Below are 71,596 nucleotides of genomic sequence, written 5' to 3'. Positions count from 1 at the left end.
GGCCGAGAAAAGGGAAAGGATTCTAGGACTGCTGACCAAGTTTAAAATAGTCGAGTATTCGGTACGGCTGAAAGCCCACAATGATTCAGACTTCAGAGATGTGCTTTGCCACGGAGACAATTGTATGGGTTGAAACTGTATCCGAATCAGAGGCAGGTTGGAGAAGGATGTGATCACGAGGGAGAAGTACTAATGAATGATGAAAAAAGGAGAGTCCCCGACGTTTATATACTTAGGAGAGTGGGTGACGTATTGGCTAAAACGCCTTGCTTCCGGTACCCACCCAAACTTTCTTATAGGATACGGGGCTTCCTCCTCCTCCCTCCCAGCACTCTCTCTTTCCCTCTCTTCCGTTATGGGTGTTGTTTCTTTTACGGACCTATACGCACATGGTCTTTCATGTTAGCATACGCACACACGCACACAGAAAGAAGATAAAACATATATACGCAGTCACATTCATATACTGTAGATTAACCCCATGAACACATGTACATGAGTACAAAAATAATCTCTCTCTCTCTCTCTCTCTCTCTCTCTCTCTCTCTCTCTCTCTCTCTCTCTCTCTCTCTCTCTCTCTCTCTCCTTCAGGAAGAGGAAAATGGTGACTTTCTCCCTCCCTTCCTGTTTCCCTCCTTTCTTGTTTTTCTCTTCTTCTTCCCTCCCCCCTCTTGCCCCCCCCTCTCTCTCTCTCTCATATTTGTCTGTCTGTGTGTCTTTCTTTATATGTGTGTGTGTGTGTGTGTGTGTGTGTGTGTGTGTGTGTGTGTGTGTGTGTGTGTGTGTGTGTGTGTGTCGATCTACCTATCCATCGATCCATCTATCTATCTGTCTATCTATATACCTGTCTGTCTGTTTGTCTGTCTGTCTGTCTGCCTGTCTGGCTACATATGTGTATGTGTATATGTCCATGTCTCTGTCTGTCTTGCTAGCTAGCTTGCAAAGGATCTTCAACTCATTTTATCTCTACTTTTCTTCCTTCCTCTCCTCCTGTCTGTCTGTCCTTCCCTCCTTTCCTTTCTCTTCTCCCTCTCCTCTTAACTTTCTTTCTGCACCTCATCAGCGCCATCCCTCCCTCACTTTCGCTGTCTTCCTTCCTCCTCTGCTCGCTGTCTGTCCTTATCCTTCGTAATCAATCGGATAATAAACACTAAAAGGCTTTCTATTGTGATAACACATACATGCATACATACATTCAATTACAGTACAGTGCACACACACACACACACACACACACACACACACACACACACACACACACACACACACACACACACACACACACACACACACACACACTTCCTAGCAGCATAAGGTGACATTACACACACATTATTGCATTTAAAACTCGCTACGTAAAAACACTACGGTTACCAAGCATATTCATCCCTTCACTTCGATGACGCACTTTCCGCTTTATTCTTGCTAGTTAGACAATTTTATTAAATATAGAATAAACATCTAATGAAGGAGGGTTAATGAAGACCAAACCCAACTGATCCAATGTGAAAATTCTATCAAAAGTTAAAATAGCCCTGAGATTCTATAAGTCCATCTGTCAGTCTATCGATCGTCAGACAGGCTACCTTAATCTCGTAAAGGGTCGCCACAAACAAATAGCCTACATGTCACCCTGTTCTTTGCCATCAGGCTGCCTCTTCCCCAATTCATATCCCCTTCTCTCATTCTCCACTCCACCTCTATCTCATTAGGGGTTTCCTCCTGTCCCCCACCACCACTGCACTCATCCTCGGTTACCCCCTCCCCCCCCATCATCTGGCTCACTAACACTTTCTTAGTCGGTCTCTTATTCTCCATCCTCTCGACTTGGTCAAACTATCTATCATTTAGAAAGGGCAAGAATAAACTAATCAATAAATAATGGGACCCAACAGATTAATGATGTTTAATCTGTCTGTCTGTCTCTCTCTCTCTCTCTCTCTCTCTCTCTCTCTCTCTCTCTCTCTCTCTCTCTCTCTCTCTATCTATCTATCTATCTATCTATCTATCTATCTATCTCATGCAAGAAACAGCAGTAAGGATAGAAAGCGGGTAATACTGATAACGATAAAGAGAAAGACCCATAACTCCCTCCCCCCCACTCTCTCTCTCTCTCATGCAAGCAAACACCTGACACAATGAAACAAAGTGGAACAATAACAACTATCACCCATACTGACATAGCCTTTGATTCTGTCACCCCCATCCGTTCTCCCCGCCAGACAGGTCAAGGTGGCCACAAGAACAACAGCAAGAACAAGCAGCAGAACAAAAGCCAAAGACAATAACGATAAATGGGGCTCAATTGGCTAAAACTGACATATTTTTAAGTCTGCGTCCAATTTCAAGGAATAATACTGACATAATTACCAACTGTTATTGTCATGTGGTCACTGCATGATCTTCCACTTCTGCCCACAGGTAAAGAATCTCAAGAGATATCACACACACACACACACACACACACACACACACACACACACACACACACACACACACACACACACACACACACACACACACACACACACTTTCGACATATAGATAGATAAGTAAATAGATAGATAGATATATAGAGATAAACAGATAAACATATTTGCACATAAAGCATACTTACACACATACATGTATAAATACATACATACATAGATCTGCGTATGTTTTTCTTTGTGTGTGTGTGTGTGTGTGTGTGTGTGTGTGTGTGTGTGTGTGTGTGTGTACTTACGTATACAGCTAATTTACAATATCACCATTATCATCTCAATCCCTTTCGCACTTTCATGCATGGAGTGGTCATGATAAAAAACAGAGAAAGAAAAAATACGCTATGGGGATTCTTGGCTGTATTAACCAAAATCCCTAACCTTTTTTAGCTCTTTTATAACCCAGGTACAGTTAGATAGGAGGGATGATCTGAATAGTAACCAAGAAGATTCATTCCTGCCTTCTAACTAATTTTCATCCAATTTCATGCAGCCACGGCATAGTACTGAAGTTATGGAAGTGTCTTAGTTCCGTGAGATGAAAACAAATCATTTAGAGTAACCAAGGAGACTCGTTCCTACCTCATAGCTAAGGCTCATCAGATTTCATGCAACCTCAGCTTACGAGTTATTCAAGTCGTGGGAGTGGCCCGGTTCCCTCAGGTGAAAGCAGGCAAAAGTTAACGTCATCCTACTTACATAATCCCGGCCTCCAGCAGGCGGCTGTCTAATTTGCATATGAATGGCTGTAATGATGGACTTCCTGTAACATGCAGGGGAGATTAGTCTGCCTGGTGACAGTTTCATTGGTACGGAAGTTCTTTGGAGACTACTGTCCATTTCTTTTTCTTTTTCCATTTTTTTTTCAAGAGCGTAGTTTAATCTCCCCAGTCCGATGATGCATTTCTCTTATTACTCTTGTACGCCCCGTCCCCCCCTCCCCCACCAAGAAAAAAGAAGAAAAAGAAATCCCGCCTTTCAAAGCACTAAGCATTTTGTTACAGACGAATTGTTGTGATGCCTGAACTACTCAGACAGTATGATGCTAGTGCAGATATTATTCGATATTTACTTCTCTTACAAACACAGAATGGTACATAAAGGATGTTGCATAGTCTTGTGATACTAATGTAAGAGATCTGTCTCTGTCTGAGGGATTCACTCATTTCCATTATTATACAACCCCAATGGCGAGATACTTGATTTGACCGGTGTATCTCTGGATGATTATTGTTTTTTTTTTTTTTTGCCTTGTGCAGACATACTGAATAGGCATAAGCTGCCCGGTATATCTAATCCCACTCCTAAGCTTCATATATTGCTTTTTCTTTTCTCCTTCTTTTCTTATTTTTAACACCTTATTTGTGGCGAGAAAAAAATATCAACCTACATTATAGAGCCTAGTATAGAGCCTAAGCAACTTTTCCAAAAGCATTCGTCGGTGGCAAAATTCTTTATCTCCTAGGATACTCGTGTTTGACAACAGTGGGAGTTGCATTCCGTTCTGACTCTCTGTAAACACTTTAGGTTGGATTAATTTTTTTTTTTCCCGACGGCAGTGGATGTCAGAATAGATGTCTGAATTTCAAAGTTTGTCTTCTCCAGCCATTTCCGAATATATACTGTGTGAAGCGAATTATAATGATTGAGGCCCTCGGGGGAAGCCCTCCTGTTAGGTTTACGCCGAAAATGGATGTTAGAATCGAATACACACACTGAATACCTTAGGAAAATGTCAGTCTTAATCTTCTAAGGATGTCTGGTGTATAGGTAATAACTTCCCCTACATATTACATATCTTTAAAACATATGAAGTTTGAAAGAATATATAGATGCGCCGTGGGTGTCAAGCGTTTAAAGTATTTAGGGAGAGAAGCATTTACGTAAACCTACTTAAGAGTTTGAGGTTGTGTGGCTTCTTGGGTATGGAGGTGTACTGCTACACATACATATATACATACATACATATATACATACATACGGTAAGTACAGTACAAAGTAATATCACATAATACAGTATAGACATCAGGATACAACAGAGTTTAGGATATAGTTACATTCAGGCAACAGCAGCAACAAAAACAACAGCAACAACAACAACAACAAATAGCCAATCCCGTTCGAGGTGTAGGGGCCCTAGGCTAGGCTACATTGTCTAATACATTAATGGATAGATAACCAGTCTGCTTCCCATAGTGGAAACTACATGATCAAAGAACCTCCAAGCACTTCCTGGGGATCGAGCTTCTCGTATGCAAAGCCGTCACTGCGACCTGGGTATTCTAACCACTAGACCACCAGGAACCTTGCAATAAGATTAAAACGAATATGGCCGTACATTAAAAAAAAAAAAAAAAAAAAAGCTTCTCAGTTAATTGATGGATCACAGCGAGCGTTTTTTTTTTTTTTTTGTGAGGAAGAAGGAACCAAAGGCCAGGAGCCCGCAATAATTGTTCCCTCCAACAGAAAAACAAAATACAAGAGAGAGCCAAATTCAAGATCCTATCATTGCTGTTAGCGCTTTCTACCTGCGGCAAATAGTTCTGAATGATGTTTTATTTCACATGTTTAAACTTCATGTTCTGCAAGTTTGTTCGTAATAACAGCAGGCATACACATAAATGAGAAGTGACTGGGAAACATGTTTAAAAGGTCTGTCAGTTGTTTCAAGAGGTAAAGAAAGGAGACTCAGTATGATGATCAAGTGCACGTGCATCATCGCGCCATCCCAGTGATCCCTAACACCTGCAATGATAGCTGTTGCTGTGGTGCGACATAGAAAGTGACAATCTCACCACAATACCATAATTACTTCCCCTGTGACCCTAAATGACACCAATTAAGCCACGATAATGACACGTTATGATTAAATAATGAAATGTGCCTCAATTGCCTCAGATCTTAATTGAGGAGGGTTAATAGCGATTATTATGAGGAGGTGTGTGCTGCTGGGCATCTCTCTCTCTCTCTCTCTCTCTCTAGCACCTCACCTCTTTCCATATATGCCTAGGGGTCAAAGCATTATCGAGACGGACTAAAGAGGATGCTTGCAACATGTCCTATCATATGCTTGCATATGTTCACACACCGTCGTTTCCACCGATGGCATAATAGATGATGACAGTATAGACATTATAGAAGTTTGTCTTTCACAGTCATAATTTTTCCTACAGACACAACCTCCATAGTCGAACTTCGCCAGCATGGGGAAGGGTTAAATTCTGGACATCTTTTTTCCCCCGAGGAGAAGGTCGAGCACTAGGTATGCTTACATACAAGTTTGCCTATAAATGCCATGAACTCATATTCAAGGTCTACAGAAATAGATACTGTTCAACCCTACATAAACATACAGTTCATGTACTAAATGATGCACGTTCACATACAGTATTTCTCTGTATTTTTTACAGTCATAGAGAGGCATCATATCACACATAATAATGAGCCCCTTTGCCTCCAGTCCTTGTCATTACCGCCTAGCAAATACTTTTCTGTTTTAATTGCCTGATAAACACTGCCGTCTCACTTTCTACTCACCGACTCATTTCCTCATTTCCGGGTCTCTCTCTCTCTCTCTCTCTCTCTCTCTCTCTCTTAATCCTATTTTGCTTTCTCTTTCACCCTTATTTTCAACGTATTTCACTCTCACTTTCATCCTTCCTTCATCTTATTCGATTATCACATTCACGCTTATTTCACCCTACTTCACTTTCATCTTCTCCCTTCTTTTCTTTCGCTTTCACCATCGTCTTCACTCTTCAACTTATATCACTTTCACCTTTCTTTTCACCTCATTTCACTCTTACCTTTACTCTTCTTTTCATCTTAGTTAACTCTTATTACGCGTAGGAGGTTATGTTTTACCCCGCGTTGGTTTATTTGTTCGTTTGTTTGTCTGTCAGCAGGATTACTCAAAAAGTTGAGAACGGATTTTGATGAAATTTTGTGGAAGGGTGGGCCATGGGCCAAGGAAGAAGTGATTAAACTTTGGGGCGGATCTATATCGGGATTCGGAGTATCCTGCACAATATCTCGAAAAGTTCTCAAATATTTTCAGTGAAATTTTGTGGAAAGGTGGGCTATGGACCAATAAAGAATTCATCAAATTTTGGGGCGGATCCAGAGTCTGATCCGGATCCTGTATCCACGGATCCGGATCCAGATCCTTTTTAATGACAGTGACATTTGCGATGGTATGTGCTGTCTGAGCGCTTTCTAGTTTTCACCTGTTTTTAAATTCCATTTCTCTCTTACACTTCTTCTCACCCCGTTTCCTTGTCACGTCACCCTTCTCTACATCTGAGTTCACTCATTTTCACGCTTCTTTTAATCCTATTTCACTATCATATCACCCTTACCTTCATTTTATTTCACTCCCCTCGTCACCCTTTTCGCCCATTACTCTCTTTTTATTATTCGTCCTCTCTTCCTCCCTTTTTCTCTCTCCTTATCGTCTGTTCCTTTTTCACCTTGCTTCCTGTTTCTGTACTTCAGCTACTTCTTTCACCTTAATTTGGTCAGATTTTCTTCTTTTTGTAGCTGATTTCTCGTAGCTCGGTGACGGAAAAAGACAGTGTTATGGTTCTACATCCTTTTCATTGCAGTTCTTCGTGACTAGCATTATATTCTAACATTCATCTCTTGTTACAACTTAGCTTTCAAGATGGAGAGATGGAAGTTTAAGGCCAAGTCAGAGTGAAATGAGTATAGTTTCTGAGGCCATATTATTGTAGGGATAGCATAGAAACAAGGCAAGTAAAAAGTCTTTATTGTGCATATAAATGAAAACAATATCTGACAAATAAATGATATTCTCGACATTAATTAATATATGTTTTACCCATAGAACTTTTATAAACTGAAGAATCAGTAATATTGAATCATGCATTTATGTTAGATCCAGAGACTTCGATTCTTAGTGTTAGATTCTAGTGGTGCTCAAGTTAGGTTTTAGGTGAATTACCGTGTCTCTACTGACTAGGTGCATGGAGGAAAGTAGTGGAGATAAGATAAACAGTATTGCATCTCTTGCTTAATGTCTGATCCCTTTGTTCAGCAGCTACGGTAGATCAAATGTTCACATCGAAAAGAAATGTTAGAATACATAAATGAACATGAATCTTCTAGCTTATGATCTATGTCCGTATTCTAGGTGCATAGGAGGATTCGCAGCAATTCTTTGAGATTTATTTTGCATATTGAACCTTCACGTTTTCGTGTGTGTTATTTCAGTATCATCATAGTTTGCATCAGTGATAAAGAGGCGGGTACTGAAGTGTAAAGTGCAAAATAAACAGCAAAGGAAGAACTGTCACGAAATCTTGAAAGCCATTTAGAATACGACCCCTAAACGTAATGAAATACAGTACATCATATCTTTGGAATCCAATCCCCTGTGTGGTACTTAAGCCTTCTCGGTAACCTCAAATAAGGAAAATCCTTCCAATGATTTTTTTTCCTAATATTTAGAGGTTGAAATCGAGAGTGGTGAAATACTGGTCGACCTGTGAATCCCTCCTCTAGTACTGAAACCTTACAAAGCCAAAACCTTCCCTATATTTAGAGGCTGAGGTCGAGGTTGAAGAGGTACTGATCGTCTTGTAAATTCCTCGAGGTTGAGGTCAAGGATGGTGAGGTATTGCCCTATGTGACTCCTAGTACTGAAATCTCCTCATAAAATTAAAGACCTTCCCGATATTTAGAGACTGATGTCGAGGTTGGTGAGGTACTCGTCGACCTGAGCTGGGGTGAGGGTACAGGTGCGATAGAGTGCTTGGCAGTCCTCCCCCCGCTCCCCCAGTATGGCGGCTGACTGGTAGATGGCCCTGGGGGTCTGGGTCTTCTTGGATGGAGCCGGCTGTGGCTTGTCTCTGGATGTGGTAAAAAAATAAATAAACACGCAGGAACAAAGGTTTATCTACTATTCCACTGTGCGTGCTCTTCACACGTCATTTTCCTGGCGTACAAAGATCGGGTCTTGAATTTGGCTCTCTTTTTGAACATTCTTTTTTTCTTGGAGGGAACGGCTTTGCGGATTTTAGCTTTTGGTATCTTCCCTGCATAAAAAAAAAAATGGCTTATGACTCTGTGTAGTCACCTGAAGGTTTGTGAAAAATTGTCTGTCTTGTCCCCCACAGTAGGTATTATAAGGCTTTAATTATTTGAGGGATGGGTCAGCACATTCAGTGTCCCCTGATATGAGATTATAAAAACAAAACTAACGACGCACACAAATACCTACCCAATAAGCCTTTTGATGGCCGCGTCACGCAGGGAGAGGTCCGCAGGCGGCTTTGCAAACACCTGACACACGTGGCGCAGTCCGCAGCCTTCTGAGTCCACGCTAATCACCACTGCGAACACTTCCTCTAGACTGTGGCGGGAGTTAGGAAGGTGGAGGAGGTTAGGAAGGAGTTTTGTAGGGGGATGGGGAAGGAACAAAGGGAGAGGAGAGAGTTTGATGGGAGAAGATTGGGGAGGAGTATAGGAGGAAGAAGCAGGAGTTCGATTCAAAATTATGCTTGTCGGCTAAAAAAAAAGGAGATTAAGGCAGGCAGTCAATTTTTCGAAAGCTTCCGGGAGGCGGAGAGGGTTGAAAAGAGATGAGGGAGAGGCTAGTTACAATAGATTCATGCCTATCAGCAGGACTAAGGTCATTAAGACAAATAATGATTCTGAAGAAGTTTTGCGACCTCCCCCTCCCTTCTGAAAACGGCGAAGAAGGCTTAGTTATGTCTGTCGGCTACGTAAACCATTAACCCATTACTGGCCAAGGTTATATGCATGGGATTTTGCTGGAAGGGTGCTTGACGTACCGACTTATGCCTGTCAGCTCACAATCGCGAAGATCATAGGTCTAACTTCAGGAAGTTCTTCCACCAATCTCAGCTTCGTAACCTTTTTCAAGATTCATATGGTTAAGGCAGACGATCAAGGTGAGAGTAGCTATAAAACAACAGTGAAAATGGCTAAGTTTTGTTGGTAATCTAGCGAAGTAAACCTGAATGAAACTAGAGTAATAATGAAGCCATTTTTCTTCATTTTCTTGCACTTAAATTCACGAAAACTTAGACATGCGACTGTGAATGATGAATAAAACTAAGAGAGTGATTATACGTCTTAAACACTTACGTCTGATCGTTGACCTCCCTCCTGTGTCGGCCGTAAGATGTGCGGGAGTCTGTGAACGAGTAAAGGAAGCTAGAATATTATATTGTTGCCTCTCATAGTTTTTGCAGAGTATAATTGCTAACATAAGTGTAGATTCACTTCGGTGCGATACATAAGGAGACAGTGACCAACAGCTTCCGAGAAAAAGCAGTGATGCGATCATCGTAGCTCAAAATATTTCTAGAATTTTGTGTGTTTCATAATGAATGAACGAATGATGAATGAACGGGTTTGTGGCCCATTTCTTCGGGTATGCTGTTAAATAGTTCTTCCACTATCATATTCTTTCTTTTCCTTGCAGGATGATGATGATGATGATAATGATTATGATGATTCTACTGTATAACTGCAGGAGTAAAAAAAAAAGTACTACATTTTGTCTATAATTGTACCTATCTATTGTTCTCATATTTGTACGATATTAGTATAGTACTCTTCCCTGTCGTAGTGTTGGCCGTATGTGCTGCTGTTTTTATATATCACATTTTATATAATATAGGAACTCCTTTCTTACAGTTCTTGCATATTACTCTTGTACCTTGCGGAATTTTTTGCTTATTCCCATCAACGTTTCAGCTGCGTCAGGTGTACCTTCAAAAAATGCATCATATATAGATTCGGAAATCTACTTACAGCCAACAAGATAAAAGTTTTGTTTGGTTTCATCACGTGGAGGAAACTGTGTGTGTGTGTGTGTGTGTGTGTGTGTGTGTGTGTGTGTGTGTGTGTGTGTGTGTGTGTGTGTGTGTGTGTGTGCGTGTAATTTTATTTACCTTTTAGGGTCTTCCATGATGGTAATGCAATTATCCGTGTACTTAACAAGTTGCCCATTGTGATTTTATTCAAAGAATGGCTGTAATTGTTACTGTAGTTGTTGTTGCTCTACCCAGGTCTATCTGGTCAAACAGACCCATCGACCACAAGCAAGTAGACGACCTCTTGTGGCAGACAGGGCCATGCCAGGGTCGGAATAGGGTTCTTCCATATGGCAAGGTGCAGGGAAAGAGAGGAAGGCATGGTCTCCAAGAGGATAAGCTGTATATAGGAAATAAGTATGAAGAATAGTCGCATCCACACTACTTTTTCCGTAATTATATACAACTTTCCCGCACACGCAATGAATTATCTCAGAGGAAAAGTTAATATAAAATATCTCCTAAGAAAATCTATCTATCTATCTATTGCCAGACACCTTAATCCCGTATGGCCACAAACAAATCGCCTCCACGTCGCCCTGTCCCCCGCCGTTTCATTGCCCTGCTCCCAACTCACACCCCCCTCTCTCATATACCTCTCCACTCCATCCCTCCATCTCATCCTCGTTCTCCCCCTCCCTCTCCTCCCCCTCCACCTCACTCAGTTACACTCTCCTCGTCAGTCTCTCACCCTCCATCCTCTCCAATGGCCAAAGGAAAAGTTAATAAATTATCTCCTAAGAAAATTAATGCTGCTAAACTTTTAGTAATGAATACCCTTGAAGATATGTAGTCTGTGTGTGGAAGAGTTATATTCACATACGGAAATTATATGTACACGTATGTCTTCCGTACTCACCTCTGGCCCTTGATGCTGCCAGTGCTGCCACTCCTACAGCTGCTACACCTAATGCCGCTCCAGCCGTGCCCGCCGCTAGTGTGGTGGCGCTGATGGTGGCGCTGGTGGTGACGCCCGAAGTGGTGATCAGAGGCACAACTAGGGTAGAAGTCACCAGGCCGCACCACATGGACAGAATCACCACTACGGAGAGCTGCATCGTCTGCCTGTCGGGATAGGAGGGTCAGATTGGCGGTTTTATAACTAGATATGAGTGTGTCTGACAAGGAAAGCACTCGACAAACATTTCACTTCGGCAGATGCCACTAGTCCGCACCACAGACACAGAATTACCACTACGGACAGCTACATCGTCTGCCTGTGAATGGTTTATCAATGTTCGAATGCATGGCTGAGTGTGTACAGGAAGGCTGTCTGAAGGAGATAATCACACGCAACTAGTTTTGTCGTCGTTTTCATGATTCCTTGTTTTTAATTTCCCTTTCGTTGCATTGCCAATGACACACAAAGCAAGTGAGAGCTGAAGGGCCACATATTACACAATATAACACTGAGGTTATATTAGAAAAGGAAAGACAGAGACAGACAATGACAGGGAAGGATAAGGGCAAAGAGATTGAAAAACAGGACATATGCAAGACGACAGGGATGGATAAAGGCAGAGAAAGAGACAGAGAGAAGAGGAGAGGCAGAAAGACGAAGACAAAGAGAGGAACATAGACAGGGCGAGACAGTAGAGAAACAGACAGACAGAAAATATAGCCTCAAGTGACCAGAAAAGGGTAGGTGAGCGTCGAGGTGAAAGGGATGAGGCTGACAGCTTCCATTCCTGCGGTTAAAGTAAAAAAAAGAAAAAGAAAAAAGGACTGGGAGACGTGAACAGTGCCTCGGGAAAAGTAGACGTGCGAAGAGCAAGTTAGTGATGTGGTGGGGGAACTGTAGGAAAAAAGAATGTGAGAGAACTGTTGAGATGAAAAAAACAAAACAAAACATTTGGATGTGTGAGGAGTGATTCTGTGAGTCAGGAGGGTAAGAAAGTAGTGTGTGAGAGTTATAAAATAAAATGAGCTGACGGAAATATGGGATATGAATGTGCGAGAGAAATGTGTGAGAGAGAGGTGTAGGGAGGAGTGTGGGAAGAGGGAAGAAAATGTGGAAAGAGGAACGTCATTGTAGAGTAGAGGACTGATAAGGGAGAGAAAGTGGGAGAGGAGCCATGAATACACACACACACACACACACACACACACACACACACACACACACACACACACACACACACACACACACACACACACACACACACACACACACACACACACAGTCATAAATAATCTCCATCGACAAAATTAAGCGGAATCAAATTAAAAATATGTAACAAGGAGTGAATGTATCAGTTTCTGAGACCTAAGCAAATGCGAAATTCTGTCCTTAGAGACCCTTACATGGTTGGTACGATTTATTTTTTTCTGGTGGATGAAGAGAGTGAAAGAGTGGATAGATGGAAGGCTGGTGGAGGTATGTCTATGTGAGGGGTGGATGGGTGGTGCTTATATACACAGTACAGTACCTGTAGCTCCTCCTTTACAATGTCTTGCTTCATACGACCACTGACCTTCGTGTCTGCTCCTGGCTTTACATCACTCTCTCCATACTGGTCTATGTCTTTGTCTGTCTGTCTCCTTCCCCCCCCCCACCTGTCTGTCTGTCAGTCTGTCTCTGTCTCTGTCTCTCTGTCTCTCTCTGCCAACCATATGTTTCCTCTACCTCTCTTCACCCGGCAATTTTCGTCAACTATTCACTTCTTTCGCCATGACGGTAGTTGTGTTACGTCCCTAGCGACTTTTTATTTATATTCTTTTTGGTTACCTCTGCAACTCCATGACGTAATTTGTTTTATATATATATTGCTAACGAAAGGTGATATGTAACGCCTCTTAAGGAACAGGCACCATATCCTCTTTACTCTAACCTGACCTAAAAATTGCCTTCTCTCCATCTTGAACTCTGAGTTGTGATGATAGATTAAAATATGATTCTAGTCTTGAAGAAGTGCAATGGAAAAGATGTAGAGTCGTGCCATAATATATTATTACTAAAAATGATTCTAGTCATGAACAAGTGCTATGGAAAAGAAGCAGAGCCATGCAATAATAGACTGAAACTAATGTATGGTCCTAGTCATGAAGAAGTGCTATGGAATGAATGTACGTGGAGCCATGGCAACTTTTTCTTTTTTTTCCTGTCACTGAGCCAGGCACATTAAGCCACTAAAGAAAGTAAATCTGGGCTGTTAGAATAAAATCTGGCATCAACCCTTGAATCCGATAGCGTATCTAGTATTATACTTTTGCAACTCCCAGACGATTTCAATCAGCCTTGAGAGAGAGAGAGAGAGAGAGAGAGAGAGAGAGAGAGAGAGAAAGGAAAGAATGGAAAATATATGTAATCCCCTCATCATCTCTCCACAGCTTAAGAAAATCGTCTGGATATAGCAAGAATAAATAACGTACGGATTCAAAGAGTGTTATGTGTATGGACTGAGTAGCCTAGCCTCGGGCCCCTACTCCCATGGTGGAGTAATAATGTTGGCAGCCAAAAAGCCTAAATATGGTGACAATTAGGTGAAATTATTCCCTCCCAGTTCGCCTCTCTCTCTCTCTCTCTCTCTCTCTCTCTTATTAACATACTGGGGAAGAGGCTGTGTGTAGCAGCATGTAGCTTATATAAGAGGGATCGTTCTGCCTTGTCGGAGGTATGCGCTCTTTGAGTGCTCTTGTTGTAGTTGTGGTAATTGCATTTTGGTATTCGTCAAGACAGTTGTGATAGCTGTTGTAGTTATGGTAGTTGTGGTAATAGTGACTCTTGCATATTTGTGGTAGTTGGGGTGGGCGTGTACGTAGGTATAATTCTTACACCTTAACCTGGCCCAGATTTCCGCCCTGTTGCAGCTTAATTCATGTTGTAGTTCAGTGGCAGGAAAAGACAATGCAACAGCCCTGCATCCCTTCCAAAGTGCTTCTTCATGATTAACATCGTATTCCAATGCTTATGTATTGTTACAAGTCGGCATTCAAGGCGAAGAAATTACAATCTTAGGTAAAGTTAAAGTGAAAAACGTATATGTGATAATTATTGTGCTTGAGGTAAGAATGGTGTTTGTCTCTGCCAGTTAGTTGTGGTAGCTGCAGTGGTAGTGGGAGGAAAGAAGATAGTTGAGATAGTTGTGGTTGCTGTGGTAGTTGTGGTTGTTGTTGTAGTTGTGGTAATTGTGGTTGTTGTTGTAGTTGTGGTAATTGTGGTTGCTGTGGTAGTTGTGGCTGTTGTGGTAGCTGTAGTGGTAGTGAATGAAGTGAAGATAGTTGTGGTTGTTGTGGTAGTTGTAGTGGTAGTTGTGGCTGTTGTAGGAGAAGTGGAGACAGTTGTGGCTGCTGTGGTAGTTGCGGTAGTCATCGTAACTGAGGTAACTGTGATGCTTGCGTACCTGTAACCTCTGTGGTAGCTGTGATGGTAAAGGAAGGAGTGAAGGTAGTTGTGGCAGTTGTGGTAACAGGCATGCTTGCAAATCTGTGACAGTTGTGGTTGTTGTGATGGCAGTAGGAGGAGTGTAAGCAACTGTGGTTTGTGCATGCCATAAGGAATGTGGTAATTGTGGTGAGAGAGGGAGAGAGGGCAAGTGTGAGTGAGTGAGCGAGTAAGTGAGTGTGGGAGGGAGGGAGGGAGGGATTATGTGAGTGTTGAAGTGAGTGAGAGAGTGAGTGGATGGGTGAGTGGGGGATTTGCTGAAGGAGGAAGGGAGGGAGGGACTGAGGGAGTGAGGAAAGGAAGAAGAGAGAGGGGAAGTGAGTGAGTAGCTGAGTATATGAATGAGTGAGTGTGTGGGTGAATGAGTGAGTGAGTGAGTGAGTAAGGGTAGGAGGGACTGAGTGAATGAGGGAAGGAAGAAGAGAGAGGGCAAGTGAGTAACTAAGCAAGTAGGTGAGTGGGTGAGTGAGTGATTGAGAGGATGGGTGAGTGAGTGACTAAATGTGAGTGAGTTATGGGTAGTTGTGGTGAGGGTGATAGTGAGTGGGTAATGATGCTGCAGTGACAACCTGTAATTAAGCAGATTAATCATATAAGCCCTCAGGTACTCGACCGAAATGATTTACCTCCGTCGGCATTTCTTGGTCATAAACATCATCATTTTTAGATGGGAATAGGGGTTGGGATGATGATGATGATGATGAAAAGCATTCTTATATAATTTTTAGGTCCGTATTTCCTTGGTATCTTTCTTCCCCCTCTTCTAGACATTATTCAGTTTTGTGTCAGTCCTTTACTTCTTCACAAATTCGCTTCAAACCTGGCGCGATTATTCCTTGGGAAAGTACCCTCAGACATCGTAATCTTTCTTTTTTCTTTCTTTTGTGTGTGTGTGTGTGTGTGTAAGCATTTTAAAATGCGTGGGAGATCAAGGCTGAGATGGAGAGATGGAATGCAGAAATATATGAGAGATGTGTGAGCTGGAGGGAGGGCAGCCAAATGCCTGTGGACATGGGGGACGTGGAAGGGATTTGTTTGAGGGCACCCCTTACGGGATTAAGGCGTCTAACAATAAATATATAGAGAAATAGGAAAGGAATTGGGGGCGGGGTCAAAGTTTAAACCGAAGCACACAAATTTTTCTATCGTCTGGTCTTGTATGTTCGCAAAGATTTATGCCAGTGTATTGTAGCTGCGTGCAGACCATCCTGAGCTCCCTTGAGAATGTTGGCAATCTTTTCTTATTTTCTAAGCTACATGAGCTAGTCCGGCAGTAGCGGAAATATAAAAGGATAATCGCTACTGGAATAAAGAGGATAATGATGTTTTGTAAAGAAGGGATGATAGAGAAGTAGCAGTTTAGCCCCAGGCTCATTTGAATGTAAATCCAGTGGACTACAGGCTGAAGTTACTCCTCTCCTGCAGTCCACCATCCTCCCTTTGTGCGATAGGGAGAGCTGAGGGACGTTTATATAACCAGGCAGCTCCTCTACCCTGTCATATCGGTGCCACTACGTGAAGTTGTCCCTCTTCAGCACCTGGAAACAAAGTGAAGTATAAAAACAGATACAGGTTGCTTCGATGCCTTTATTGAAGGGGTCAGCTGTGTACATGTCCTTATATTTACGAGGCTGAATTTCAGAGGGTATTATAGGTGGCCCTGGTGACATCGCAGCACCTTTTTCTTGGCGATTTATTTTCCATATTACGCCTTACCAACCTCTTTATGATGTTTATATCGTTTGAATATCGACACAGTTTGAATCAATAACAAGATAAGAGGATACGGAGGTGCAATGTGCGGAATAGAATCGCTAAGGAGGAAACGCTACAGAATTTCCAGTCACTTTGAATGCAGTCCAGAAACTTTGCATAAGTTAACTAAAATATGATAGAAAAAGATGATGGAAAAAAAAAAACGACTGTTGGCATGTGGAATTTTAAAGTGTGAAAAAGGAGACAAGTCGACGAAAAAGACAAGAACTTAGAAAATGTTGCGGTAAAAAAGAAGAAGAAGAAGACACAGAAGGCCGAGATGGAGACGGTGACGAAGATGGCATAATAGACTGTCATTTAACATATGTGGAGAAAGATAAATTCTTAATAACGTGTAAAAAAATGACAAAAAACACTCACGTACAGGAAATGAGAAAAGCAAAAAAGACAAGGGAAAAGAAAAGGAGAATAATGGAAATGTAGACAAGCGCTCAGCATAGGTTGGCAAAAAAGTTGTTGTAGACGCAAAAAGCGGAGATGGAGACGGTAACGAAGCGGTTGGTGGAGAAGGTGGTGATGGTGACGGTGGTGGAGGAGGTTCGCCAGAGCGTGAAGAACAGCTTGCCATCATTAGTACCAGCAGCAGCAGCAGCAGCATCCCTAGCCGCCCCGCCTTCAACGTCCTCCTCCAGACTGCTAGATAAAAGGTCTTCTTCGGTCATGCTGTTTCCCTGCCTAGTTTTCGCCTGCTTTGATCGCCTTAGTCTTCGTCCTTGGCAGTTAGCATTGTTGGCTGAAAAAAATATGGGAGAGGAAGGAATGAGTTGGGGGAGGGCAGATTGATGGTGGAAGACAGAGTTACATGGAGGAAATTCGCTTGAAGTGAACTGGAGGGAGGGCAGCCTGATCGTGGAGGACAGGGGGATATGATGAAATATGGAAGAGGAAGAATTAAGCCTGAGGAAGGGCAACCTGATGGCGAAGGGGAAAGAGGGACATGAAAAAATATGGGAGAGGAAGAAGTGGGTTGGAGAAAATGTTGCCAAATGGCGGAAGACAGGTTGGTATGGAGGCGATCTGTCGGAGGAAGAAGTTAATTAGAGGGAGGGCAGCTTGATGGAGGAGGACAGGGTGACAAGGTGGCGATTTTTTTTCCGGCCATCATCTACTGATTCTACGGGATGAAGGGGTTAGGGAAGATAGAGTGAGAACAGATAATCATAAAGAGGGCCCCTTCCGGGTGTAAGGACCCGAGGCTAGGCTGTATGCTTATCGATTGCAAGGGGCTTATTAAGGTAGGTAATAAATGTTTCTGAGTTGCAGTTTTCCCACTGAGTACGACCTGCAATAGTCTATGTTAAATTCAGGTTCCTAATAATTGAACTGCTGGATGAATGGGGACAAAGGGGAAACAGGCTGACTTTAACAGTCTGACCGGCCAGAGAACAGGAGGAGAGAGCTTGAAATTTGATATTTTTTTTCTTCATGCAAGAAAGAAAGAAAGAAAACCAAAGGAGGAATAGGATTCTGTATATTTTTTCACTTTAAGGTGGTGCAGAATTTCTCCCCCCCCCCCCATTGAGAGGATAATATAATGCTGCGGCTTTACATCCTCTCCAAGTCACTCTTTCATGACCAGCATCATCTAATGTTAATCTCTTTTTACAGCTCAGTGGAAGAATAAGACAAAGCTGCGGCTCTATATTCTTTCCGCAGCACTTCTTCGTGACTAGCAATTTCCCTCTCGAAACCAAGATTTGTTTTTGGAGGAGGAACAGGAGACATATATAAAAGCACAAACAGTTCACGCTCTTATTTTCTTTTCCTTCCTGGGAAAAGAATCGCAGTTATTGCTGATGCTGAACTGAGATCTGTCTGGCTGAGCAGACCCGTCGACCACAGGCAAACAACTGTTTTTCTGAAACCTTCCTATAGGAACGGTACAGTACATACACAGTGCTGGGAACAGACGCCCTCTTGTGGTAGACAGCGCCTCGCCAGGGTCGGAACAAGTTGCGTCTCCACGGCGAAGGTGCAGGGAATTATGAGGAGGTTTGGCTCCAGGGTGGACGCCACAACGGCTTCGCTGCACCAGGGTACACAGTGCCACCATGAAAAGGCTTCTCGTCAGGGCAATAGGTGTGTTTGTAAATGTGGCCCCAGTTCCATCAGGTGAAAAAAAAATGCAGGGAACTCACTGACGTAGCAGGAGTAGGGGATGGTGGAGGTGAAGGAGGAGAGGAAGGTCCATGTGGTGGTGGAGTAGGACTTGAAGAGCCTCGCTGATGCTTTGTCTGGAAAAAAAATACACGTTCGTACAGATATCCTGAAATTCTGATATATTACCTAAAGTTTCATAAAAAATTTCCTGAAGTTATGTTAGGCACACGGATCAACGGCACTTAAGAACCAGCATAAAGCGACTTTCAGTTCAGTTAATAGTCATGTGTAGTCAGACTGGTTGACTGATTTGACTAGTAACCAAGGAGATTCATCTATATCTCATAACTGAGGTACACTGAATTTTATGCAATGACTTTAATATTTAATACGTGGAAGCGACCCATTTCCCTCAGATGAAAACAAAATGACTATAGAAGAACTGCTCCCCAAAGTTAAGCATATGTAAGTCGACCGCTACTGTTGCTACACACACACACACACACACACACACACATATATATATATATATATATATATATATATATATATATATATATATATATATATATATATATATATATACCAGTACATACAGTACATACATGCGGCAAGTGCTTACATACGTATACTTATATACACATACTGTACATACATACACATACATGCTTACATACAGACAGTCATACATACATGCATACACACACACATACATGGACACAGATTCATACATACCTTCAGCTCTGTAAGGCTCCTCGGCTGTAGCCCAGCCAAGAAGAGCCATCAGTAGTAGTCCCCGTAGCAGTGTACCCTGGAGGCGATGGCAGGGTGGGAGTTAGTAGGTTAATGAAAGTATCTAAGGGAAGTTAATTCTGTAGTTCTTTCACCTTGACTTGGCCCAAATTTTCGCCCTTTTAAGGCTTATTTATCGTAGCTCAGTGGTAGAACAAGAAAAAGCTACGGCTCTGTAATTTCCTTTGTGTACCTCTTCATGAGTAACGTCATTATCCACGGTTACAGCTCACTAGCAGACAAGACAATGTTACGGCTCTACATTCTTTCTTTAGATGATGCTACTACTCAGTGTCCTTTCCACTGTACAATACTTCGTGACTAGCATCATATTCTTGTGTTTATCCATTGTTGCAGCTCAGTGACCAAATAAGATAACGCTTCTGTTCTGCATCTTTTCCATAACACTTCTTCGTTACTAGCACCATATTCTAGTGCATATCTATTGTTACAGCTGTGGCAGAATAACATGACATTACGGCTCTACGTTCTTTCCATAGGACTTCGTGACAGCCATCATATTCTTATGTTAATCTCCAAATCCTTGTTGCTTTTCACTGGCAGAATAAGACAGTGCTACATCTCTCATTCCATTCTACAGCACTTCTTCGTGACCTGCATCATATTCTTGTGTTAATCTGTTGTCATAGCGTCGTGACAGAATAAATTAACGTTGCAGCCCTACGTCATTTCTATAGCACTTCGTGACCAGCATCATCTTTTGGTGTTACCTGTTTCAACTTAATATCAAAGAAAGAGAGGCGGTAATTCTAGGCGAAGTTAAAGAGAATCGAGTACACCTACCATGGCGCCCTGCTGTCCTGTTTATTCGTAAGTGTGTGAGGGAGGGTGGCTTGCTTTATATCCCCTAACGCCAGCCACTCACCAGCTTGATCACGCACAGTCAGGCAAAAAAGTATTCATCTCTCTGTGATCGATGGAAGAGAAATGAGCGATAACTACCTCTACAGTCACGAGCAAAAGTAGACTGACAATTCCTTACCAGCCTGCATTCTGTCTTCCATACTTTCATATTCCTCGCTCCTCCCCGAAAGTGAGAAGGTATCCCTCCTTATCACACTCCTTTGCTGTGTGCTTCATATTGCCATCACACAAATATGTTTCACGTAAAACCTTCCCTTGTCACAGCCAGGAAGTAAGTGTTGGAGGACTTTTGAATGTGTCGTTACATTTTTCAAACTTTTCGTTTGATGTTTGATATTGTTGCGGTCGTTTGGGGGCAGTCGTTTTTTATTTTTATTGGCTGCGTACGTAGAGGAAGAAAGAGCTTTATATTCGTTCTTAATATTTGTCCATTCTTTTCGTAATTTTCTCACTATGTTCATTTGGAATTTTCTTAAGTGTCTCATGTTACTATTTTGAATTTTGATTTTATGTGTTGCTTTAGTTTCTCAAGTGCTAGACAGACAATGACAACAGCTGGAGCGCACACACACACACACACACACACACACACACACACACACACACACAAGAAATTACCGTGCCTTCCAAAAAAAAAAAAAAATGGTCATAAAAAAAAAATAGCTGAAAAGGAAAGATCTTCCTGAAAACATAGGAAGGAAAGTCCGAGGTGAAATTGAGGTGATGTCGCATGGAAGTAAAATACCTGTTCATTCATCCATCCATCCACCCCTTCACTGCCCCACCAAGAGCGTAGGAGTCCAGGGCTAGGCTTTTAGTCCCTATAAAGCACGGTGAGAGTAACCATTCTCTCTCTCCATATGGAAAATATGTTTGTTGATGTCGTGGCCTCAGGTTCATGTGTACGTGAACCTTGTAGACTGCAAACTGAAGTTGCCCTCCTCCCGCAGTCCACCGGTCTCCTTTCAAGAAGGGAGGGAGGGAGGTGACGGACGTTTGTATAACGGGGCAGTCGAGCCAACCGATTATATGCCAACACCTGAAGGCGGCTCTCTCCACTGCCGAAAACTGTGTGAGAAACTGACCCGTTGCAGAAAACTGAGCCTCGAGTTGCTTTTCCATACCAACAGAAAACTGGCCCAGTCATGGTTTTCTGTGCATAAAACTAAACCCTGGATCTTTCTTCCATACTTACAAAATACTAACCAAACCTGCATTACGGCTTTGCATCCTTTTCGAGGCACTTCTTTGTGACTAGCATCATATGCAAGTTCTGATCTACTGATACAGCAAGGCATTCAAGATTGAGAGGTGGTAATTTTAGTGAAAGTTAGGGTGAAAAAAGTATAGGAAAATAGCTCAGCAGGTTTTCCAGTTCTATATAAGCTAGGTCAGTGCATGTCTGTAGTAAAAGCTAATAGCTTGAATGTTATACTAGAGTAGTTACGACCATGAGAGGGCTAATGATTCCAAGAAAACAAGACGAAGTTACGTGTGTATATTTACAAGGGTCAGATATATACATGTGATATTAAGTAATATTCATTCCTGGCACCGTCTTATCAATAAAAATAATAATAATAATAATAATAATAATAATAATATTAATAATGGTACAGGTAATAGGAATGAATGGAGCAACTTCAGTTTGGTTAGTTAGCAAGCTGTTATTATCAGACACAATAATACATCATCATCATCATCATCATCATCATCATCATCATCATCATCATCATTCCGAAGTCATCATCATCGTCATCATTATCACCATCATCCACAATATCTTACTCAACACACATTAAAAGATATACCGGAATAGGTGCACATAAGGCTTGCTGATACGGAGACTGATCGGTTGGTAGTCACAGTAGTGACGGTGACGGTGGTGCTGGAGGTGCGCCATACGGTGAAGAACAGTTTCCCATCCCCCTCCTTCTCTGACGTGGGTGGGGGTTCCTCTGAGTCGCCCCCATTGCTGCTCATGAGGGTGTTTAAGTCGGATTCTAAAGCGGGGACTTCTATGTTCCTGGCGCGCTTGAGACGGCGGCCCTTGCAGGTTTTTTTAGCTTCCTTAGCTTTAGCTGTGGAAAAACAGAGAAACTGGTGAGAGAGAGAGAGAGAGAGAGAGAGAGGGGGGGGAGGGGGAGATAGATCAACACATGCGCAAGCAGAAAGTAAACTAAAAGGAGAGAGAGAGCTACAGAACTGTACTCATTGACGGTATAAGACAGTACTACGGACCAGCATCCTTCCCACAGCACTAGTACCATATTTCCAGTGTTATTTTCTTGTAGGTGACTCACTGGTATAGCATGTGAAGGGTACCGTGGAGATGACGGAGGAGACATAGGTCCAGGTGATGGTGGAGTACGACTGAACGAACAGCTTCCCTTCGTTATCTGTAGAAAGATACCGTGCTGTTAGTTAGGAATTAAGTCTCTCTCTCTCTCTCTCTCTCTCTCTCTCTCTCTCTCTCTCTCTCTCTCTCTCTCTCTTTCTCAGTATCCTTGTCTTCTATCTTTACAAACTGAACAAAAATTTTTTTTTTGCTGCGGTATTGCCCTTAAGTTTTAACCATATTCACGCAAAAGAGAGAGAGAGAGAGAGAGAGAGAGAGAGAGAGCACACCTTCCTGTCACCACTGCTATGCTAAAACCCACCATCCATACTGAATACAAGCTATAACTGTCTCATTCTGGACTGAAATTATGACATTAGGGGGGTTGTTATTATGACATTCGGAAGAGTTCGTGGAAGACGAGAAAAGTCGGTTTTAACGTATCTCAAATCAGAGTGTTCCCTGTCTGAGCGTGGTATGGAATTCACGTCCTATTAGACAACAGACCACTCTACTGGTACTAAATGAATGTTATTACGTGTATACTGGAGTGAATTTGATGGCGAGGAAGAGGGTAATATAGATGTTTTACTCTAACTTGGCCCAGATATTCGTCCTTTTGCAGCCTGTCACGTTAACTCTGGCAGAAAAAGACAAGACAGCGGCTCTGCCTTCTTTCCTTAGCACTTTTTCGTGACCAGCCCCCATAGTCTAGCGTTAATCTCTTGTCAAAACTCAGCATTCAAGATGGAGAGATATCAATTTTAGGTCCAGGTAAAGTGAAAAGAGTAGAGTTGTGTGGTGGAGGGAACATTGTCTTACCTTGGTTTTTCACTGTCACTGCTGAGGCGTTGTCGTCAGCAGAGGCAACAGAACTCAGCAGACCCACTAACAGCACGCCCACTGCTGTCTTCTGCCAGGGGAAGGAGGAAGAGAAGGAAGAAGAGGGAGATGAGGAGGAGGAGGACAGAGAGAGTGAGAGTGGGGGAAGAAGAATGGAAGAGAAAGGAGGAGGAGGAGGAGGAGGAGATGGAGGAAGAGGAAAAAGGCAGGAAAGATGAAGAGGAAGAAGACATTGAGGAGGAAGAGGGAGGAAAAGAAGATTACTTGAGATATGGGTAGTTACTGATAAATTCAATAACCCCTTCAGCCTGAGGGTTTATTATCGTTTTCTTTCTTTTTCATTTTTTCCTATACTTCCAGTCGGTCTAATGAACTAAGGATCGATTTACTGTACTGAAGGGATTATTGGGATTATTGAAGACTTTGTCAACCCCCTTCCCGCAGTTCGGAAAAATGCCTCTTCTCATTTTAGTATTAAAAAAAAAAGTAAGAAAAAGTTTTCGAAAGGGAATAAGAATTAAATTTTGAAAAAGTCAATGAAGTTAGGTGCTAAAAAAAAATATTCCATAATTATAAATAAAATATCAGCCGTAAGAGAATTAGCTTTATCAAAAGTGAGTATGCGAAGGTGCAAGGAAACCCCAACAGTTTTTGACGAATAATCATAGAACACCTGTAATAGGTGTGATTAACCTGCATCCGACATTAAAGAGTGCAGACAGCAGCGGCATTAAAATATATATATATATATATATATATATATATATATATATATATATATATATTCTGTCATCACTGTTTTCAAAAAATTTTCGTCAAAAATTAAAAACTGATTTTCATTTTCGAGCTCTCAGTTTTGATCATACACCCTAAATGGTCAGGGACTGGGGGGGGGGGGAAGGGGAAAGATGCCCGCGTTGGAGAGGAACGCCTTCACGTGGTGGCACTGATATACCTGGGTGGCTCCTTGGTTATTAAGTCGTCCCCCAGCTCTTCCTATCACCTGAAAGGAGGGTGGTGGACTGTGGGAAAAGGGTTGCTTCAGCCTGCAGTCCACCGGATCCACATTCAAATGAGCCTGGGGTCAGGACAACAGCAACCGACATAATTTTCCTCAATAAACTACAAGAGGAGAAGAACGTGTAATATACAGAATAAATCGGTAAGGAAGATCTGTTGCGATATCCCCAAAGCCACTATAATCCTTCCCAAACTATACACCCTTCCACAGCTGCCCATACTCCTCACTCTAACTCCATCACCTGTAACTATAATACAAATTTTAGATGCTGTAATTACAGGTGGAGTTAGAGTGAGAGGGTGTGGGCAGGTGTGGCAGGGCGTGAGTTGTGGCCGAGTGTGATTATAGTTCGGATTACGTAGTACTACTCGTAAAAAGATGCTCACCAGTAGCCTTGTAGCAATCATGGTGGGAGTGTCGTTCAGGTAGCAGCTACTACCACTACCCATTCGGGTTGTATGGACTCCCTTTTATACCGTCTCTCTCTCTATGGGCGTGACGTCAGAGGAAGGAGGGGACTCTATAGTGATCCCGTAGAACTGAGGAAAACAGAGGACATTCTTGGAATTGGTGGAGATAATTATTTTGAGGGGATAATGTGATCTCGTAAAAATGAGGAGTTATCAAAAAGATTTTGAGTTATTTAGCCTGTGTATTTTTCCCTGATGGAACTGGGCCGCTTCCGCAACATGAAAACTAAGTCTTTGTTGCATGAAAGTCGATGAGTCTTGAGTGGTTATAATAATAATAATAATAATAATAATAATAAAACCGATGAAAATACGGTCTTATGGGTGAAGGCGTTTGGTTTAGGAATCCCTTTATAACTTTTAACACGAAGTACCTCAGGATCAGTAGTAAAAAACAAAAGACCTAAACGTGGAAGCTTCGGGTTCCTTCGGTAAAAGCCCTTGGTGTGGTATGGTATGGTGTGTATGGGTGATTTTGAGTGTTGTGGTGTGGGCTAGTGATTTTGTGTGGTGCAGTATGAGAGAGTGGTGTGGTGTGGTATAAGATGGTGGTGATGGGTGATGTGGTGTGGTATAGTCTGCTGTGACTGCTAAAACCTCTCCTTGAAATGATTCCGCATCTATATAGACTGATCAGTATAATATGCTCATTTTACCAAGATCATCTTCTCAGTACTGTTTTATATGTCTGACTGTGAGCAGAGACTTTAGAGTCCAGTACTTATGGCCCAACAGTCCTTTGTGGCTCAGTATTCCAAGCCTTACTGCTCAGCATTCCGGGTTGCTCAGTATTTCAAGACTGTCTGCTCAGTACACCAAGATATGCTCAGTATACCAAAATGTGCTCAGTGTATTTAAGCTTTCCTTCTCAGTTCACCAAATATGATCATCATACCATGATATATTCGATGTAGTGCCACTTAGCCATATAGAAGGGGCATGTAAATTCAAAAACTCCTTAGTAATTTCAACAAAACGTATTTATTGGGATCGATCTCATATATACACTATTTACAGAGGCACATACTAGGACTTATTGCAACGAAGTCATGGTGCGGCTTTGAAATTTTTTGAATCTGTGTAAAATAAAGGATTTGTTTGAAAACAGTGCTGAAATTTTCGTTCACATCATCATCCTTCTTTCATCATCTAGAATTTTTGGTTTAGAATTATGAAGCTCTAAAGTTCTGGGACACTTTGGAAGTTGATAGAAACTTAAAGTACGAAGCGTGAAAGTTTTATAGAGACTTGTCAATGCCTTGAATTAAAGTGATAGTTGTAATGAAATCCTGGCTCATCATTCTTATTCAGTAAAAAATTCTAGCAGGAACTGACGAAGAAATAAATTTTGATCATACAGAACTTTGCCTACGGAACTCAAAAGAATTTGAAAGTTTTGAACGCTGATGAATGTGTTTGAGACTTTTGAAGAGGTTCTTAATGGCTGCATCGTTCTTATTTGATCACATAATATTTAGCAGAAATTGACGAAGAAGTTATCGGCGTAGGTGCAGGCGGCGGAGATGGAGACTGTGACGGAGCGGTTGGTGGAGAAAGTGGTGATGGTGATGGTAGTACTCGAGGTCTTCCACAGCCTGAAGAAGAATCTGGGGTCTGCTGAGTCCCGTTCGTCGCCTAGAAGAAGCGGGTCGTCCAGGCTGGGGGAGAGTAACGAGTCACCTTGGTCCACTGAAGCCCCGTCGTTTCCCAGCAGTAAGGTCTTCCTGGAACGACGCAGACGACGGCCAGAGCATGCCTCATCGTTGGCTGATGGGGAAGAAAGGAAAAAATTAGTGCCTATCGAGTATGCGAGGGTCATTAAGGCAGACAATTAGTTTTATTCTTCCCCCAAATTACAATAAGAAACGGACAAATTTTAAATCTTGGTTCCCATTCCATTTTTTAGGCACGAATGGGCTGACAGGGAAAAAGAAAAAGGCCTATATTAATTCCTGTCTTGTATACGAGAGTAATTGTGGCAGATAGTTTTTTGTTCATTTTCAGTCTTTCCCCGATTACGATTCACAACCACCGGATTTACACTTTGGTCTCCATTTGTAGTGCTAGATGAACAGGGAGAACCAAACTTCTGAACAACTGAATTTCCTTTTAGATCCCCAATTTTATAGCTGGATGAACAGGAGAAACCAACTTTGTTCACAAGTCTGACGTGCGCTGGAAGACTTATTAATGTAGCAGGTGTATAGGCTGGTGGAGGTGAAGGAGATAGGTAATAGGTTTATAGATAGATGCTGTAGATAGATAGATAGAGAGACAAAAACTTACGGATGCACCAGGTGTAGGAGGATGTTGCAGGTAGATAGCCAGACATGAGTAGATAGATAAAAACTAATGTACCAGGTATAGGGGAACTTAGACAGATAGACAGATAGATAGATAAGCTTACTGAAGGAGAAGGTGTAGGGGATGGTGATGATAGATAGACAGACAGATAGATAGATAAACTTACTGATGTAGCAGGTGTAGGGGACGGTGGAGGTGAAGGAGGAGAGGAACGTCCAGGTGGTGGTGGAGTAGTTCTTTACAAACAGCTTTGGGGCCGCTTCATCTGGAAGACAAAATAATAATAATAATAATAATAATAATAATAATAATAATAATAATAATACCCATCATCATCATCATATCATCAAAATACCAGCCTCTCTCCCAGCCAAGGATGTGGTGATGTGGGGTCCAAAGAGCAAGAAAAACCTGACTAATTAACATCATGCCCTGTGAAATGGGCCACACACTCATTCACTAACCGTCTAAGCCCCTGTAATCCTGGTTGTATCTCATAGGCTTAACTGCCTTACATTAACTAATTCATGTACTTCATACAATCTATAAAAGAACAGAAATCTGCGACAATTCAATAAACTGTTACTTAATTACTGTAGTTTTATTTAAAATACACACACACACACACACACACACACACACACACACACACACACACACACACACACACACACACACACAGCAATACCACAACACTCTGGAAATTAAAATTTGTCTGTCTCTCACCATAACTTCGCACGCATTGACTACGAGAGGCAAAATCCTCCTCCTCCTCCTCCTCATCATCATCATCATCATCATCATCATCATCATCATCATCATCATCATCATCATTATCCTTATCATCATTATCCTGCCCTCATTTTCCCACTCAAAGGTCCAGAAAGCAAGGAATTTGAAAAACATGACAGCGGAATAACTAGTCGACCGCTTGCCCAGTGCAATATATATCTACGGACTGAGTCACATGCATCTTCCCAAGTTTGACGAGTATATAGTGAAAAAGGTCGAACCAGCTGCAAAATGCACTAGGAGAGATGGGGTTTTCACTGTATTTCGCCAGCTGTAATTTTCTTCAGACCGGACAGGGAAGATAGTTGTTTCTTTGTACACACATGCGCTCCTCGTTCAAGCAGCCGAAACCCCGACTCCACCTCAGAGACATAACCATCCTGACCTTTTTTTTCCCTTTTTATGCTAGATGCGTTTGACTTTATAAAAGAGACTACCAAGTAAAAAAAAAAGAAACAAAAAAGAGAGTTGCCGGACCCTTTTCATGCCCTTCGCACTAATGACCCAACCATTGGATCCCCCGTCAGTATCTTAAGTTATTTTGTTTATCTCAGCCCAGCCCTACTACTCACCTTGTCCTCCTTTCTCCGTGTCCACCTCACCAGCAGACAGACTCAGAATGGACAGGATTAGGGTGATAGCCAGTCCTTTCTGAAACTTGACAAGACATAAAGTTTAAACCGCATAATAATTTTTAATTTTCGCTTGATCAAATAGCTATCCCGTCTTGCAGCGCACATGCAACTCATATCTACCTTTCTGATTCAAGAGTTAAACGGTTCTTTCCGTCATTCATATATGGTAATGGTAAACTTTGGAGCTGTTGCCTGTGGTAATACGCTTTGTTTATGGCCTCCAGTGTTTTAAATGCAATGGGTCCAAGTACGGTATTTCGAAATAACGGATGTTGATTTTGTTCTCTCTCTCTCTCTCTCTCTCTCTCTCTCTCTCTCTCTCTCTCTCTCTCTCTTCTTCTTCTTCTTCTTCTTTGAGAGAGCTGGTTTCGTGGTTTTGAATTTTTATATTTTGCCTTGATATGTACAAAAGTAATAACTATGGGAGCTTCCGGGCCCCTCTGTTGGTGTCTATGGTGCGATGTGGTGTGGTAAAAGTGACGCACCTCTTGTCCGGACAGTGCCGCTCCAAGAACTATTTAGATGTCTAAAGTGTACTCTCTGACTCTTCCATCATACAGGTGTTTAGGTTTTTGCTGGTGTGTTTTAGTGTCCCATCTACGTCTTTCATATGGCACAGGAGGCTTAGCACCACGTCTTCCTTAGCGATTAATTTTTATCTACTGCTTCATACTATTCTCTCGTGTGTTACTTATATCGTTTTGATGTCGACGTAGTTTGTGTAATGACATTCAAGTGGATATTAAGGGGCAGTAGGCAGCATCAGTAACTGAAAAAGAGGTGCTAAGAAACCGCAGATGCCACTTGGAATACGACCTTCCTTACCATCTCGTTGGGTGACATTCGCTGCCCTAGCCTGCATGCGAAACGGTGGGGGTATAAGTACAGTATGTGAGCTTTGTATCGTACGTCTGGCAGCGGGCGGGTGACATGTCACCAGCAAAACGTAAACATTAAGCAAAAGTCTCTTACCTAATTTTTGTATAAAAATTCATTAACTGCTTTAATTCTTAAGAAAAGAAAAAAGTAGTATAACTACTTTTTATCTTATGCCGTACAAGTGGGATTTTATGAAGCTGAAACTCAAAGAGGAAATAACTTCATTCGTTTTCTTTGGCTCCCGAGGAAAGATCTCAGACGTAATTTATTGAGGAAAAGTGGTAGTTTCTCCCTAAGGTTAGGCGCTGGAAACCTAGCGGGACACGAGCATAAAGAAAAAAGGCTTAGAGTTATATTCTAAGCCACCTGGAGATAGGAAAAATAGCATACAATATACGCCATCTTTCAGCGAAGTGGTGTTTAACTCCTTCAATCACTTAGTGCATATTTGTTAACCCATTCAGAACGATGGCGTTTTCTTATATTATTCTTATCTGCAGGTGCTTTTATTAAACTTTTCGAGGACGTCTAGTAAAGAGATCAGTGAAGGCTATGTCTCTTCATCTGAAAAGTCCTTCCAACGCTGAATATAATCGTCTGTAGGTAGCAAGAATAAGCTTTAAAAGGTCAACGGGTTTAAGAGGTTAGTAGCAGACGTTTTTATTCATCTTAATGGAGACCTAATCCAACGAAACAGTTACTGACACCTATAGATATGTTAGCTACCCAGCTTGAAAAGGTGCTAAGCTGAATGACAGGCTGAGTAAATGAGTGTATGTGTGAGGTGGATGGAAGAAGGGGGAGGGGGGCCGAGTCTGAGATGGATGGTGTGGTGAGATGTATGAAAGAGGGAGGGGTGAGTTGGTGGGAGGGCAGCCAGGTGATAGAGGACGGGGTGACATGGATGCGATTTGTTTGTGACCACCCCTTACAGGTTTAAAGCGTCCGGCTGTAGACAGACGGACATTCAGACACAAACAGGTAGACAGACAGATATAGAGAGATATATAGATAGGTAGATATGCGTAGATACAGATAGATAGAATAAAGGATATCTGATCACCGAACTGAAAGGATTAATGATCTCATTATTGCTGTCTCCTGATGATTTACTCATCATTACCATAGAATTACAGAAATGGAGAGATTAATCTCCTTCAGTTAGGTTATGCCATTTCAGTTTTATTCTTGCTTCCGTCACAGACTGCCCACTCTCCAACTCGCACCCCCTCTCTCAATGTACCTCTAGACTCCATCTCTACATATCATCCTGGGTCTTCCCTCCCCCTGCCATTCAGTCTCTCTTTAGTTTCCACCACATAATATTTAATCTATATATCCATTCATGACACACTTTTTTTCTCTCTCTCTCCGTAAGAAGCGTAGGGACGTGGGACAGGCTACCTAGTCCAGATATTTAAGACGAGAGTGACCAGTTACCTTTCCCTGAGTAGCAATATATGCACAATGAACGCCAACATTTCCTTGAATGTAAACCCGTAACAACGTCCGGTTGGAGCATCTAATCCAACTAGACCACCGGGCATTTATTGAGTTACATATTTACAACCCATAGTAGTAAATGGCTTCCTGGGCCACAAGAAACCATTTCTCTCTTTCATCGTAGTCACCTGGATGTAGCACTACATCAAGTGAGTTGATGGCGAGTGCCCCCGTCTACCACTAACAGTGAGGGGGATAAAAACAACTGGTATCAACAAAAATATAATCACAGGGGTCAGATACGTACATACATTATTTACAGGTGCTCCATTGCTTATTCCAGGTGGCATAGGGAGCTTCGTAGCACATCCTCCTTGTTGATTTATTTTGCATGTTACACTGTACTGCTAACTTGTATGTTATTAATGCCTTTGTAGTATAGACATGGATGACATAAATAACAAAAAAATATTAACGCACTCTATGTAGAAATAAATCGGTAAGGAACAGGTGCCACGAAGCCTCCAATGCCAGCAAGAATGCGTGGGTGAATAAAGGGTGGCAACAACTTCAGACTGGTTATTTCACTCAGTATAATTACACTCTGCCTGGTTAGGAGGACAGGGGTTAAGCAACAAGAACAAATGAATTTTTTTCTAATGAACCAGCACTCGACAGAAATTACAATATTACTGCCATGTAGGGAAAAAAAAAAAAGTTAGTGAGAAAGTGGGAATGACGGTGAATTTCTTTCCTTTAAATGCCGGCTAGTTTACCAATCTGTCACAAGGCAAGATGTAGGGATATGACTCACCTCTCTTGCTATGATACAGCAGCGACTTAGACATTAACTGACCCTGACGACAGTAATGATGCACGAATTATTTTTTTTTTTTCAATTAAGAGAAAATATGGTCAGTTTAAATTAATAGGGGGGGGGACCTAACCTTCACAATTCCTTCTTGTTAGCTTTGTTTATGTTTGATGGTCTGTTTAGTTTCTAACATTAGGTGGAACAGTTTCAGGCCAGCAGTTTCTGCTCAGCTTAATCACCAGTGTTACCGCCTGTAAATGGGAACTGAAGGCAGATATAGCTTCCCATACACAGCGAGCGGTGAAGTAGTGCCTCGCATTTAGTCAGTTAGCAGAGGTTGAAGGAGATCCCGGAGTAGGTACACATAATACTGGCCGAGACGCTGATGGAGCGGTTGGTGATGGAGGTGGTGACGGTGACGGTGGTGCTGGAGGTACGCCACACGGTGAAAAAGATCTTGCCCTTGTCTTCCACGCCCATAACTTCTTCCCTAGGCTCCTCCTTCTCAGCCACGGTTCGCCCTTCGCCGCTACTCAGGAAAATGTCAATGTCGCTCTCGTCCTGCTGGAAGTTGATCATCCTGGCGCGGTTTAAGCGACGCCCTTGGCATGCCTTAGGCGCGTTGGCGTTTTGGGCTGATGGAGGGGAGGGGGGTGAAGAGGATGAAACATGGGGGAAGGGGATAGAGGGCAAGGAGAGAGGCGAGAGCAAGAATAGAAGTTCTAGTGCTCAGTGACGTATTGTAGGTGATGTAGTGATATACAGGGTGGCTCACATATAACGCTCCTCTTCCACTTCGCTGGACGATATCTCGTGTGTTGTGGAGACGGTTCAGTTAGCGTTATCAATGTCCATCCTGCTTCATTATATATGTCTTAACTCCACTGATACACTCACACCCAACCTGCAATAGACTGAGGCGTCCCGGCAACACCTAAGATGCTGCCAGGTGAGTTTCTAGTGGAGCGCTATATACAGACCACCCTGTATTTATTTCTAGCGTCAACAATTTCCCAACATTTATTTGTTATGACTTATTCTATCTGAAGGGACATATTATTTGATTTACACTATGTGATTCCCTTCGTCTGGCTTATGTTTTTCGCAGCTACTTGTTTTATCTAACTTATTTTTTAAAGTGCTATAGACAGTTATCCTATCTAACATTTTATTCTAAGTGTAAAGGGTAATGGTGATTTCATATAGAATCTGTAGACATTATATTTGACTAACATGAGTTTCTAAGGGACTTCAAAATTTTCAGTAGAAATTTATATAATCTGACTTAGAAGTTATAGGTGACTTCATACAGGTTCTACAGTGACGTTGGAGTTTATCTATCTATCTATATACCTAGGCTGCTTCCCCCAAGAAAAGGGAGGTAGCCGAGACAGGACGACTCACTCTCCATTTACTCATCCATTCAAACACATTCATTCGCATCTTAGCCCCAAAGGGGAGAACGGACAGATCCTCACCGCACCACACCGCACAAGGGTCAACTGGGCAATGCAATCAGTGACATCCGCAGCAGGGCCCGACAGCAGAACTGGTTTACCCCTGCCACATCATAACAGACCCATCCCCTTACCCGCACCTGACCTGACTAGCTGATCAGACCAAATGCGGGAGAATATCCCCTCAGGGCTGCGTCATCACTTATTCATTCACAATTTCTCTCCATTTATTTCTGTCACGCACAGCCACTCTTCCTTGCTCAACAGACATCCCTCTCGCATCCAGCGCTCTCTTCACACTGTCCATCCATCCTATTCGTGGTCTTCCTCTCAGCCTTACACCTCTCACATCAGATCTAGTTATCTTTTTCACCAATCGCTCATTTTCCATTCTCTCCATATGCCCAAACCATTGCAACACCCTCTGCTCAACTCTACCAGCCATCTCCCGAACAACTCCAGTTCTCCTTCGCACTTCATCATTTCGCACCCGATCCATACGCGTCACTCCACACATACTCCTCAGACATCTCATCTCCATTACATTCAAACTTTTCCTCTCTGCTACACCCATATTCCATGTTTCAGCCCCATATAATGCTGTCGGTACCACAACACCCTCATACAGCCTTCTCTTTACATCCATTCTAAGCGAACGACATTTAAACACTTTTTTCATTCCTCCCAGCACCTTTCCTACTTCATTTATTCTAAACTTCACTTCTGCATCTATTCCTCCATCCACAGCAACATGTGACCCTAGATGTTTAAAACAATCTACCTCCTCAAGCAACTCACCATTCAAAACTATATTCATCCCCCCACCATCTATCAACCTCGTACACTTCATCACTTTACTCTTATTCTCATTTACTTTCAATTTCCTCCTTTCACACACCCTTCCAAACTCCTCTACCAACTGTCTCAATCTCTCCTCTGAATCAGTCACCAGTGCAGTATCATCTGCAAACAGCAGCTGCTTCAGATTCCACTCTCCTCCATCAACATTTACCAGACTCAGACCACCTAAAACTCTTGCATTCACCTCCCTTACAACACCATCCATGTAAATATTAAACAACCAAGGCGACATCACACATCCCTGTCGCAGCCCCACTCTCACGGGAAACCAATCACTCACAGCATTTCCCACTCTTACACACGCTCTACTATTTACATAAAAACTTTTCACCCCTTTTAGTAACCATCAAGTCCATACAATCTTAAAACAGTCCACAAAGCCTCCCTATCAATTCTATCATACGCTTTCTCTAAATCCATAAATGCCCAAAACACATCCTTGCCTTTCGCTAAATACTTTTCACACACTTGTCTCACAGCAAACACCTGATCAACGCATCCCCTCCCTCTCCTAAAGCCACACTGCTCATCACTAATCACTCCCTCTGTACCCTCTCTAACTCTCATAGATGACTTAATATAGTTTCTGTGGTGACATATGATTTGACTTACAATAGAAATTATACGTGAATTTAAAATGTCTGATTTTCAATAGAAATTATAGATGACTTCACTTCGGTTTTGTAGAGACTTTCGTAATCTGATCTACATCAGAAGTTACAGGTGATTTCATATAGGTTCTGTGGAGACATACTCTGACCTACATCAGAATTATAGGTGACTTCATTTAGGTTCTGTAGTGACTGTTAAGTCCGACTTATATTAGAGTTTACAGGTGACAGGATAGGCTTATAGTGGCTTAACTATGACTTACTGAAGTAGCACGTGAAGGGTACTGTTGATGTGATGGATGAGAGATAGGTCCAGGTGGTGGTGGAGTAAGACTGGATGAATAACTTCCCTTTGTCTTCTGTGGGAGGGTAAACTTGTGTTAGAGATAGATAGATAGATAGATAGATAGATAGATAGATAGAGAGAGAGAGAGAGAGAGAGAGAGAGAGAGAGAGAGAGAGAGAGAGAGAGAGAGAGAGACAGACAGACAGACAGACAGAGACAGACAGAGACAGACAGACAGACAGACAGACAGAGACAGACTGAGACTGACTGACTGACTAAACGAACGAACGAACGAAAACCTTCCATTTACCCTTTGTTTAGGAAGTAATTAACATCTTGGGATTTCCAAAAACACATACATACATACGTACAGGCATGCATACATGCATACATACTTGCATACATCTATCTATCTATCTATCTATATACCTAGGCTGCTTCCCCCAAGGAAAGGGAGGTAGCCGAGACAGGACGACTCACTCTCCATTTACTCATCCATTCAAACACATTCATTCGCATCTTAGCCCCAAAGGGGAGAACGGACAGATCCTCACCGCATCACACCGCACAAGGGTCAACTGCGCAATGCAATCAGTGACATCCGCAGCAGGGCCCGACAGCAGAACTGGTTTACCCCTGCTACATCATAACAGACCCATCCCCTTACCCGCACCTGACATACATACATGTAAACAGAGAGATACGTAGGCAGACATATATGCTTACGTAAGTAACTTGATAGAGTTTATCAATGTGTAATATTCTAAATAAACCGCTGAGGGAAAAGTACTCCGAAGACCTCTACAGTATGCCCAAGGGAATACCATCCTATTATCCCTCCACCCACTGGTCACTGGACAAGTAAATAACACCCCTTTGCCCTCCTCTCCTCTCCTTTCCTCTCCTCTCCTCACCTCTCCTCTCCTCTCCTCTCCTCACCTCTCCTCTCCTCTCTCCTCTCCTCTCCTCACTTCTCCCCTCTCCACTCCTCTCCTCTCCACTACTCTCCTCTCCTCGCCTTTCCACTCCACTCCACTCCACTCTACTCCACTACTCTCTTCTCCTGGTGCCACATCACACTAGAATATGGATAGTGGAGGAGGAGAGGATGAGGATATCCCTAATAAACAATCTCGATCAATCTGTTAATGCTGGGCTGCACTGCAGAACACTAATTCACTATCTTATAGTTCCTGTTCTCACGTCTTGCGGGGACGGCTCCTTCAGCATTACCACAGCCTACACTGCATCATTTTCTACTTCCCGTAACTTTTTTTTTTCCATCCATTACAGTGTCTCTACATTATATTCACCTTCACTGATTGCGTGGCAGATTAGTAGTTGTTGTGGCCCCAGGTTCATCTGAAACGTGAACCAGTGAACTGAAGAATGACGTTGTCCGCCTTCTGCAGCTCACCATCCTCCTTAAGGTGGATAAGGAAGGGACTGGGGTACGTCTGTTTAACCAGGCAGCTCCACCGTCTTGTCATATCAGTGCCATCTCGTGAAGACGTCCTTCAACAGCACCATGGCCGATCAGCTATTTCATGAAGCAGCCAAGATGTCTGCTGTCCTCATACTTGCAGAATTAGCCGTCCCACCAACACACGAGTATTGGAAAGCAATATACGGATCACTGTGTATAATGATGAGTCTAAGGAGCCCGACAGCAATGAACAACGCTTCTATCGTTACCTTAAAACTGCACTTCTCATACTGTATACTCACGGAGCCAGTCTCTCACTCTTCATTATCTCCATTCAGTCAAACCACTCGAGTATTGTATTTTATTATCTCATTCTGTTATTGGATAGAGAGGGTGGTCCATAAATAGCTCTCCACTAGAAACTTACTTCGTGGTATCTTTTATGATGTGGGTACGGCTCAGTCTGTTGGTGTGGGTGTACGTGTGGCAATGGGAGTAGTGTGGGCGTGGGCATGTCAGTAGGGGTAGGAAATTAATAGATGATGCAGCACAGACATTGATAACGCTAGCTGAGCCGTCCCCGCAACACGCGAGAAATTACTTGGTGGAGTGGTAGGAGGAGCTTTACATATGGACCACCCAGTATAGATAATGAGAGAGAATGATGATTCTAAGGGGCTTCCGAACATCGCCTCCAACAGTACCTTTGAGCTGCATCTGGTCTACTGAAGCCTTGTCGTCCTCCCCCTCAGCAGCAGCAGCAGCAGCAAAAGTCAGCAGACCCACCAACACGACCCCCACCAGTTCCTTGTGCTGAAAGTGGAAAGCATCATCATCATAACCATTATCATCATCACCATCACCATCATCATCAACATCATCAGCAGCAGCAGCAGAAGCAGCAGCAGCAGCCCGATCTGCTTTCCCACCCAAGAAAAATGTAAGGTACGGTTAGTGGAGCAAGAAAAAAAAATGATAGAGTGAATTATCAACAGCATGCCAAGTTGAACGGGACACACTCACTTTCTCACTATTCAGGCCCCCAGAATCCTGACTTCATCTCATACGCAGAGGTAGAAGGTGGCTGAGTCAGTCTACTATGTCGGTTCGAATACCGGCTGGGGCAGGGAACAGTTTAAGGATTTGAATTTCGTTAAATCACACTCTACTGATCTACTACCATAACACCCCAGCCAATAGCAATACACCCGTCCTGTATTGAGACAGCCGTAACATGTATATGGAGGGTGGGTGTTAGAGCCGAAGTGCTGACATATGGAGGTGAAGTACGTAGAAGGACTGCTGGGCCTCAGGAAAAGGAGTGTGAAGCCCATGCCCAGAGTCGGACACATACCGTAAAGGGGAAAAAAAATCCACTTACGCGTTTCACAATAAAGCCATGTGCAAAAAAGTTCGCCGACTCATTTTGTTTGTGGCGTGACAGCAATGTGAAGAAAATAAAAGTTATAAGAAGGAAGATACTCATTCGTTATGGGGGGAATGAAAAGTATGGCAGGCAGGACAGAATGCTGGCAGAGGACAGACAGAAAAACGACTATCACGCCACCGAACAACAACAGGAATGTCAAAGGATCGTAATAAACATCTGACTGAACTCATATGTTATCGCAAAAAGGAATGAAAAAGAAACGACAACTGATTCCTTAACTAAAAAGAAAATCCAATCCCTCTTCTTGAATTGTCACTGATTGGTAATGTTTGTGACTGAGTAATTATATACAAGTATGACAGTAAAAAAAAAAGAAAAAAGAAAATGGGAAAAATAAATAAATAAATAAATAAATATATATATATATATATATATATATCCCTTTAAGAGTGAGGGGTTTTAGTGAGCTCAAATATCCTATGACCACCAAATACGGTAACAGTAACATAAGAATCTTCCTAACGATATTTTCTCTTGATTGCGTGCTGAAACTACATCCTTAACCGTGATTTTGGACGATGCTGATGATGCTCATGACGACAATAATAATAAGAATCAAGAGCGAGCGAGCGATGTTTACTCTCAGTTAAGTTTGGAAATGAGCTGCCCGGGCGGACCTGACCGTCACGCTAGGCAGAAGCTAATAACTTGACTCCTATGTGAAGTAGAATTGAAATTCTTTCTGCATTTGATACATTCATTCAATAAATTTTTTTTTTATTAACTAAAAACTCACCCATAAAGGCGTAGGAGCCCCTTGGAATCTCGATTTTCCAAGCGAGTGTTCGGCTTTAATCGGTAAACGCCTTAGTTACGAAATCAAATTAAAAAAAGATTTTCCGTCATAAGACTGTGTTTTTTGGCACCAGCTCTAGCAATGCAATGTCGAAGATTCCGCCTATAATTTTACGTCACAGGGAATTTGTGATAACATGGTCCTCCCTCGCTCGTCACCCGTACACAAGGCGCATTGTACTGGTAAAAAAAAAAAATAATAACAATAAAAATAATAATAATAACGGAAACAAAGCACGTGTTACACAACCATTCTCTCTCTCTCTCTCTCTCTCTCTCTCTCTCTCTCTCTCTCTCTCTCTCTCTCTCTCTTTCTCTCACCATCTTGTCCTAAAGCGTACTACCCTCAAACTCCTTCCCTCTGTACCATAGCCAACCTTATATACCGGATTTATGGGCAAGATAGAGGAGGAAAAAGGCGAGGGAATGTGACAAGGGAGGGTGCCCATAGAGTGGAGGAAAAAATAGTGGTAAATAGCCATAGTAAACCTCATATCGCTTAGTGGGTTTGTGGTTAGAACACCCATTTCGCACCGACGCCCTTCCATGAATGCAGTTCTTAACAGCCGTTTTTTTCTTTTTCCCCTCCCGGTGAAGTTGGGCGGAGGCTATGTACTGACCCGTGCGCATCTGTTTGTTATCGGATTTCAATATATGATGGATTGATGGGCAGTGCATCAAGGAGCACCTGATAAGATTTTGAGGAGGATGCTGATCGGAATGCAGGAGTGGAATTTTTTTTGTTTTTTTCGTTGACGGTGGTATGCGCTTTCTTAGACTGTGTAACGGGCCAGACGAAGACTGTATAGTTAACTGACTGGTTGTTACCGTAGAACTATTCGTCTGATGGGAAAGAGGAGTAACAACGGTAAAATCATAAACTCTATAGAGTTGGCGTGGGTATTTGACCTATGAGTACCTTCTTGTTGGATCATGTTCTGCCGCCAAGGGAAATAGGCTGGTCATCTGCTCTTAAATATAATCCGTAGCCTAGCCTCGGTCCCCTACTCCTCGAAGGGGATAATATGGGATTGACTGTTACCGTTTTATGCCTTATATATTCGGGTTGCTTTCGTCTAACGGAATTTAGCCACTCCTACAATTTAAACACAAAGTCGTGGTTGCATGAGATTCTCAGGTAGGTATCAATCTTCTTAGTTTCTAGTCAAATCAACCCGTAAGTCTGTTTACACTTAGCCATCATCTGAGCTGAATGAGGTTAGAGATACTTGCCAGACCTTAGAGGAAATGTGTTAGAGTTTGTGTATTGGTTGCTGGAGAGGGAGGCCTTCACTTGGTGGTACCGATATAACCGTGCGGCTCAACAACACGGTTACACAAGCGTTCCTCAGTTTCATCGCTGTCCCCCGAATGGAGAATGGTCAACTACTGGAAGTTGATACCTTCAGCCTGCAGTCCGCTGAGTTCATGTTCAGATGAAACTGTGGCTACAACAACAACAACTACTACTACTGTTAATATTACTACTATTACTGCTGTTACTACAACTGGTACTGCTACTACTACTAACTATTACTACTACTACCACCACCACCACCACCACTTCTACTGCTGTTACTACTACTACTTCTACTGCTACTACTACTACTACCACTACTACTACTACTATTACAGTACTACTTGCTCTACCATCTCGCCAATGTGTGTGTGTGTGTGTGTGTGTGTGTGAGAGAGAGAGAGAGAGAGAGAGAGAGAGAGAGAATTTCACCGTAAGTCTAAGAATTTCGTAAGAAAAAGCTGTTTTATATTCCCACTACTTCTCTTCACAACTTTGTCCTGCACACACACACACACACACACACACACACACACACACACTCTCTCTCTCTCTCTCTCTCTCTCTCTCTCTCTCTCTCTCTCCACTGCGTTTTCGAGTGAGTTTCCTTATTATTCTAAATATGGCCATTGATAAGAACGTTGATTGCTTTAATATCCCTCGGGCAACGGACTTAAAGAAGGAAGCAGGAAAATCTACAGCAACAAATGTTAACCCATTCCATTTCATATTCCTGTAAATTCATGAGAGGGAATTATAGAGATAATAGAGATTTAAAGATAGTTTTAGTTTTAACCACAGAGGATTTCACTTAAGTCTGCATTGTTTACCTTCTACCTCGCCTTCTACAGACCAAAAACACCTCGCTTATGCTCTTTCTCATTACTTTTATCCCGGAAACCAGTCTTGTTCTTGCCCGCGTATAAAACCCACGTTGATCTTGCTCCCTGTCTTGTCTACCCTCCACTGCAGGCATGTCGGTGAGTTTGGTGGAGACTGGAGTAGAAGTCTTGGGTCACACACACACACACTAATATAATAATGATAATAATAATAATAATAATAATAATAATAACGTTAATAATAATAATAATGAAACTCACGATTTCTTTTTTTCCAAGAGTGAAGAACCTTGTAATATATTTTAGTTTGCGACAGACATTAATCTCTTATTTATCTCACAGAAAGCCATTGGTTCTCAGAAATAGAATACTGAGTAAGCTTTTTAGTAAATAAAGCGTCAAGTGGTATTATATTATTCTCTTTTTACTCCAACTTGGCCTAAAATAACCATCTCTCTCTGCTGAATGCTGAGTTGTCAAAGGAGATTAACTTTAGAATATGATCCTAGTCACGAAGAAATGCTATGGAAAGAATGCAGAGATCATATTGCCTTTTCCTAGCACTTTGAACTGAGCTGCAAAACGGCAAAAATCTGGGCCAAGTTAATGTGAAAGAGCATAGTTTCAACACTGTTCCATCCACCCTAACTTAGATTTTCCATCTCATCACCTTGAATACTGAGATGTAACGAGAGCTTAACACTAGAGGATGACGTTAGTCACGAAGAAGTGCCTTGGAAATGTTGTAAGGCTGTAGTATTGCTATACTCTGCCACTAAGCTCTTTTTTTGTGTGTGTGTGTGTGTGTGTCTGACTCTAGGCATAGACTTCACGGCCCGTTCCCTGAGGCCCAGCAGTTCTAAGCACCTCAGCAAGTCACTACTTCGGCACTAACATCCACTGTCCATACTAAATATACTCTAGGGCTGTCTTAAACAGGGCTGGTGTGTTGGCATTAGCCGGAGTATTTCTACGATATGTCTATGAGTCTTGTGGTAGATCGGTAAAGTCTGCTTTAACGAAATTCAGATCCTTAAGCTGTTCCCTACCCAGGCCAGGATTCGAACTTGGAGTCATTAGGATTGAAGGCTACCTCTCTACTCACTAGGCCGCCGCATTCCCCAGTATATTGTAAATGAGGAATGACTGTTGCTGAAACAAGTTACTTCAGATGAGCCTATGGAGTAACACAGAGGGATGGATGAGGAAATAAAAGGATTTGTAAAGCATCTGGTATGGAGGTTGATGTGGAAGAAATGTAAAGACACGCGATGAGATCGTTCTGTTACAGGGAGGGGATGAAGAGAGAAAACGTGAGAATATAAGAGGCTGAACTGGTGAGCGTATGTCAAGAATCGTCTAGTATGACTCCTATTAACCACCTTGAGCAGAATGAAAATAATATGGCGTTAACTGTAACAAAATACTTGAGTTTTTCTACCATGGAAACAGAGTTTATAAAGCTCCTCTGACTCACTCTCAGATGAATACAACTGTCTGGTGCTAGGAAGAATAGAAGACTTGAGTCGTTCCGATCATGAAAGAGCATGAAAAAAACAAAAAAAATAGGGTGCGTTCTTTTCCGGACAGGTATCAAGAGGGGTGGTGGTGCTAATCACGGTGCTGATATGCGCAACCACGGCGAAGGCAGCACAGGAATCAGCGCAGGAATCTGATAGGGATGCTGGGCGGCTGGATCAAGGTAAGGTGTCATGAAGGATGTTTTTAATAATTCACCACTGTTACTGCTTATTGCCACGGAAACATACACCCAGAGTTCATCCCGACTGAGAGTGGAAAAATGTCTCAAAGCTCCTCTGTCATCGCTTATAATTAGTCGTCATCATCATCAGCATCTGCATCATCAGCATCATCATTAGACAATAAAAAAAGTAAATGAATAAAAAAAAAATTCATTAGCGCAAACACACACACACACACACACACACACACACACACACACACACACACACACACACACACACACACACACACACACACACACACACACACACACACACACACACACACACACACACATTTTCTCCCTCAGTCTCATAGTTTCATGTGTGCTGAAAGGGACAAAAGATCACCTACAATTCCACAGTGTCCACATCATATCCATCAATTTCCTCCCTGACACATCATATCAAACAAAATTATCCATGGGCAAAGAAACTGGCAAAACTTCTCTCAGCTTAGGAATATTTGCCAGTAGAAGAGAGTGACAAATAGAAGAGGTGAAGCATTGCAGGGAAGCATACTAAACCGCATTAACCTTCGAAATATTAGCCAACTGATGCAAATGTCAAGAGGTGAAGTGTTAGATGAACTTCTGTATCTCTAGGCAGAGAAACGCACTTGGTCTCTTTCAGCTTAGAAATATTAGCCAGTATAGGACATTTGCAAGTAGATGTTGTGAAATATTGTTGAGAAACATATCAAGCCTCTTTCAGCTTAGGAATATTAACCAGCTGAGAGAAGTGTCAAGTAAAAGAGGTGAAACAGTTCAGAGAATTCTATTAAATCTCTCTCATCTTAGGAATATTAGCCAGCCGATGAAAATGTCAAGCACAAGAGGTAAATTATTAGGCGAATGACTGTATCTATAGGCAGAGAAACATACTTAACCTCTCGTAACATAGGAATGTTAGCAAACGCAGGAAGTCAGGATTAGAAGAGGTGAAATATTGCAAGAAAGCATATTAAACCTCTTCCAATTCAGGAATATTAGCCAGCTGAGGAAGCGAGAAGTACAGTAGAGATAAAATACTAGGCGGAAATAAGTAATATGAAACATCATGTAGCATGCAGACACACGCCTTCAAGCATCTTCACGTACAGTAAGTGAAAATGAAAAAAAAAAAATATTTGTAGATAGTGAAGTATTGGAGGTTGAATTACATTTTTCCAGCAACATGAATATGGGTAATCGTGTGTGTGTGTGTGTGTGTGTGTGTGTGTGTGTGTGTGTGTGTGTGTGTGTGTGTGTGTGTGTGTGTGTGTGTGTGTGTGTGTGTGTGTGTGTGTGTGTGTGTGTGTGTGTGTGTGTGTGTGTGTGTGTGTGTGTGTGTGTGTGTGTGTGTGTGTGTGTGTGTGTGTGTGTGTGTGTGTGTGTGTGTGTGTGTGTGTGTGTGTGTGTGTGTGTGTGTGTGTGTGTGTGTGTGTGTGTGTGTGTGTGTGTGTGTGTGTGTGTGTGTGTGTGTGTGTGTGTGTGTGTGTGTGTGTGTGTGTGTGTGTGTGTGTGTGTGTGTGTGTGTGTGTGTGTGTGTGTGTGTGTGTGTGTGTGTGTGTGTGTGTGTGTGTGTGTGTGTGTGTGTGTGTGTGTGTGTGTGTGTGTGTGTGTGTGTGTGTGTGTGTGTGTGTGTGTGTGTGTGTCTTTATTCTCTTCTTACATTTCAGACTCAGCTGCTAGGTTTTTCATCAAGTCCTACTCGACCCGAACCTGGACCTTCCTCTCCTCCTTTACCTCCACCGTCCCCTACACATGTTACACCAGTAAGTATAGCTTTAATAGTCCGTTCCCTGAGGCACAGCAATCCTTCTACCTGCTACGCCTTCACATATCACTGTTTTGGCGCCAGTGCTTACCGTCCATATTGAGTGTATGCTAGGCTGCCTCATTCAGGATTAATGTGCTTCATATCAAACAATTATATAAGGTTCAACATTCCTCCTACATGCAACACACCTTCGCAGGTCGCCATATTGGCGCTAATACCTACAATCTATACAGAAAAACGCTGGAACTGATTCAGGGCTCTTGTGGAAGTATTAGTGGAGTTTTTTATGGCAAGTTGATGGGTCTTGTGAGGAATCAGTAAAATCCGGTTTAATGAAATTCAGATCATCAGACTGTTCTCTTTTGCAGTCTAGGATTGAACTCGCGTCCTTTTAGACAGGTTATCAGTTTTCTAACCACTGGACCACCACTTTACTATATAGAATTCAGTAACCTTTGCAATTGTGTATCCACTGGCTGTTCCCTTGGGATTATTATTTCGTCACCTGTGTATTAGATCGTACTCTCACCCTCCCTATTCCCAATTTATCATTCACTCCCTATTCCCTGTGTGTCATTATCTCTATTCCCTACTTATTATTCACTTCCTATTCCCTATAAGTCATTCATTCTTCCTGTTCAGTGTTTATTATTCATCCTCCCTAATCCTCATATATTGTTCACTTTCCATACTCCCTGTTTGTTATTGCGGTTGCTCTAAACCTATCAGGGACCCTTAACCACTTTCAGCTCATATGATGCCCAAGTGTAGTCAGACTGAAGGGACGATTTGACTAGTAACCAAGGAGATTCATTCCTACCTCAGAACCAAGGCTCGGTGAATTTCATGTAACGACGACATAGTTCTCTCAAAACTCATCCTCCCTACTCTCTAGTCTCATTATCCTTGCTCTCCAGTTACATTCTCCTCACTCTCTAATATTCTCCCTACTCTCTGATCTCATTCTCTGTACTCTTATCCCATTCTCCCTACTCTCTAATCTCATTCTCTCTGCTCTCTAGTCTCATTCTCCCTACTCTAATCTCACTCTCCCTGCTCTGAGCTCATTCTCCCTACTCTCTTATTTCATTCTCCCTACTCTCTAATCTCATTCTCCCTACTCTCTACTGTCATTCTTTCTGCTCTCTAGTCTCATTCCCCCTACTCTCTAATCTCATTTTCCCCACTGCCTAACTTCACTCTTATCACTTTAACCCTCTCAGCTCATGCCTAATATCACCAGTTCATCTCATCTCCCAGTCCCTAATCTCACCTATTAATCTCATCCTGCTAACTCCCTAATTTCATCCATCTAGTTACTATCGCTCCCTCTCACTCCCACTCCCTAATCTCACCAATTGGTCTTACCCTGGCCATTTCCTAATCTCATCCACTGATCTCACTGTCTATGCCCTAATCTCACTAAACCTACTCCCTGATCTCACCCACTGATCTCACTGAGCCTACTGTCTGATCTCACCCACTTATCTCACTATTCCCACTCCCTAATCATAAGAACCTGCAAATAATCTAGAAAACTGCCTAATATCTGGATAGGTCACTAATCTGCAGAAAATCCTCTCTCCCTCTCTCTCTCTCTCTCTCTCTCTCTCATTAATATTCCCCTAGCCTGAGACACAAGCTCAACGGCTTGTAATAGCCGTCGATTGCACAGATCAAGAAAATTACCTCACACACACACACACACACACACACACACACACACACACTCTCTCTCTCTCTCTCTCTCTCTCTCTCTCTCTTGAAAATTTCCGAATCTCACCAAATTTCCCACAGCTGGGGCGAACAACCCGATGGCGTGTGCGGGCCGTCGGCTGCGCAGGTCTAGAAAACTCGGCCAGGTGTTAAGTACGGCAATGGACCCCACCACTCACCTCTTCAGCAGCGGCTCCGAACAAGGCGACGATTTGTTCACCGAGGAGAGAGGGGATGCCGAGCAGAAGTTCTTTTTCCGCATCTACAGTACCGTCAGCACCACCGTCACCGTCACCACCTTCTCCACCAACCGCTCCGTCACCGTATCCGCCTCCATCATGTGCACTTTTCCCGGGGTCGCGTTCAATATCTGCTAAAAGAATTTTCTCTCCATTCTGAATTTTGCTTGACTTGCTTGCCGCTTGCCTCTTCTTGCTTCTTTCTTCTATATTCCTACACTAACTTTTATTGCTTTATAACTTCTATTTCTCGTCTTCACCTTCGTCTCAAGCCTGTTAGAACAAGGATTTTTTTGTGTGTGCGTCACTCCCTTGCTTTTTTTTTTTTTTTTTTTAATTCTTTTCCCTCTTTCATCCCTTCAGTGCGATGACGCCTTTAAATTAGTCTTAGAATGATTTTTGTTAATACTGTATTTACATAACTGACCCCTGTATATAGTTGTAACATAAAGAGAGGGTGAACACAAGAGTTTTCATAGTTTTCATACACCTTCTTAGTAAGCAGGGGAAAGTGACAACTAGAAGACGCGACATTGTACAGAAAAACATGTAATGCCCCTCTCAGCTGAGGAATATGAGTCTCCAGGAGAAAGTGGGATGCAGAAGTGAAATATTGCTAATAGACATATCAAGCCTCTCTCAAGTAAGGAATATTAGCCGGTACAGGAAAGTGACAAGTAGAAGTGGCAAATTAGGGCAGAGAAACATACCAAGCATCTCTCAGCTTAGGAATATTAGCCAATACAGGAAAGTGAGAGGTAGACGAGGCTAAATATTAGGCGAACATTACTATTTTGTCCCTGATTCTACTATGTAAATGTTCGTTCTCGATATCCTTCGTAAACTCAGGAGGATTTTCTCAGATTTCTTCCTTGGCGATTTATTTACCATACTGCACCTTAATATTATGTAGTATGGTATATATCTTGTTTTAATACTGACACAGTATCGTTAACGCACAAGAGAATATTGACGTGCGAAGTGTATAATAAATCGCTAAGGGAAAGGTGTTGGGAAAAATTCAAAGCCACTTTAAATACGGAACTTAGGATTGCGGATGTACTACGCGAATGTTCCTCCTCCTCCTAGTTGTTGTTCATCTGATGTGAACCCTGTCGACTGCAGGCTGTAGTTTCCCGCATTCTCGCAGTCCACTATTCTCTTTTCGCGGGACAGGAAAAGGACTTAGAGACGTTTGTATAACCGGGTAGAGAGGCCTGCCGGTTACATCTGTGCCACCGCATGAAGGTATTTCTCCCCAGCACCTCCCCCTCCTTAACCCCAAGGGCCACTGGTAGACATCAGGAAGGGCATCCGGTCATAAAAAAAAAAAAGAGAAAGAAAGAAAATTACAGGAGCAGGTGCTAAAGGGGGATGCCTTCGCTTAGTAGCATCGATAAAAGCAGGTGAATCATGTCCCAGGCATATGGATGTTCCTCATCTCCGTTCTAGTCCCCCGAAAGGAACATAGTGGGCTGCAGAAGGGCAGCTTCAGCCTGCAGGCCACTGGGTTCACGTTCAGATGAGTCTGGGGGCCACAACACCAAGCTCGGGAGTAATTTTTATTCTGTTTGTATTAATACATTTTTTAAATATATATAATTTTTAATTAGAGTAGCTCTTAATGAAGACAATATAAAATCTATTAATTTGGAAATGTCTGTCACAGGCTGAATTAAATCATCAGTAGACAGAAAGAATAAAGTTAAAATATGTCAGTGATTTAGAGGGATAATGCTTCCTCTTAGTGCAAGGGCCGAACTCTTTCTTGAATGTCATGAAAAGAAAAGAGGGAAGGTTTGACGAGGAGTTTATTTTAGTGTATAAGGTGGGTGTTTTTCCTTGAGTCATCCCTTACCTCTATCCGTCCCGCACCGCTATATAAGTGAAGAGGGTCAGCATTCCTACTGCTCTGTTCACTGACAGAACGCAGCTAAAGACATGAGGGTGAGTTCTTTGGAGAGGCGTGCAGCTCAGAGCATGCGGTAGGAGAGTCGGTAACCCTTCGAGGTACCGGGGCCCAAGGTTAAACTACTGTAGTTCAATACATTTCAGGGATCTGTCTTCTTCCCCGAAAGATATTACTTGATTAATGAACTTCCAGTCACCTGTTGGGGATTCAGCCTATGTGCGTTGCTAAACTGTTTGTACTCTAACCTGCCCAGATTTCCGACTTTCTGCAGCTTATTTCAGGTAGCTCAGTGACAGAAAAACAATACTAAGGCTCTATGTCATTTTCGTAACATTTCTCGTAATTAGCACTATAGTGTAGTGCTGGTTGCTTGTTACAACTAAGCATTTAGAATTATAAGATGACAATTTTAAACCAGGTAAGAGTAAACGGGGAATAGACCTTCACACCTATTGGGGCTCTCTAACGACTAGACCACACAATAATGACTATTTATAGCGACGGCGAAGGCGTACCTATAGTTACTGAGTCGATTTCTGTGTATGTATTTATAAATTTATGTATGCATGTAGCTGTGTGAACGAGATATCCCATCACTGACTGATCCAGTCTAGACAAAACTGGCTTATACATTATGTGTGGGTCTGGAAAGAAATGATTCCATTTTGGTACAGATTGAGCAAAGTTAAAGTGTAGTTGGGTTAAGGTCAAAGTTCAGGTTGCGGCGTTATTTCATGATTGCCTGATCCTTTTTGGGACAGATATTGCGTATGAGGATCGGAAGAAGTTAACTGATGCTTGCGCAGATAGGTCAAGGGTAAGAAGGTCACTGGTCATAGTCAAATTTCAGATACGGTGTCGCTGTGATCTCAAAGCACCCTCTCAAGTTTTATACTGTAGTAAATGGGGACGCCGACCATCCTCTCACTCTTTGTAGTGCTGCCTACAGGTGACACTGAGCCAAGTGACAAACCAAACAGTTGCCTGCATTGCAAGAAATCATTTACTACGCTGAATTAAGCCATTTCATCCTTGTCTTACCCTTAATATTTTCATCGTCTTGTCCAAATCTGATCAGAACTGTTTGAGATCACCTTGCCTCGTGACACAGACCTTTGATATATTGTTTCTAAAATTGAGCCACTTCATACAGGCCTGACCGTCAACCATTCCACCAAGCTAGGTTCAAGTCGGATTAAAACTCTTTTACGCAAGTTGCATTATGAAAACCTGCTATGTTCACCTGGGAGAGAGAGAGAAAGAGAGGGGGGGAGGGGGTTAATATAGCCACTCCACATACGGAGTTGTTTATTCATAAGATGCAACAAATTAGGCTCCACTTTGACCCCTGGCAGATACCTAGAGGAGGAGTGGTGGCGCTACTGACGCTGCTGATAGGGGCAGCGACAGAGACAGCGGGGGCAGAGGCAGAAAACGTGGCTGAGGTGAAGGCAGAGGCAGAGAACGTGGCACAGCCTCCACTTGAAGATCATGGAAGGAGTGACGCAGGTGAGAGAGAGAGAGAGAGAGAGAGAGGCCTTTGAGCAGTGGCGGTTTTTTCACCCACTGTCCTGGGATACGAGGCCACTGCATCATCCAGGTTACCACAGTTACCTCCTCTTGATGTTACCCGAGTTACTTAATTTACCTCCCAATTTACAAAGAATGGATGGACACCTGAGTCTAGTGACGCCAGCTGCCCGCATCAGGATTCGAACCCTGGCGCTAAAGGGCCGACAGATTCTCAATCAGCGATGCTAACCACTCCGACATCGCGGCAGTGGTTTGATCAGTGTAAAATAGATTAGACCAGATCATGTAATGTTAAAATAGATCCTGTTAGTTTAGACTGAAACTAGGTTTGATGAAAATGAAGATGATGATGATGATGGTATTTTCCTGCTTTCAGACACAGAAGGTAAAATTCTTCTGAAGTCTTACACCACAACCACCTGGACCTTCCTCTCCTCCTTCACCTCCACCGTTCCCTACACCTGCTACACCAGTAAGTGTTGGTGTGATAAGTTGTATCATTGCTAGGTGGTGTAATCCATGATGAAATGGGTGTTTTAAGCGATGGTGTGATAGGTGACTTTATTGGTGGTGTAAATTGATGGTGTAATTGGTGGTTTAAACTGACGGTGTAACTGATGGAATACAAGATGGTGTAAATGGTGTATTTGGTGTAGCTGATGTTTTAATTGGTGGTGTAAGTGATGTAATCGGTGGTTAAAACTGATGGTGTAAGTGGTGACTGATGGCAGACTTGATGGTGTATCTGGTGTAATTGGTGGTATCCTTGAGGGTGTAGTTGATATAATCGGAGGTATACTTGATGGTATATTTGGTGTAATCGGTGAGGTAATCGGTGGTACAGTCAATGGTGTAACAGTTGTATTAAGTAGCAGACTCAGCTCGCAACCGACAAGTCCCGAATTCAGTTCCAGGCCGTGAGATCTCTGGACAAGATCTTCATCTTCACCCCTGCCTGTACCTGAATATTATTATTAGTACAGGCATTATTATTATTATTATTATTATTATTGTTGTTGTTGTTGTTGTTGTTGTTGCTGCTGCTGCTGTTGTTGTTGTTGTTGTTGTTATGGTGGTTCAGTGGTTGAGCGCCTGACTCGAGACCGAAGAGTCGTGAGTTCGCGACGCGCCCGGGTAAGCTGCCTCGCAGGGAGAGGCAGCGCTCTCCTGTCACCTGGCTGGTTGAGCAGCCGTGGCTCAGTGGATTAGAGCGCTCTGACCGAAGGGTCGAAGGTTCGAGTCCATCCAAGGGCCATTGGTAGACATCAGGAAAGGCATCCGGTCATAAAGTGCTACACGCTCCAAAACCTAAGTTCTCTACCCAAGGGCAACGCCTTAGCCCTTACTGTTGTTGTCATGATTCTTCTTCTTCTTCTTCTTCTTCTTCTCATTATTATTATTATTATTATTATTATTATTATTATTATTATTTCTCCTCAGCCGGGGATGCCAACCCCGATGCATGCGTAGGTAGGAGGTTACGGCGCTCCAGGAAGATCCGGTCAGACCTCATGCCTGATACCGATACGTTAGATCTTCAAAGCAGCGGCGTAGAAGAGGACGACTTAGTGGCCGATGAGAGAGAGGACCCTGAACAGAAGTTCTTTTTCCGATTGTACCGCACCTCCAGGTTCGTTTATCATTATAATAATAATAATTATTATTATTATTATTATTAAATTATTATTATTATTACTATTATTATTATTATTGGTTGTTGTTGTTACTATAATGATGATAATTATGATAACGGTGTTCATGAAACGAGATCGGGATTATTATGATAACAAATTAAATAACTACGAAGGAGGGGCTCAGATGTTTTTCATGCCACTTAGCACTCGCAAGCATTTGGTGAGGACGCTCCCTAAGTCCTGTTCTTTTCTTTCCAGCACTACCGTCACCGTCACCACCTTCTCCACCAACCGCTCCGTCACCGTCTCCATCTCCCTCATGTGTACTTACGCTGGGATAGTGACCAATGTGTGCTAGAAGAATGTGCCCTTGAACACGTTGACGTACCTTCCTTATATTTTCATGCTTTTTTTTCTTGCCGATTTTATTCAGATTAAAATGAACTTTTCAGACTGAAAGGGAGGTGGTGATCAAGTTTAGGTAGTTTGATGTCTATAATGACGCGAGTTCGATCCCAGACTTGGGCAGGGAACAGGTTGATGATTTCAGTCTTGTTAAAACTACAAATCTTCCACAAGACCCATCGACATGTCAAAAAATAACCCCACTAATACTAATGCACCAATCCTGAATGAGAGAGCGCTTGCACGTATGCAGTGTGGACAGTCGGTACTAGCGTCCAACTGGTGACATATGAAGGCACCTGGAGAGCAGAAGGACACCGGGCCACAAGGAAGGAATTTCTGAGTATATGCCGAGAGCCGGACACATAGAGAAAAATAATAATGAAGACATAGCCTTAATTCACCCTTTCAGTACGAGAGTTATATGTATAAAATCGACTGGAAACAGCAAGATTAAATCAGAAACATACGTCATCGTAGCAAAGAAGGGTGTACCGCATTTCGAGCTGGTTTAAGAGATTTTTCGTAACGCCTCTTCCCAAGCGACTCACTTTGCACATCGCACCTTCACCATCAAAGGAATAGTACAGAGGCAAAAGCAAAGAGCAATAGACCTTGTTACATATGACTGTGACTATGATATCCGATTCTGTGAGGTAGTGATGGAAATTTCGCTGGTATTAAATAAATATAAAGAGCATCTAGGATGAATAAGTCTGAAGATGAGATTAAATCGCTATGCAAGAGGCACTACGAAATTTTCTGTCACTCTAGCCCTAATTTCTTTGCCTGGTCTCTCTCTCTCTCTCTCTCTCTCTCTGTTCATGACTTTATTATTAAACATGCCAGCTTTTAATATTGTATTTACATAACTGACCCCTGTAAATAATATATAACGAAAATAACAATGATAATTATATACGTACATGGTTTCATTTTCTTTATAGCACAAAGAATGCCATTTCATTCTTCATAGCTTCTTAGATAACAGATTTTTTGATGGTGTTTGTTTACTGGCTTTAAGTAATTATCTTCGTGCCAGAGAGGGGTGCCTTCAGTGGTGGCATAGTTATGAGAGGGCGGTGGAGCTGCCCAGTTATGCAAACGTCCCTCAGTTTCCCACCCATTCCTCGAAAGAAGGATTGTGAACTGCAGATGAAGAGTAACTTGTGACCTGCAGTCCACCGGGTTCTCGTTCAGATGAATATTACTACTACTACTACTACTGCTATTACTACTGCTGCTACTACTACTGTTACTACACTACTATGTAATATCTATATATGCAGTTAATAATTTTCATGGAGCAATTACGTCTTGGAAGAACCTCAAGAATCACCGGAAGTTAGTACACCAAGTTCTGGGCCACCATGTGCGGTATATACAGGGTGGTTCATAATGTGCGTCCCCTTGGCTCATCTGGAATTACCTTTTGCACTGCAGGTAGACACTAGTTTCGTTAAATAAGCCGTCCCTGTAACACACACACAAAAAATCGATAATTAAGAGGCTAACCTTATGATATTGAGTGTGTATATGCATCTATATACTTTTATATATAGTATGAGAGAGAGAGAGAGAGAGAGAGAGAGAGAGAGAGAGAGAGAATGTTCTGCCATAAGAACTCGTGCATTCGGCAAGCCTTAATTCCCTCGTCTCTTGGAGCTGTATTCTAGCACGGTTAGGAAGCTTACTACCACCACTTCCTTACCGATTTATTTCTGATGCTGCTCCGTTACTATATTCTTGTGTGTTATTCATGCAATCTATGTTGATATTTAAAAAGACATAAGAAGCAAACCAGGGGATATTAATGGGTACTTGGAAAATAAATCGTTAAGCAAGAGGTGTTAGGGAGCCTCCTTACCCGACCAGAATACGTGCCTTAGTCTACCACCTGTCCCTCCGCATCTGCGTCTCATACCATACTACTCGTACACTCACGTCCGCATCACTCGAATAGAAACAAACCACTGATTTTCCTCTAAGGTTATAAATAGCATCGTCGTCTAGTGCCGAGTTGATCCAAGTTTGTTTTTATTTACAATATTGTGTTCCTTTCTTCGTTATAATGTATTTGAAGTATTTTGATTTCCGGTGCAATATCTGATAATACTGATGGCTCTATTTTTGAGTCTACGAAGCGTTTAATGGTGTTATTTTTTTTTTTTTTGGAAGTGAGAATTCTGTGAGTTATGTTCTATGTTTTTATCTTCTCCATCCTTCCTTTGCGACATATCTCTCTGGTGCTATGGTTGCCGGTTTCGCGACGTTGTTGCTAAATTTAAACTTGCTTATTTCCATTTGACACTATTTTTTAAAGAATTCGTGTCAAGACTGGAGATTTTTTTTGGCCAGTTTAGCATATTTCCAAGCAATCTCCAAAAGATATTCTTTTTTACCGATTCTAAAACCTTTTGATATTAGTATTAGAGAGACATATGAACTAAAGTCGGCAACTCTACGAATCCCAGGGAGATTACGTTTGGCATATTGTATTCTTCCCCCCAAGGCTGCACTTCTTTTCACTCTCGTCTCTATATAAGCCAGTTAGGCTCGTTCCCACCTTGCTCATCCTCACACACGCTGAACCAGGAGACATGATGGTGAGTGAGCGTTGGTGGGGGAGAGAATTATCACTATTATCATCGGAACGGAATTATCATCACCATCAGCTGACTATGAGAGTGTTGATAGGAAAAGAATCATCTTCATCCTCATCATTATCATCATCATCACTAGCTGAATGTAAGAATGCTGGTAGGAAGCGAATTATTATCATTATCATCATCATCATCATCATCATCATTACCAGTTGAATACGATCCTCACTCTCACCTGAATAAAATGGCCTGGGATTAGCTAGAGTAAACTGCAGTACTTGAGTTGTCCCTGCGTGTGTTATGGGTACCAATATTAACACTCAGCTTCCTGTACTCCTTCTCACCTGGATAAAATAATTTGCCATTACCGGGAATCTATCTGTCTATCTATCTATCTATCTATCTATCTATGACTATTTGTCTGTTTGTCTGCCTATCTATTTAACAATCTATAACCAGACACATAATCCCGAAAAGGGTGGCGACAAGCAGATCTCTTTCATGTTATCATGTTCTCCATTCTCAGGCTGCCCTACCTCCAACTCAGAAGACTCACCAAAAACCTCCGCACCCCATCTCTCTTCTCGATCCCCAGTGTCTCCGTCCATGCCACTCTTCTAGTTAGTCTCTCTCCGTTCTCTTCACATGGCCAAGTCAGCTTAAGCCACCTCTCCTAACACATTCCAGCACATTTATTAAGCTTTGTGAAAAGGGTGACAACAATGACTTGGAAAAAATTGCCTTGAAATTTATGAGAAGACTAGATGTCAAGGGAGATGTTACCGCTAGCACAGAAATGACGAAAAAATACCAGTTATAGGGATGATGATGATGATGATGATGATGAACGAGAGAAATCAGACATGGAATCACAATTTCGTCAGTTATTTATAGAAAGCAAGACGCAAAGAGCAGAAGGAGGAGGAGGAAAGAGAGAGAGAGAGAGAGAGAGAGAGAGAGAGAGAGAGAGAGAGAGAGAGAGAGGTGAATTAAGGAAGGAGAAAAAAAGTCTTTTCCCATCAGATACCAAGAGGAGTGCTGTCTCTACTGACGCTACTGTTGGTGCCGGTATTCTGCACGACTTCAGTAACAGCGCAGCCTCAGGGGACAGGAACAGACAGTACAGCGCAGACAGCAGCAGACGGGGGGCAGACAGCGACAGATGCCCCGAGAGAAAGAGTAGACGAGGAACAGCCAACGGTGATAACTAATCAGACAGCAGACTACCAAAGCAAAACCTCAGGTGGACCTCATGCTGGTGAGATCGATACTTTTTCTAACTTTTCAGTACGATTCTCTCTCTCTCTCTCTCTCTCTCTCTCTCTCTCTCTCTCTCTCTCTCTCTCTCTCTCTCTCTCCACTTTATTTATGACACTGTTATTCGATTTTCTTCAGCTTCACGACGAGATGAACAGATATTAATGTCAGGGAATTTGTAAGTACAGGTATTAATGTTCAGGATTTCTCAGATACTGAAGATGATAAAATTCAATTTCACAGAGATTAATATTCGTGAATTTCGTAGAGATTCATGTTCAAAAATTTCAGCAAGAATAATGTTCAGAATTTTTCAAGATATTATTGAGGCTAAAGATGAAGCTTTCCGTTTTCGTGTAGTTTATAATATACTGTTTCAATCTTTAGACATTTTTACTAAGATGTGGGTAGATTTTTGGAACTGGAAGAATTAGGCCACGTCCACGCCAAACGCTTGCTGGCGCAGGCGGGTGCGGAAGGGAGCTTTGTATCACTGTAACCAATACAAGTGGCCCCACTGAACGCGGGCGGGTGCAGGCTATTACTTATAGATTAAAGAACCTCCGAACGCGTCAGCAAGCATTTGGTGTGGACGCAGTCTAAGATATAACCTAAAATATTCCCATCACTGTTAGATATTTCCGAAAATGAATAAGACCCTTGAGTTAACAATAGATAATTATAATAAATAATTGAAATGAGAACGTCATTGTTGAGGAGTTTAATTTACTGATGTAATGAATCAATTTTATCTTTCCAAAAGATGGTGGCAAGTTCTTTCTGAAGTCCTACACCACCACAACCTGGACCTTCCTCTCCTCCTTCACCTCCACCGTCCCCTACACCTGCTACACTAGTAAGTCATCCGCGCTTTTAGTTTTAGGTGTCAAACTCTGGGCATTGATTTGACAGCACGATGGCCCAGTAGTCCTCTTGCTTTGCTTTCCACACCACTGGGGCACTATTATATATGTGTGTGTGTGTGTGTGTGTGTGTGAGAGAGAGAGAGAGAGAGAGAGAGAGAGAGAGAGAGAGAGAGAGTGACTCTGGGCATAGCTTTGTAGATCTTTTCCATGAGGCCCAGTTGTTCAACCTCGGTCTCTTCGTCTCACTGTTGCATCTTTATCTCATTTCTATCGCTACTTCAAAGATCACTACGCCTCTGAACTGTCTGCTTGCCTCCTTCCACCGCTGCGGTGCGCGCGTAGCACCCGTCTAATAGCAACTCTCATCCCTTTTCTGTCCAGCTCTCTAAAGCAAGAGTTAACCATTACCCCCAGCCCTTCATCCATGCAACAGGTCAAGTCGAACTGTTTTCCTCTGTCTGTGTTTCCAACTGCCTATGACCTCGAGTATTTCAAGTTCAGTGTGTCCAGGCGTCTCGAAATGAACGGATCTTGAATTTGCTTCTCTGTTATCTTCCTTGTATTTTTTCTTGGAGGGAACAATCTGCTTGCTTCTAGCTTTTGGTTTCATTTTCCTTGCATGAAAAAGAAAAGTAGGAGGTGCCAGAGCACCTCTTGGTCCTAGTAGTAGTTGCAACCCCAGGCTTCTCTCTACGTGAACCTACAGTAGTAGACGGCAGGCTGATGTTGCCCTTTTCCAGCAGTCCACTATCCTCCTCTCGGGGAATAGGAAGAGAGTTGAGAGACGCATGAATAACCGGCATCGGGGCAGTCCAGCCACATAGATGCCACCACGGGAAGGCTTCCCTCTCTAGAGCCTTGCGTAGATCTATCTATCTATCTATTGTCAGACGCCTCAATCCCGTTTGGGGTGGCCACAAACAAATCGCCTCCAAGTCGCCCTGTCCCCCGCCATTTCACTGCCCTGCTCCCAACTCACACCCCCCTCTCTCATATACCTCTCAACCCCATCCCTCCATCTCATCCTCGGCCTCCCCCTCCCTCTTCCCCCCTCCACCTCACTCACATACACTCTCTTCGTCAGTCTTTCACCCTCCATCCTCTCCACATGGCCAAACCACCTCAGTGTGTTCCTCATAACGCTTCCTATCACATCCACATCAACACCACAACGCTCCTTTAGATACAAAACCCTTATATACCCTGAAGTAACAATTTTCACTTCTCGTGTTCCTAAGCTAATGTCTAATGTTAATATGGCACAGTTACATATCTAGGAAGTCCATTCGTGTTTCTTGAATACTCTCGTAACAGTTATCATATCTCGACTTCTTGAGCTGGAGCCAGTGTCTAATGTCAATTAGACAATTACATAAATAGAAAATCGACTTATGTTCATTAAGCTCCCTTAAGTAACAGTTTTATTTCCCCTGTTCTTCAGCTGGAGACCCGGCTCCAATGACGTGCGCGGGCAGAAAGCTCCGCAAATCCAGGAAGATTGACTCGAACATGGATTCAGTGTTGGACCCAACTATTCTCGACAGCAGTGAACCAGAAGACGGGGCCTCACTCGATGCGCAGGAGAGAGATGCCGAGCAAAAATTTTTCTTCCGCCTCTACCGCACCGTGAGCACAACTGCCACCATCACCACCTTCTCCACCAACCGCTCCGTCACCGTCTCCATCTCCGTCATGTGTACCTACGCCGGGCTGGTCCTCAACTTCTGCTAGAACCGCTGGCATAACTTCTCGCCTTACTCTTTCAAAATTTCTCTTGTAACTCTTCTTGTTCCGCTTTCATCGTCCACCTGTTATGTATACCTTCGCTGGACAGGTCCTCAACATCTGTTAGAAATCTGATTCTAACATGACTCGGTTTTCTTTCAAAATTACTCCTGTTGTATCTTTAATTGTTCCACTTTTCATCGTCTGCCTCTATCATGTGTATTTCGCCGGCCAGGTCCTCAGTATCTGATAGAAATAGGGAACTAGCATGTCTCCGTTTGCACTTTCAAAATTTCTCTTCTTGCGTAAATATCCTTCATTGAACGGTTCAGTGATGTTTGTGATATTTATACTTCCTAAATTGGTGCATATCATTCTTCACCCTTTTAATAATAGTTTTACTTGACGATGAACGATGAAACATATATAGGCGCTGATTTAAGATATATCCATTCTTGATATTGTATTTACATAACTGACCCCTGTAAATAGTAATGAAATATATCTATATGTTAAGAATAAAAATATATATATATATATACCGTGACGCCATAATGTGTAGATGGTCCTTACATTTTTTTTTTCTTTTTTTACAAATTATAAATTCCTGGTAAGTGGGGTGGCCCACCATTCACTCACACGACGTAGTGTTGCCTTCCTGTGACTTTTCACGGAGTGGCAAACCAATTGTCTTCCTGTAACTCAGGAAACCATTTTCTGTGTTGGGTGAAAACAATATAACCACATGATGCCTGGTAATTGTGCCTTAATGAGGGAGAGAGCCATAATGGTTTACATCCAAGAGATGGTTGGGAGCTTTATGCTTATATAAGTCACTCAGGAGCGAGTGAGACTGGTTACTCTTGTCTTAACTGTGAGGTTCGAGTAGCCAGTCTGAGGTTTATACACTCATGGTGGGGAGACGGGGAGTGGACAGTGAGTAAATGAAAGAATGAATGAATGAATGAATGAATGACTGGCTGAACTAATAATAATTCATGTTTATCATCTGGTGGTCTAGTGGATTGAGGTGCCCCAGCCGGATGTAGTTCATCAGGGTTTTTATCTGAGGACTGGCTGATGTTTATGTAATGCCACTCAGGGAAAAACAGTCACCCACACCTTAAATATCGGGAACTAAGTAGCCTGGCCCCGGACCCCTACACTCATACTAAATCAATAAAAGAAGAGATAATAGAAGTTATGATATGGGTCGGTGGGTAGGCAGAGTGTAGTAGCAACAGCTGTAGGCTCTTGCTCACCTGAAGCGTGAACCCAGTGGATTGCAGGATGAAGCTGCCCTCATCCAGCGGTCCACCATCCTCCTTCCAGGGGGATAGGGAGCGTGTACGTTTGTATAACCAAGCAGAGAAGCTGCTCATTTGTATCATTGCCACCACGTGAAGGTGTCTTTAGGGCTGTCTCGTACAGGACTGGTGTACTGGTATTAGCGGGGGTGCTTTTACCTTTTGGCATGTCTTATATTGTATTAGTAATTTCCACTTTAACGAAATTCAGATCCTTAAACTGTTCCCTGTCTCATTCGGGATTGAACACGCTTACATTGTGGCAGCACGCTACTTCTCTGCCGAGTCTGCCACCACCTTTAACCGTCTCTCTGTCTATTTATCATCCACACTTTTTTACCCCATTGGAAACGTAGGGGCCCGAGGCTGGTGTACTCAATCCCGACATGTAAGGTCAAGGTGACCAGTCTCACACTTTCCTGAGTGGTATTATGTGAGTAACAATGGCTAGCCATCAATTGGATGTAAACCCTTAAGAGCCTCATCCGGTTGGAGCGCTTTAACACCCTTAATATTACCCCAAGCATCGTCTTGTTATATAGTACACATCCAGTGTAGTAAATGTTTTCCTGGGTTGCAGCAAACCATCTGTCTTGCCACTCAGTACACTCATATGTAGGTGGCACTATGTGGAAGGAATGGATGGTGGCCGCCCAAACTACCCTTATTTTTTTCCAACAACAAATTACCCTTCACCTGCAGTCCACCATTCTTCTTTCAGTGGGATAGGCAACGGAGCCACGTGATCATATCGGGACCACAACGTGAAGGTGACCCTCTCCAACACCCTATGTCAGTCTTAATAACACGTATGATATAGTTCAAACCTTAACTTGGCTCAGATTTTCTTCCCTTTATAGCTTATTTCACGTAGCTCAGTTGCAAAAGAAAACAATGCTACAGTTCTGTGTCTTTTCCATAGCACTTCTTCGTGACTACCCACATAATCTAGTGTTAATCTGTTGTTACAACTCAACTTTCAGGATGGAGAGACGACAATTTCTCGCCAAGTGAGAGTGATGTAGTATAGTCACACATATGCCTTTACCTATAGTTCGTCTATATGAACTTGGCGGAGATTTGCGTCATTTTACTGCATATTTCCTGTAGCTCAGTGGCTGAAGAGAAAACACCACCGTTCTGCAGCCCCTCCATAACACTTCTTTGTGACTAGCACCAAGTTTCAGTGTTATTCTCTTATCATGGCTCAGCATTCAAAAGGGAATGATAGCAAACTTAGGCCAAGTTTAAGTCTCACAGACAAGTAGCACCTCTTTCATGGCGATTTATGTTGTTTATTCACCTTATCATTCTCTCTCATGTCATGTATAGGGTGGTACATATATAACCCTGCTCTTGCACTCCCCCGGGTAACGTCTGGTGTTACGAGGACGACTCAGCATTATCAGTGTCTTCCCTGCACCCTTTATTCGCTCCCTATTCCCACCGCAATACACACCCCTCACGTAGCAGACTGAGCCGACCCCATAATACATGAGATCCCATCAGGCGCGTTTCCAGTTGAGCTCTGTTTACGGACAACACTGTAAATCGTTTCAGTATCAACCTATTTTCCATTAGTAACCCCCAAAGGATATAGAGGTGCAATTGGCAGAATACATAGCTAAGAAGAAGAGCTGCGTAGCCTATTATGCCCTATGGGTCGAATTTACACTTTTCTATCTTATATATGCAAAATGTATAGCTCATTAAAACGATATAAATAACATACAAGAGAACGTTAAGATGCAATATACAAAACAAATCGCTAAGGGAGACGTGCTGCGAAGCCTCCTATGCCCCTTCAGCCACCTCCCTAAGACAAACCACCAAACAAACCAGCTCACCATGCGGGTTCTTTGTTTCCCTGGATCTAACAGCACAGTATTCAAGCCTTGGCATCCCAGACTCCGTCATACTTTCCTGCAGATTCTATGTATAGCTCTCCATTCCTTTTGGAGACATAGACCTAAGAATTTTATACGGTCAAGAGTCCTTTATTCTACCCTATTCTACCACCACTTGCCCATGAAAAATTAAAGATTACTTTATTGGGGATATTGAGAGAAAGGTATAAGGAATTATTATTATTATTTCTTTTTTCCTATATATAGAAAGAGTTGAAGCTGCTTTAAATAGGAAGGTGGGCATTGTTCTTCATCTTTCTTTCCTCAATAACACAAAACCAGCAGTGGCTGACGTACCCTGCTTGATATTGCTTGTGTATAAAAACAGAGCGATGGCTCCCAGTTTTTACATTACAAACCTTTCCCTTCTTCAAACATCATGAGAGTGAGCATGATGCTGAGAGAGAGAGAGAGAGAGAGAGAGAGAGAGAGAAAGAGAGAGAGAGAGAGAGAGAGAGAGAGACAGACAGACAGACAGACAGACAGATTAAAGATAATGTATTTTTTCTCCAACAGTTACCACAAGGAGGAGTGCTGGCGCTATTTGCGCTGCTCGTAGGAATGGCGACACACATAGCACAGGCTCAAACAGCGGCAGACACAAAGCAGGCAGAAGCAAATGCACAAGTAAAAGCAGAAACACAACAGACAACAGCAGACAATACAGACTCAGCGGCAAGCACTCAAAAAGAAGAGGCGAACAACGTAGATGTAACGATAGACGCACAGCAAGCAGAGCCCAACGAAACAGATGTGGCGACAATAATACAGCAAGCCAAAGCAGATACCCAACAGGTAACAGCAGATACAAAACAAAGAATAGCACATGAAACAGAGGCAGAGGCAGACAGAGAGCAAACGGCAATTACAGCAAATACATCACCAGATACGATAGTGGAAGCAGACACCCAACCCAAGGATGTGAAGATTGGAGAACTCGGTAAGTTGATAAATTTCTTTTTACTTTTTTCTTTTTTTTCCCCTTGCGCCCGCGCCCGTGTGTGTGTGTGTGTGTGTGTGTGTGTGTGTGTGTGTGTGTGTGTGTGTGTGTGTGTGTGTGTGTGTGTGTGTGTGTGTGTGTGTGTGTGTGTGTGTGTGTGTGTGTGTATCATCACTCTTACCGGTGGGAGAGTTAGGAAGAAGACCGAAGATGGGATAGTAAAATACGAAGGAAGGAAGCATTGCGAGACAGGAATTTTGGCGTTATTGTTCTTGGTGATGGGAGATTCAGGAGAAAAAGACCTAGAATGAAGTTAGAAGTTGACGAAGAATGTGCAGTAGAAGCTTAGTTGACAGGAGAATGATGAGAGGAAGCGTGAACATGAGGAGGATAAAAGATAAGGAACGCAGGTAAATGTGGCTGACGAGAAAGAGAGGAGGACTGAGTGAGATAGTGCTACTGAAAGGTTCTCCATTTCAGGTACAAATGGCAATATTTTTTTGTTCCCATTTCAGGTACCAATGGCAATATTTTTTTGTTCCCATTTCAGGTACAAATGGCAATATTTTTTTGTTCCCATTTCAGGTACCAATGGCAAGTTCTTCCTGAAGCAATACTCGACCCGAACCTGGACCTTCCTCTCCTCCTTCACCTCCACGGTACCCTACACCTGCTACACTAGTAAGTCATTTACTCTTTAAGTTTTAGGGGTCAAACTCTGGGCACAGATCTGACAGCCCGTTCCCAATGGCCCAGTAGTTCTCTTGCTTTGCTTTCCACATACGTTTACATGTCACCATTTCGGCACTGATTTATTTGTGTGTGTGTGTGTGTGTGTGTGTGTGTGTGTGTGTGTGTGTGTGTGTGTGTGTGTGTGTGTGTGTGTGTGTGTTTATCTGTGTGTGTGTGTGTGTGTGTGTGTGTGTGTTTATCTGTGTGTGTGTGTGTGTGTGTGTGTGTGTGTGTGTGTGTGTGTGTGTGTGTGTGTGTATCTGTGTTTGTGTGTGTTTATCTGTGTGTGTGTGTGTGTGTGTGTGTGTGTGTGTGTGTGTGTGAGAGAAAGAGAGAGAAAGACTTTGGGCATAGCTTTGTAGATCTTTTTCATGAGGCCCAGTTGTTCAATCTCTGTCTCTTCGTCGCACTGTTGCATCTTCATCTCATCTATTGCCACTTCAAAGGTCACTGCACCTCCTGACTGTCTGCTTACATCCTTCCATCACTACTCATCCCTTTTCTGTCCAACTCCCTAAAGCAAGAGTTAACCGTTACTCCCAGCCCTTCATGCATGGAACGGGTCAGCTCTGGAACTGCCTTCCTTTGTCTCAATTTTCTACCGCCTATAACCTCGAGTATTTCAAGCGCAGTGTGTCCAGGCGTCTCGAAATGAACGGATCTTGAATTTGCTTCTCTGTTATCTTCCTTGTATTTTTTCTTGGAGGGAACAATCTTTCGGGATTCTAGCTTTTGGTTTCATTTTCCTTGCGTGAATAGGAAAATAAGGTAAGAGGCGCCAGAGCACCTCTTGGTCCTAGTAGCACTTGCAACTCCAGGCTCCTCTCTACGTGAACCTAGTAGACGGCAGGCTGATGTTGCCCTTTTCCAGCAGTCCACTATCCTCCTCTCGGGGAACAGGAAGAGAGTTGAGAGACGCATGAATAACCTGGCATCGGGGCAGTCCAGCCACATCGATGCCACCACGGGAAGGCTTCCCTCTCTAGAGCCTTGCGTAGATACAAACCCCTTATATACCCTGAAGTAACAATTTTCACTTCTCGTGTTCCTAAGCTAATGTCTAATGTTAATATGGCACAGTTACATATCCAGGAAGTCCATTCGTGTTCCTTGAATACTCTCGTAACAGTTATCATTTCTCGACTTCTTCAGCTGGAGCCAGTGTCTAATGTCAATTAGACAGTTACGTAAATAGAAAATCGATTCATGTTCCTTATGCTCCCTCAAGTAACAGTTTTTATTTTACCTGCTCTCCAGCTGGAGATATGGCTGCGCCAGAGATGTGCATGGGCAGAAAACTCCGCAGATCCAGGAAGATAGACTCGAACATGGATTCCGTCTTGAACCCAACTAGTCTCGACAGCAGCGGACCAGAAGACTTCGCCTCACTCGATGCGCAGGAGGGAGATTCCGAGCAAAAATTTTTCTTCCGCCTCTACCGCACCGTGAGCACAACTGCCACCATCACCACCTTCTCCACCAACCGCTCCGTCACCGTCTCCGTCTCCGTCATGTGTACCTACGCCGGGCTGGTCCTCAACTTCTGCTAGAACCGCTGGCATAACTTCTCAGTTCCCTCATTCAAAATTTCTCTTGTAACTCTTCTTATTCCTCTCTTCATCGTCCACCCCTGTTACGTGTACCTTCGCTGGACAGGTCCTCAGCATCTGCTAGAAATCTAATTCTAACATGTCTCGGTTTTCTCCTTCAAAATTACTCCTGTTGTATCTTTAATTGTTCCACTTTTCATCGTCTGCCTTTGTCATGTGTACGAGTACTTCTCTGGCCAGGTCCTCAGTATCTGCTAGAAATAGGGAACTAGCATGTCTCGGTTTGCACTTTCAAAAGTTCTCTTCTTGCATAAATAGCCCTCATTGAACGGCTCAGTGATATTTGTGAAATTTATACTTCCTTAATTGGTGCCTATCATTCTTCACTCATCTGATAACAGTTTTACTTGACGATGAACGATGAAACAGATATAGGCGTTGATTTAACATATATCCATTCTTGATTTTGTATTTACATAACTGACCCCTGTAAATAGTAATGGAAATATATCTATATGTTAAGAATTTAGAAATTTATATATACCCTGATCCCATAATGTGTGGATGGTCCTTACGTTTTTGTTTTTTACAAATTATAAATTCCTGGTAAGTGGGGTGGCCCACCATTCACTCACTCGATGTAGTGTTGCCTTCCGGTGACTTTTCACGGAGTGGCAAACCAAATGCCTTCCTGTAACTCAGGAAACCATTTTCTGTGTTGGGTGAAAACCGTATAACCACATGATGCCTGGTAATCTTGTGGCTTAATGGGCGAGAAAGCCATAATGGTTTACATCCAAGAGGTGGTTGGGAGCTTTATGCTTACATAAGTCACTCAGGAGCGAGTGAGACTGGTTACTCTTGCCTTAACTGTCAGGTCTGAGTAGCCAGACTGATGCCTATATACTCATGGTGGGGAAGAAGGTAGTGGACGATGAATAAATGAAAGAATGAATGGATGAATGAATGAATGAATGAACTAATAATATTTCATGTTTATCATCTGGTGGTCTAGTGGATTGAAGTGCCCCAGCCGTATGTGGTTCATTAGGGTTTATATCTGAGGGTTGGCTAACGTTTATTGCTTACATAATGCCTCTCCTGGGAAAACAGCCACCCGCGCCTTAAATGTCGTGATTAAGTAGCCTAGACCCGGACCCCTACACCCCTATTAGTCAATAAAGGATGGGATAGTAGAACAACTATAATATGGGCCGCGGGCAGGCAGAAAGTGTTGTAATAACAGCTGTTGGCCCTTGTTCACCTGAAACGTGAACCAGGTGAACTGCAGGATAAAGTTGTCCTCATCCAGCAGTTTACCATGCTCCTTCCCGGGGGACAGGGTTGGTGCTGAGGGACGTTTGCATAACCAAGCAGAATAGCAGCTCAGTTATTTCGGGGCCATCATGTGCAGAGGCCTCTTCAGCTGCAGACAGCAAGAGTAACTGGCCTGGTCATGATTTATTTGTTATACTGTTTTTATTTTGATGAAAACGGCCATCTTTTCATCTTGAAAACTGAGTTGCAGCAATAGAGCATCATTAGAAATACGAGAAAATGCTTCGGAAAGGATGCAGAGAGCTTAGCATTGTCTTTTTTTCGGATTTCCGGATCGACCACGGTACCTTTTTGGGCAGGGTCTATTTTACCTCACAGGGTACGTTACCTAGAACTGAAAATAGGGACCTGGCTGTAAATCAATGGTTCCGTGTTCTTATTCTGGGGAAACGTTTAGGCGCTTTCCTTCTCAGTCATACTGGTATTTAAGTGTATTTCAATCCCCGACACTTTCCTTTAAGTGGAATTCACTTCATCACCAACTATGTCTTCCCCTGTCCCCTTCCTGCCTTCCGACTTGGTGGCAAGCCTCGCAATATTTCGGTACTTTTTCTTCTATGTCAGTCTTTCCTCATCAGTGAGCTACATGAAATAAAGAAAAAAAGAAGAAAATCTACGCCAAGTAAAGATGATAAATTAAGAGTTTCATATAAAGCCTATATAGTCCCGTAATGTTTGTTTTCTTCTTGCTATTTTCAGAGTTGTTGATTGACATTTTTAGAAACATCTTATAGTGAACGAATATATGGAGAATCTAACCTCTCCAGTTCAGAAAGTGTCTTTAAAGATGAGGAAGATCATCGGAAAATATTGCAAAGAATGAAACAAAAAGGCATCGGAGGTGTTCATGCTGTTGTGGCCCCAGGGACATCTGAAACATGAACCTGGTGGGCAGAAGGCTTAAGCTGTCCCTCTCCTATAACCCACCATCCTGATCTCCGGAGATTGAGAGGGAGCTGAGGGACACTGCAACTAAACAGTCGAGTCGCCGGGTAATATAAGAGCCATCACATGAAGGCACCCCTTTCCAGCACCCTCGTGATGCGTGTCTCCAAAACTGAATAAAGATGAGACAATGGCAGGAATAAAATGATAAAGTACAACACTTCCATACTCTTTTTAGGATCATGACAATGATGAGAGCATATATATATATATATATATATATATATATATATATATATATATATATATATATATATATATATATATATATATATATATTATTACATTACCGCATAAATGACAAAGAAATAGCGGCATCATACGAAGGATTTTGAGACTGGTTGCTTGTTATTTTTCTTATGCGTTCGACCCTGGGTATAGGCCTAACAGTCCGTTCCCTGAGTCCCAGCAGTCCTCCCATGAGCCATAAGCCTCCACATGTCACCGTTTTGGCACATATACCCACCATCCATGTTGAATACATGCTGAGGCTGTCTCGTACAGGACTGGTATACTGGTATTAGGGGGGTGTTTTTACGTGTCGGCCGATCTTATACTATATCAGCAAAGTCTACCTTAACGAAGTTCAGATCCTTCAACTGTTCCCTGCTCCATTCGAGATTTGAACGCACCATAGTAGCAGTCCTATTTTCGGCTACTACCTGTATCCATGAATCTGTCTATTTCTCATCCAGACCTTTTTACCCCATTAGGAATGTAGGGACCCGAGGCTAGTCTACTCATTCCCGGCATATAAGGGAAAGGTGACCAGCCTCCCCCAACCCTGAGTGGTATTATGTGAGCAATAAACGGCAGATCCGTTGGCTGTAAACCCTTGCGAGTCTCATCCGGTTGGAGCTTCTTAACAGCCTTAACCGCCAGGCGTCATCTGGTTACATGATTAATATTCATCGTAGTAACTGTTTTTCTGGGTTGCAGGAAACCATTTGGCTTGTCACTCAGTATAGAGTCATCTGAATGCAGTATGGTACTGCATCGAGAGACTGGATGGTGGACGTCCAGTCTACGAATCCTCCTATGCCACTTCAAACACTGCATAAGACGGACCACCAAACAAACCAGCTCACCAAAGCAGGTACATTGTCTCCCTTGAACTAGAGCAAGTAATGGCCCCCACATCCATCCAGCATTTCAGCTTTGGCATGCCACACTCCATTATAAGACTACTTTCCTGGTGATTCTAAGTATAGCTCTCGATTCCCTTTTGGCTAAGTGGACCCCGGTCTTCAATACTACCAATAATCCTTTATTCTATTCTACTCTTCTATCATTCAGTCTCAAAAAAAGTAAAGGAATACATTACTGGGTATAAAGAGCAAGAGGTAAGGAATAAATTTTGCTATGTGTATGTATATATAGACAGAGGTGAAGCTTCTTACAGCAGGAAGGTGAGCGTTGTTCTTCATCTTTCCTTCATCGATATGTCATCCAGCAGAGGTCGACATACCCTGCCTGATATGGCTCGTATATAAAAACCGGGTGATCGCTCGCTGTCTTTGCTTTGTCAACCTTTGCCTTCTTGAGAGACCATGAGGGTCAGTATGGTACTGAGAGAGAGAGAGAGAGAGAGAGAGACAGACAGACAGACAGACAGAGACAGAGACAGAGAGATTAAAGATAATGTATTATTTCACCAACAGTTGCCACAAGGAGGAGTGCTGGCGCTACTTGTGCTGCTCATAGGAATGGTGACACCCACAGCACAGGCTCAAACAGCTGCAGACACAAAGCAGGCAGAAGCAAATGCACAGGTAGAATCAGAAACACAGCAGACAACAGCAGACAATGGAGACGCAGCGGCAAGCACTCAAAAGGAAGGGGCGGACAAAATAGAAGCAATGAGAAATACACAGCAAGCAGCAACCAACAAAACAAATGTGGCGGCAAACACACAGCATGAAGCAACAGATAAAACAGAGGCAGCGGCAGACAGACAGCAAACGGCAAACACAACAAAGACATCACCAGACACGACAGTGGAAGCAGACACCCAACCCAAGGATGTGAAAAATGGACTACTTGGTAAGATGGTGAATTTCTTTTACCTTTTTCTTTTATTTCGTGTGTGTGTGTGTGTGTGTGTATGTGTATGTGTATGTGTGTGTGTGTGTGTGTGTGTTTAACATCACTCTTACCGGTGGGAGAGTTAGGATTAAGGCCGAGGATGGAATGGATATGTATGAAGGAAGGGAGTATTGTGAGGTGGGACTGTGATTTGGCAATATTGTTCTTATGATGGGAAAATCAAGAGAAAAAGACTTGGAGTGAAGTCATAAGTTGACAAAGAATGTACGATACAAGCTTAGATGATCTGAGAATGAGAGGGGAAGCGTGACAACATGCAGGAGAAATAACACAGAATGCATGCAAGTGTGGTCGATGATAAAGCCAGGAAGACTGAGAGCGAGATCGTAGGACTGAGAGGCTCTCCATTTCAAGTACAAATGAGAAGTTTTTATTTTTTTCCATTTCAGGTACAAATGGCAAGTTCTTCCTGAAGCAATACTCGACCCGAACCTGGACCTTCCTCTCCTCCTTCACCTCCACCGTCCCCTACACCTGCTACACAAGTAAGTCATCTGCACTTTAAGTATTAGGTCTCACTCTATGGGCATTGATTTGATAGCCCGTTCACTAATGGCGCAACAGTCCTCTTGTTTTGATTTCAGCATACGTTTATGTGTCACCAGTTCGGCATTATTACATTTGTGTGTGCGTGTGTGTGTGTGTATGTGTGTGTGTGTGTGTGTGTGTGTGTGTGTGTGTGTGTGTGTGTGTGTGTGTGTGTGTGTGTGTGTGTGAGAGAGAGAGAGAGAGAGAATCTGACACCACAGACCATGGATATTGCACCGTACCCCTTGATCCTAGTAGTAAATGCAACCCCAGGTTCATCTGCACATGAACCTAGTAGACAGCAGGCTGATGTTGCCCTGTTCCTGCGGTCCACTATTCTTCTTTCTGGGAACAGCGAGAGGGTTGAGAGACACTCGAATAACCGAGCATCGAGACAGTCCAGCTACATCTATGCCTTACGTAGATACGAAGCCCTCCTATCCCCTAACGCAACAATTTTAATTTCTCGTGCTCCTAAGCTGGAGTCAGTGTCTCAGGTTGATAAGACAGTGTTACGTATATAGAAAGTTCATTCATGTTGCTCGATTACTCTAATAACAGTTCTCATATCTCGTCTTCTTCAGCTGGACCCAGAGTCTAATGCTAGTAAGGCACAGTTATGTACACAGAAAGTCTAGTTATGTTCCTCATGCACCTTCAAATAACAGTTTTCATTTTTTGTGTTCTTCAGCTGGAGCAAATGCGCCAATGTTGTGCATGGGCAGAAAACTCCGCAGATCCAGAAAGATAGACTTGAATATGGACTCCGCCTTGGACCCATCTAGTCTCGACAGCAGCGGACCAGAAGGCTTGGACTCACTCGATGCGCAGGAGAGAGATGCCGAACAAAAATTCTTCTTCCGTCTCTACCGCACCTTGAGCACGACTGCCACTATCACCACCTTCTCCACCAACCGCTCCGTCACCGTCTCTGTCTCCGTCATGTGCACCTTCGCCGGGCAGGTTCTTAACATATGTTAGAATCCGGTGGAGTGCTCATCTCAGTCTCCTGTTTCAGGATACCTCTTCCTGTATTTTTATACTCCATTTTCATCGTCCGTCTCTATCGTGCGTTCCTTCGCCTAGTAGATCATTAGCATCCAGCGAAAGGCGTATCTGTCTTTCCTTTCAAAATATCTCATCTTGTATATTTCTTATTCTGTCTTTCCATCACCGTCTCCGCCTCTGTCTACAAGGAGGACCATGTGATTGGAATGATTGTCCGGCCATGGCAGTATTCGTAATGGCTATGGAGGCTTCGTAGCATCTCTTCTTAAGTGAATTAATCAGCATATTACACTTCAATATCACCATGTCATTGATTGATCCCTACTATACCAATATGAGGGCAATACAAATACGAAGCAAAAGAATGTTAAGGTGTAATACGCATACTAAATCGCTAGGGGAGAGGTGCTACGATACCTCCTGTCACTTAGTATAAGGACCAGGGCGTCATAAGAGACTTCGTAGCATTCTTCCTTAGCGATTTTATTTAGCATAATACTCTGACATTTTCTGCTGTGCTCTTCATTTCGCTGGAATATCGTCACAGTTTGCATTTATAAGATGCAGCGATACTGAGGTTCATTGTGCTAAATAAATCGCTAAGGAAGAGGTTTTACGAAATCTTTAATGCCACCCAGATTACTACCCTCCTTCTTTCAACCCAAGAACGCTATATTCATTTTATTATTGTTGCTGCTGCTGCCACTCTCTGTCAGTTTCCTTTACTGTTTTCTTCTACTTTTTATTTGTCCGTGTCCTCACCAAATGCTTGCTGGGCGTGGCCGGGAGTTCAGCATCATTGTAATCCATAGAAATTCTTGCCCACACCCGGCAGCATCCAGCGGAGCTTTTAAACTCCCGCCCGCTCCAGCAATCATTTAGGCTCGTATTGTCTGTGGGTGAGAAGCTCCCTAACACCTCATCCTTAGCGATTTATTTTTTGATACAGCTGGCTAATATCGTTCTGTATGTTATTTATGCGGAGTATGGTGA

At 42.7% G+C, this 71,596-nt stretch overlaps 5 protein-coding genes across 5 annotated transcripts; 4 read left to right on the top strand and 1 right to left on the bottom strand.

The window, feature by feature from the left end:
• Positions 1-8,181: 8,181 nt before the first annotated feature.
• On the bottom strand, positions 8,182-11,406 carry LOC145417595 (uncharacterized). The gene is made up of 4 exons (XM_080286300.1): positions 11,208-11,406; positions 9,615-9,663; positions 8,725-8,856; positions 8,182-8,353 (listed from the first exon to the last, which is right to left on the bottom strand). Exons 1-4 carry the CDS (start codon positions 11,404-11,406, stop codon positions 8,182-8,184), a joined length of 552 nt encoding a protein of 183 aa, XP_080142426.1.
• A 29,575-nt stretch (positions 11,407-40,981) lies between these two features.
• LOC145417594 (uncharacterized) lies at positions 40,982-46,445 on the top strand. Its single transcript, XM_080286298.1, has 4 exons — positions 40,982-40,987; positions 42,440-42,551; positions 44,252-44,347; positions 46,150-46,445. The coding sequence occupies exons 1-4, from the start codon at positions 40,982-40,984 to the stop codon at positions 46,443-46,445; spliced, it is 510 nt and encodes a 169-aa protein (XP_080142424.1).
• A 3,093-nt stretch (positions 46,446-49,538) lies between these two features.
• Positions 49,539-51,744, top strand: LOC145417593 (uncharacterized). Its single transcript, XM_080286297.1, has 4 exons — positions 49,539-49,728; positions 50,129-50,224; positions 51,193-51,382; positions 51,645-51,744. Exons 1-4 carry the CDS (start codon positions 49,539-49,541, stop codon positions 51,742-51,744), a joined length of 576 nt encoding a protein of 191 aa, XP_080142423.1.
• Positions 51,745-51,884: 140 nt separating this feature from the next.
• Positions 51,885-58,248, top strand: LOC145417592 (uncharacterized). Its single transcript, XM_080286296.1, has 5 exons — positions 51,885-51,922; positions 54,921-55,014; positions 55,418-55,652; positions 56,415-56,507; positions 57,959-58,248. Exons 1-5 carry the CDS (start codon positions 51,885-51,887, stop codon positions 58,246-58,248), a joined length of 750 nt encoding a protein of 249 aa, XP_080142422.1.
• Positions 58,249-62,017: 3,769 nt separating this feature from the next.
• Positions 62,018-64,678, top strand: LOC145417590 (uncharacterized). Its single transcript, XM_080286295.1, has 3 exons — positions 62,018-62,396; positions 62,982-63,077; positions 64,386-64,678. The coding sequence occupies exons 1-3, from the start codon at positions 62,018-62,020 to the stop codon at positions 64,676-64,678; spliced, it is 768 nt and encodes a 255-aa protein (XP_080142421.1).
• The last annotated feature ends 6,918 nt before the right edge of the window (positions 64,679-71,596 follow it).

Source organism: Coenobita brevimanus, chromosome 110, assembly GCF_032717465.1.
Source record: "Coenobita brevimanus isolate Jiangsu-jjx chromosome 110, ASM3271746v2, whole genome shotgun sequence".
Lineage (NCBI taxonomy): Eukaryota > Metazoa > Arthropoda > Malacostraca > Decapoda > Coenobitidae > Coenobita > Coenobita brevimanus.
Note: the sequence above shows the minus strand (reverse complement) of the source record. Positions and strands in the feature narration are given on the sequence as shown.

Coding starts and splice junctions, on each gene's coding strand:
- LOC145417594 (XM_080286298.1), top strand. Junction 42,552..44,251: donor TGCTGGGCGGCTGGATCAAG/GTAAGGTGTCAT, acceptor CTTACATTTCAG/ACTCAGCTGCTAGGTTTTTC. Junction 44,348..46,149: donor CCCCTACACATGTTACACCA/GTAAGTATAGCT, acceptor AATTTCCCACAG/CTGGGGCGAACAACCCGATG.
- LOC145417593 (XM_080286297.1), top strand. CDS start 49,539: ATGCAACAAATTAGGCTCCACTTTGACCCCTGGCAGATACCTAGAGGA. Junction 49,729..50,128: donor TCATGGAAGGAGTGACGCAG/GTGAGAGAGAGA, acceptor TCCTGCTTTCAG/ACACAGAAGGTAAAATTCTT. Junction 51,383..51,644: donor CGATTGTACCGCACCTCCAG/GTTCGTTTATCA, acceptor TTTTCTTTCCAG/CACTACCGTCACCGTCACCA.
- LOC145417595 (XM_080286300.1), bottom strand. CDS start 11,406: ATGCAGCTCTCCGTAGTGGTGATTCTGTCCATGTGGTGCGGCCTGGTG. Junction 9,664..11,207: donor GGCAGCATCAAGGGCCAGAG/GTGAGTACGGAA, acceptor ACTCGTTCACAG/ACTCCCGCACATCTTACGGC. Junction 8,857..9,614: donor AGGGAGGTCAACGATCAGAC/GTAAGTGTTTAA, acceptor CTCCCGCCACAG/TCTAGAGGAAGTGTTCGCAG.
- LOC145417590 (XM_080286295.1), top strand. CDS start 62,018: ATGGCGACACACATAGCACAGGCTCAAACAGCGGCAGACACAAAGCAG. Junction 62,397..62,981: donor TGTGAAGATTGGAGAACTCG/GTAAGTTGATAA, acceptor TTCCCATTTCAG/GTACCAATGGCAAGTTCTTC. Junction 63,078..64,385: donor ACCCTACACCTGCTACACTA/GTAAGTCATTTA, acceptor CCTGCTCTCCAG/CTGGAGATATGGCTGCGCCA.
- LOC145417592 (XM_080286296.1), top strand. CDS start 51,885: ATGACGCGAGTTCGATCCCAGACTTGGGCAGGGAACAG. Junction 51,923..54,920: donor CAGACTTGGGCAGGGAACAG/GTTGATGATTTC, acceptor CTCCATTCTCAG/GCTGCCCTACCTCCAACTCA. Junction 56,508..57,958: donor CCCCTACACCTGCTACACTA/GTAAGTCATCCG, acceptor CCTGTTCTTCAG/CTGGAGACCCGGCTCCAATG.